The sequence below is a fragment of the Thalia democratica genome, chromosome 4, assembly GCF_965202585.1.
Source record: "Thalia democratica chromosome 4, ktThaDemo2.hap1.1, whole genome shotgun sequence".
Classification (NCBI taxonomy): Eukaryota; Metazoa; Chordata; class Thaliacea; order Salpida; family Salpidae; genus Thalia; species Thalia democratica.
The window spans coordinates 12,585,415-12,657,503 of record NC_139168.1 but is presented as its reverse complement, the minus strand read 5'-3'; the positions used below and the strand labels follow the sequence as shown (position 1 = coordinate 12,657,503).

The window sequence follows — 72,089 nt, the reverse complement described above, 5'->3', positions numbered from 1 at the left end:
CACCTAAAAAAATTCAATAAAGTTTAGTTATGTCTAAGTTTTCCATGTCACTATCGAATTACTTCAATAAATGAGTTAACTTCCTTTTTTATAGTGCCTTGAATCTAAAACAATGACAAAACAGCTTAAATAAAAAAACTTTATCAACAGAACTATCCTGAGATTTAGTAGTATTATCAAATCTAGATTGTGTTTTATTAAAAATTTAAACAAGTCTGAGTTTTTTTTTTGAATATTTGAACTAGTCTGAGTTGATCTAAGACAAGGCTTCTCAAGTTTGTTTTTTCAAATTGCTCTCTTTAAAGAAACTAAAATAGCTGCGGCCCCCTCCACAAAAAACTACCATTGAAAACACATAAAACTTTTTTGCTCTTCGTTATACTCCAGAATATTTAGCGTAAGTTTATAGTTTTTAACTTAATAAAATAAGGTCCGTTCAACTTTTGATTTTTAAATTATTCCAAATATATATTTGGAAAAAAGTCTCTTTAACACCGAAGATGAAAATAATCCAGTTTTATACCTTCGATATGTCGACGACATATTCTGTATCTTCCGAAAAGATGTCTCATTCGAAAAATTCCACAAAAAGTTAAATAAACTACACAAGTCTATCAGCTTCACATATGAATTAGGTGGAAACGAACTCCCATTTTTGGACATTAATATCAAACTAAAGAGAGAGGAAATAACAACAAAGGTACATAAAAAAGAAATTGATACAGATGTCATTTTAAATTTTAGTGCAGTGGCACCAATTAAATGGAAAAGAGCTCTAATACTGTGGTTTGTAAACAGAGCGAGAGTTATAGCTTCTACGCATAACATTTACAAACAAGAAATCACAAGCTTAAAAGAAAAGTTCTTTAAGAATGGATATCCAAAGAAATTTGTTGATGACATAATTGAAAGATCTCTTGATATTAATAAAGACTGCACTAAACAAAAACTAAGTAACTCAGACTTCAAAAATGTTGTAAAGGTACCTTATATTGGAAAACCTAGTATCGAGTATAAAAAGAAACTAGAAAAGCTTCTAAACAACTACATCGAAGAATTCAAAGTAATTTTTACCACAACAAAAGTAAGCAATTACTTTAGTAATAAAGATAAGACACCCCATGAATTAAAATCAAACGTGGTCTATGAGTACAAATGCTCTTATGATAAGAGTATCCAATATATTGGATTCACTTCACGACCATTAGCAGAAAGAATTAAAGAACATTTAAAGGGCAAAACATCGGTATCGGACCATATTAGCAATTGTAATGTGTGTAAAAATGAAAAAATAACTGCTAATAATTTTGGAATTTTGAAAGAATGTAGAAATAAATTTGAGACCCTAATAAGTGAAGCTCTACTAATTAAACGCTATAATCCAATTTTAAATAAACAATTAATTAAACCGGGTATTAACCATACATTAAGAATTTTTGATTAGTTTGATATATATTAGTGTAACAATTTGTTAGTACTTATGTAAAATGTTTTTTTTGTATTAGAGTTTATAATCTTAATTTATAAAATTTTTATATAATGTATCACTTAGAAATTTTTTTTTTTTTTTGTATACTTAGTTGTTTATCACTAATTTTATTTATTTTGCACAGTAATTTGTTGATAATGACTTATTGAAAGTCGAAACGTCGTCATGCGAATAAATTTTAAACGTAGAATGTGTTTCTTACTGAATTGGTATTTAAAGTAATAAGACCATTTTAAAATATCATAATTTTCCCCTTTATGAATAGATGAGTAACAACTGTGTAATAAAAGTAAATAAATAAATAAATATATCTAAACACATAGAGATATGTAGGTTTTTAATGTAAAATATGCCTTTAATTGGTTAACAATTTATAAAATGGTTAGGCTTATTGTAAAATAATTCGAACTTACTTATTAGTTAGAAACCTATTTGGCTGTTATAGTAAGTACTTATAGGCAGACAAAATAATCTATGAACAAATACAAAAAATATTGCTTTATCTCGAAGTAGCACATTTGATTTTATTTTTCTTAGAAATAAGTTCAATTAATCTAAAGTAATGATTATTATACTAAGATGACATAATAGTTTTGTTAATACAGGTCTATATAAGGCAAGTTAAAGTAATATTTAATCTATTTGTCTTGATTAAGGTTTGAATAATATTTAAGGGCTTTTGTCTACATTGTAGGTATTAATTCGAAGATGTTTAAAAGAGTTATCTGCTGCCTTTTAAAGAACTTAAACCTTAAAGCACTATTTTACAATTAACAGATTAAAGTTAAATAGTTTAGTTTGATTTGCACAAAGTTTAATTTATATGTTGAGGGCAAAAGATTCTTGCCTGGTAGCCTATTATGATCTCTTTAACCTAAGTTGCCCTAAACTCTATAATCTATATAGTATGTAAAGGTTTTTTTAAATAATAAAGTTCATATTTTTCAAGAGTTAAATTAAACTTACCATTTAAATATAAATCTTCTCCTACAGTTATTTATGATAAATGTTTTTGTAAATAGCTTTTGTTATCAATCATAACTGGAAGAAATTTAGCTTTTAACTTTTAATATAAAAACGTTTAAAGGCTAACAAAGCAGTTAGATTTTTTTACAGTTTGGTCAAAGTTTTAATATTTTCGAACAAACTACCATTCATTATTTAGATTAATTTTTAACTTAAAAATATAACAGGTGAAAATTGGATAGTTCAGTAAAGATCTTAATAGGTACCTTATGATCAAAACAAGCTTAAACGATGAAAAAACTGATTGTTTTTTAGATTTTGTTAAAGACTGAATTTTTTAGTTTAGCTTGAAGTAAATGCTTAAAGTTCAGCTCTGATATAAATTTTTGAAAGGTTATTTTTATCGACAAATATATTTTTGTTACCACATGAAAGAACCAGCGTTAATTTAGCTCGATTAGCATTTTTTTTTAAATGTCCAAATTTTAGATCCAGTTATTTTCCTTATCTTTAAAACTAACTAAAATTTTTTTTGTTGTGAACGCTATATTTAGCTCTTTTCCTTTAACTAAAAAAATCCATTGGATTGGGGTATAGATTTTTGAGGTGGCCCCTTAGAAAAATTGTTTTTTTTTTGCTATTTTTAATCTAACGGATGTTTTAGCCAATTTAACGTCAATATTTTTTATTAGTCTCCTTTTGTACTCACAAACAAAAAATTTTATTTTTAATAAAGATGTACCAAAAAGTTTAGAATATAATATATAATATATAAAAAACATGGAGTCTGAAATATTTAGATAAACTACCGAATACTTTTAGTTTAGTAGAGATGCTTTAAAAAAAAAGGTTTTAAAAACAAAATTATTTATCAATAAATAAATAGCATTCCTACTATATAAAAAAATGACTAACTCTTTATAAAATCAAAAATTAAAGTTTTATTAAGCTTATTACATAGAAAATCAAATTTTTATTTAAAAAAATATGATGGTTACTAAAAACTACTAACATAGTAAACTGATGTTGATAAAATTTATTAAATTTATAAGCAACAAAAAGTTTTTATAAACCTCACTAATAGAAAACTTTATTTGCCAACTGCAACAAACACAGTTAGATAGTATTATTTTTTACTAATTTCATTACTATAACTAAGCGAAAGATCAAGTCTTCATAATGATCATCGTTCCAAGAATCATTTTCAATCTGCTGACAGAAAATACCAAGAAGTTTATTTTTATACTCTTCGTATTTAATGTACCAAGATTCATTTTTAATTATTTCATGGTAAAAATTAGAAAATTCACCTTCAATTAGTTTAGAGTCAATACTCAAAGATTTACCTCTATTCAGTTCATAGCCAAGATTCAAAGGTTCGCATTTATTCAGTTTAGAGTCAACTTCTGAAGCTTTGAATTCGTTCAAAAAATCCGGTGTAGAACCGACTACAATTAAGTATCTCGGAACTACGAGACTTTCATCTGCTAAATATTCATCATCTGCACTTGCATAACTTGCAAATGCACTTAAATAACTTACTGCAACGTTTCTGTACCTTCTCCCTAAAGCATCTTCCTTGTAATCTTCCTTAGTTGGTTGCAGGTTTCCCTCGTAAAAATGTTTTTCAAATGAGTACTCGGGTTTAAAATCGTTTAAATCCATATAATTATCATTTTTGTGCTTGAATGTTTTTAGTTTATGTGATTGTAGAACCTCGTTGACAAAAATATATATTTTTTTATTATAAATACTACTATAATCAAAGGCAGTTCCTGAACAGTCAGTCATATACACTCCCTTTCCAAACCAACCTTCTTCAGAGTTTCTAAAACCTTCTGTGAGTATTCCTTTAACTCCTCTACTACTTGTGCCATGAAACAACATTAGATTGTTGCGTTTTTCTTTCAATGGTTTTATTGGAATGCTCTCCAGAATCTTGTAGACGTTAAAATCAGCTGATTTCTTCCACCATTTTGAATTGGCAATTGTTTTCTTAAAAAAATCTTTTATAATTTTGCGTTCATCTGAATCACAACCAAGCTTTTTACACTTGTATTTGTATCCATTTTTCCCGTTGTTTGTATGTAAGTTCATTATTTTAAGTTTTACTGTAAGTGTTAATACCTGAAAATAATAGAGTTTTTAGTATAAATACAGATTATTATTGTAATTTAAAAACTATACATGTAAAAAAAAATTCCTACCTCGATTTTCTTAACAGTTTTTAAATATACAATTTCTAGCTATAGGCTCTTTAAAATAAGCTAATATAAAAAGCTAATACAAAACAGAACATATTGTTTTTAAATAAGAAATTATTTTAATAATAAAAAAAAACTTTATTTTAAATCCATTGATTTTGTTAGTTGTTATAATGAAGCTTGAATATATTTACTTTCTAAAATATTAAACTTTTGTAATCAGATCAAGTTTGTTTATTTGTTTAACACAGGCGCGTTTCTTGGCGAATTGAAAAAAAAAGCATAAACCTCTTTTTCTTGTAAAACAAAATTGGTACATAAGTGACCAGTAATTGTACAATAAGTTACACAAGACACACAAATTCAAAAACACTAAATATATTTTGAGCCATTCTCATCAGTAGAGTACAAAGCTAACAAGTAATAAGTGTATAAGTATTTACCTAGCTTTCATTATTTTTTTTGTACAGATTTTATCATTCTTTTAATTAGTTTGTGAATAAATTCAACAAAGAAGGATATATTTATTTATGATAAAATCTAGCTGAATTGAATCTACAATGCCTGTGATTAAATGCCCTCTTAAGTGTTGCACATATGAAAAACCAGACCATGATGCTACTGTAGCTGCTTCTTTACTTATCATTCACAACAACGTTCACATTAATGCAAATTCTTCAAAACCAAAGCCTCCAAAGATGGACGTCCTCGAATAGGGAGAGACTGTAATGAAGAGGGTTGGAATATATTTTTGCAAAAGTGGACCATTTTTAAAGACAGTATGGAAATGACAGAGGTAGAAAAGCATCGTCAACTGTACCAGTGCTGTGAGGAAGATCTAGGCGATGCTATTCTGAAGGGACATAATGATGTAGTAAATTTAAGTGAGCAAGAGCTTTTGAGGATGATCAAGCAGCTTGCAGTTATTCCTGTTTCAATTGTTGTACGACGATCAGACTTTCTTAGTACAAGACAGGATTTGACTGAAAACACTAGATCATTTGCTGCCCGTTTAAAGTGAAAAGCTAGTACATGCTCGTACACATGTAAATGCCCAAAGGATGGCTGTAACCAAATGATAGATTTCACAGACATTATCCTTAAAGATGTCATGGTAAACGGTTTAGCTGATGAGGATATACGCAAAGAGGTGTAAGGATGGGGCAGTTTAGACGAGAAAGATGTCAATGAGACAATTGGTTTTATTGAAGCAAAAGAGATGGCACGTGATGCAATGACACAACCTGCTGTTACGGCTTCAATTTCTTCGTACAAATCCTTAAGGAAAATTACAAAAAGACCAAGTGGTAAAATAACTTGTAATATATGTAGTAAAATATCTACAAAATTTATTTGGAGCAGAAAAAGTAACAAGTATATTGAGTGTTTTACCTGTAAACAATGCTGGATTAAATCCAGGAAAAAAGATTACCATGGTGACAACAAATGTGCAGATGAGACGAACGCACTTCTAGTCGGTGGATCACATACACAAAATTTTAATGAGGCAGTTGATGTTAATGATAGTGTAGTAAAACTTGATCACTACGTCTTTGATTGTTTGAATGGATGGAAAGCATCAGTGTCACTGAAACATCCAACAGTTCAATTAAAAGCTTCTATTGATAAACAAGCATACACTCAGATGAATATAAAATGCCCTAGACAAAATTGTTGCAAAATTAACGTTGTTACAGATATGGGTGCACAGTCATGCTTATGGGACCTTGGTAGTTACCTTAAACATAATTTTAAGAAGTCAAATCTTATACCAGTTAAAAGGAAAATGTTAGCGGCCAACAGAGAACAGATCAAAATAACTGGTGCTATATTTATGGAATTAATGGCTAAAGATGTACAAGGTAAAGTTCATGTTGCAAAAGAAATGGCATATATCAGCCCATGTACTGACAGGTTTTTTCTTTCAAGAAATGCCTGCATAACTCTTGGCATAAATCATGATTTTCCTCGTATTGGTGCGACCATTGAATCCTGCACTGTCCATGAAGAATTGCAAATTTGTGATTGTATACCTAGAACTCCTCCCCCTGATAGGCCAAAGGAGTTACCATTTGCTTGCATTCCTGCAAACAATCAAAAGATGAGAGAATGGCTTTTAGATAGGTACGCATCATCTACATTTAATAAATGTACTAACCAATTGCTTCCAGAAATGACAGGTCCACCTTTGAAAATTCATATTGACCCGGATGCCATTCCAAAAGCAATATCAACTGCTTCCCCAATTCCAAAACATTGGGAAAATGAGGTAAAAGAAACTTTGGATAGGGATACTTGATTAGGTGTACTTGGTAAGACTCCAGTTGGTGTTCCGTCTACTTGGGTACATCGTATGGTTGTGGTTGCTAAAGCTGATTATAGCTGTAGAAGAGTTGTTGACCTTTCACCTTTAAATAAGTATTGTGTACGAGAAACACATCATGTAAAGCCTCCATTCATTCAAGTATGTGAAATTCCTGCAAACACTTGGAAAAGTGTGACCGATGCATGGAATGGGTTTCATTCAGTACCACTTCGTCCAGAAGATCATCATCTCACAACATTTCTTACTCCATGGGAAGGTACTTCTACAAAGTAGCACCACAAGGTTATTTGGCAAGTGGAGATGCATTTACGCGCAGGTATGATGAAATTATAATAGACATACCTAAAAAGACAAAATGCGTTGATGACACTGTTCTATGGGATGAGGAGTTAACAGATCATTGGTGGCGTATTATTGACTATTTAGATTTAATGGGAAAAAATAGAGTTGTACTCAATCCTGAAAAGTTTCAATTTGCACAAAAAGAAATAGATTTTGCTGGATTTAATATTACAAAATCTGAAATTAAGCCACAAGAAAAGTTCATAAATGCTATAAGAGATTTTCCTATAACCAAGTCAATAACAGATGTGCGATCATGGTTTGGTTTAGTGCACCAAGTTTCACACTACAACCAATTAACTTCTTTGATGATTGTGTTTAAACCATTATTAAGTCCAAAAACTAAATTTTACTGGAATGATGAGCTAGATGACACATTCTACAAATCAAGAGAAGCTAAAGTTGCAGCCATAACAAAGGGAATACAAATTTTTTGATTTGGGAAAACCCACTTGTATACAGCCAGACTGGTCTACAACTGGTATTGGTTACTTTTTGTCGCAAAAACATTGCTCTTGTAAGTCTGCTGTGCCAGGATATTGTCAAACTGGATGGCGTATTGTTTTAGCAGGCTCTCGCTTTCTTAGACCTTCTGAATCACGTTATGCTGCGGTAGAGGAAGAAAGCCTTGCAATTGCATGGGCACTTGAGCAATCACGGTATTTCACACAAGGATGTGATAATTTGTTGGTTCTGACTGATCACAAACCACTGGTTAAATTATTTGGAGACAGAACACTTGATGAAAATACAAACCCCCGCCTTTTCTGGTTAAAGCAGAGAAATCTTTTATGGCAATTCAAGATTCTACATAAACCTGGTAAACTACACCTTGCTCCAGATGCAATGTCACGTCATCCAGTGGAAACCATACATAAAACAAAAGATGAAGTTGAGATAAGTGCTTCTGAAATTTTAGCTGGAATACGTTTGCCAGACAGTGAGTGTATCATTGCAAGTAATCAAGTAGGTAACAATTTTCAAGCTGTGACTTTTGACCGAGTTAAAGAAGAAACTTTAAAAGATAAACAAATGATGAAGCTTATTCATTATGTCCAAGCTTGTTTTCCAGAGACCAAAGACCACCTACCATTAGAATTGCATGAGTTTTGGATAGTTCGCTATTCTTTGTTTATGATGGATGGGGTCATTATGTGTAGTGATTGTAAACGAGAACTTGATCATAATAAGCTTCTATCACCTAGCAGTATACTTCAGGATGATGTGTATAGAATTGTTATTCCTCCATCATTAAGAAAAGAGGTTTTAAAAGTGTTGCATTCTGCTCATTAAAGAGTTACTGCAATGATCGAGCGAGCAAAATCGATTGTTTATTGGCCGGAAATAACAAATGACATTCAAGGTTGTCGGGAAAATTGCAACAGTTGTAACTTAATTGCACCAAGCAATCCTCGCCTACCTCCAATTGAACCATTGATTCTAAAGGTTCCTTTTGAGTCAATTGTTTGTGATTATTTTCAGTTCAAAGGTTGGTATTATTTTGTAGCTGCCGACAGACTTTCAGGATGGACAGAACAACAAAGAATCGAATTGGGTACAAATGATTCTGGTTCAAAAGGGCTGTGTAAAGCTTTGCGTCGTATTTCTGTGACTTTTGGTGTTCCAGTTGAAATATCATCTAATGGAGGTCCAGAGTTTTCTGCAAAAGTTACCAAAGATTTTCTGAAACGATATGGTATACACCATCGTATGTCATCTGCATATTATCCAGTGTCAAATGGTAGGGCGGAATTAGCAGTAAAGGCTTCTAAGCAATTGTTAATGGAGAATGTAGGTTCAAATGGTGAACTAAATAATGACAAAATGGTACAAGCTTTACTTACGCAGAGAAACACGCCTGATCCAGGATGCAAACTATCACCTGCACAGATCCTTCTGGGACGAAATTTAAAGGACTCATTGCCTTACCACAGGAAGAGTATTATGGCTTACAATAACCCACAGGTCTTAAACATTTAGCGTAACGCATGGAGTAAAAAGGAAGAAGCTCTTAGGTCTCGTTATGTTAAGTCTCTCAAAAATTTAAGTGAGCACACAAGATTGTTGCCTTTACTGAATTGCGGTGATCATGTCATGATACAGAATCAAGCAGGTAACTTCCCTAACAAGTGGGGAAAAGTGGTGTAATAGTAGAGCTAAAAGACTATCATCAGTATGTTGTCAAGATTGATGGATCAGGTCGCTTAACTGTACGAAATCGAAAGTTTTTAAGAAAATTTAATCCTTCTGTTTGCAAATATCAAAATAGTATCCCTTATCTTAGAAAAGCAAACATACCAACGCAGAAGTTTGTTTTTTCTGGCAACTATAAGAGAAAAGATTTCGAGGAAAGTTTTGATTGTGTGCGCTCCCATAAAGGAATACGTTTCAAAGCTGGAGATAACTTTGACAAAATTTGCAAAACAAAACCAGCTACCTTCCTTTCACCTGAGGACTCAAATTGCATGGATGAAAGCCAATGCTCTACAAATCAGAAAAATGGTGTATTGTCTCGTTTGGACCCTAATGATAAATCTAGGGTACCTGAAAGAAATTTTAATGACGATGAAGTGTTTCCAGAAAATGAACTGCGTCGTTCTGGTCGTGTAAGAACCCGGAAAAAGATTTATGATGCCGAAATTGGTACATACAAACCTGTTTAAACTGTTGTTAAAATTAATGTTTTTGTACAAATTGTAACTATGTTTATTGTAACATTTTAGTGATTTTCGTTAGTTTTGAGTGTTGTTTCGTTGATGTTAGCACAGAAAACTGTATTTAAGTTTGCAATTTTTGTAAATAATTTGTTTTGTTAGCTAGACGTGTCGTTTCAACTCCTTGGTGATAAAATCTGGGGGGAGATGTAGAAGTATTTACCAAGCTTTCATTATGTTTTCTTGTACAGATTTTATCATTCTTTTAATTAGTTTGTGAATAAACTCAACAAAGAAAGATATATTTATTTAATAAGGTGTTACAAGCTTTTATAGTGACCAAATAATCATAAAGCGTCAAGAGATTAATAAAAGACAAAAGCTATTAGTATCAGTTAAAATCAAATTAGTTCACTTATGTTATAAGTGATTTACAGTAAAACTAAATATAAATAAAATGAAAACAATCCTTAGAAAGTTTAGTTTACTACAACAATTAAACATTGATAAACTTATTGTTACAGTTTATGACGTTTATTTTAGTTATAAACTTTAATTTAAAAATTATATAATATCTAATAAAAGGTTGGTTTTTTTTTTAACTTTTTAGTTTACATTTAAATTTCTAATAGAAATTTTAAAAATATTTTATTAAAAAACCATATAAAAAACTGATTTAATTAACTATTTGAGGCAACTACAAAAAAAATGAAAACATTTTACTTAAATGTTTTAAAAAGAAGTTAAAACATTTTTAAACTTAAAAAACTAATTTAAAACAAATTGAAACCACTTCATATGAAGAAGTTAGGTATTGAAACTTAAGAATATTTTATTAAAGAAAAAACCTTGGTTGCCTGAGCTCATTAACAACCTTTAGATAATATAAATCTATTTTATTAATTACTTATCTACTAAACTAACTTGACCAGATTAACCTGAGAAGTGTGATGAAATGGGAAAATATTTTTAAAACTTTACAAAACATAATAACAACTTAGTTTAAACAGCAGTTTTTGATTCACTTGGATAAATTTCTCGAAAACTAATAGTGCTTAGATTTAACATAATGTTGGTAAATATTCTTAAAAGTTTTGAAAAATTGATAAAATGAAAATTAATGAATAAAACAAGTTTTATTTTAGTCATTTTTCGAAAATTTACCTTGTATGTATCTAAATCTTTGATTTCACTATTTCATGTTTATCTAAAAGTTAATACTTAAAATACATAAAATAATTCTTAAAAACAAATAGTATAACATTGATACATACAATCATTATAAACAAATTAATAGTTTAATATTTTATTACTTTAGACAAAAAAGTATACAATGTTTCACCACAGAGAAAATTTTCAAATTGTAGATCTTATTTGAATAGAAATACGTTCAACAGTTTAAAAATCCGCCCTGCTGTGAAACATTGTAATTGTTTTTCTCTAAGTAACAAACTAACAATTTTTAATCTCCTCTGTGGACTGATTACTGTCTCTTTTATAATTGTTCAAAACTCAATAGTTGAATTATAAGTTTTACGTATTATATTGTAAGCATAAAACTTTTTACAGGAAAGTTTTATAAATTCCGTTTAATTTTAATAGTACAAGGTACTTGATAGAATTTTTAAAATAAATAGCTCTGAATACTGAATAAAAGCTTAGATGGTTTACTCAAAAATAACAAAATATTTGGCGACTATCATATACTAATTTGTCAACTATGCCACTAGGTCTAAATTGTCTTGAGATGGTTAACAGTTACATTAAAGATTTTTATCTTAAATATGCTTTATTGTAGCAATAATAAAAATAGTTAATACAGAAATAATATTTAATATTCCAATTATTAATAACTTAAGAAAATAAAACGTAATAAGTTTGAACACAAGTTACATGTTAGTCAAATTACAAAAGTTTTGTAATTATATTGTAAATAAAAAGACCCAAAAAAGCAAGTTTATGGTAAAAACTTATAAACAACAAAATTAATTTAGTATTTATTTTATATTACAGGGTTGCCAATCGTTTACTTAAAATTTTTCAGGTTTTCCAAATTCCTTCCAGGTTTTTAAAAGTACACATTTTCGGGTCTATTTTTAGTTTAAAGTCAAGTTTAGGGTAAGAAATTGTGTTAAATAGTATAAAAAAATTGAAAAAATTCTTTAAAGCTACTTGAATCATGTTTTTCAATAAAAAAAACTTTTGATGATGACAAAACTTTTTTGTTTAGATGACAAATTTTTTGATTCAAATCCAAATTTTACTACTGAACTTGTAAAAACTGTTAAAATTCCAGGTTTTTTCTAGGGTTTTTTAGTGGTTTTTGTTCAGTATTTCAGGTTTTTCCGGTTAATTTTTTCAAAATTTCTCAAATTCCAGGTTTTTCCTGGTTTCCAGGTAAAGTAGCAACCTTGTACTAAAAATTTCATAAAATTATATAAATTAATGTAAAACTTGTTGCATAGCTTAGAATTTTTTTAGAATTTTATCAGGTTTGTTTCTGGTTTTTGGACAAATTTGTTCCAGGTTTTTGAAAGCACATGGTTTTAGGTCTGTTTTTAGTTTAAAGTTAATTCTAAGGTCAAAGAAAATGTTGAGTATTAAAACAACATTGAAAAGAAACGTTAAGGTACTTAATTTATGTTTTTAAATGAAAATTTTTAATGATGACCATTTTTTTAAATCTATATGATAGATTTTTCGCGTCAAACAAAAGTTTTACTGAATAAAATTACTAAAAATTCTAGGCTTTTCCACGTTGTTTGGTTATTTAAATTAAAAATTCCAGGTTTGTTTTGCCTAAGTTGTTGAATTCTAGATTTATCCAGTTTTTCAAGCTCTGTGGAAATCCTGAATATATTTGAATTACATTTAAATATTTTTTAATGTTTAAATCATTGGCAAATATAGACTTTTATGGATTGTCAACCAGAGACCTCACTTATATTATGAAAATAAAATCAGTAACGTTCAATAACTTTTTTTATTAAACAAATATAGTATAAACTGATTTATCAAAAAAAAAATTAGCGCAAACATAACTAGATATTGGAATACTCTTATTAAACATGATTTATATTATTCAGTTTGTTAGTTATCATTATACAAAAACAAATTTTGTAGATAAGAAAAAAGTATTATAATACTTTTAAACTTGGTTGTTAAAATTTGTATACTTCACTAATAGACTAAAAATGAAATAGCAAACATTGAAAAAAGAAAAGGCAGGAAATTGGTTTAAAATATCCAATAAAAAATTATAACTTAACACTGATAAAATGTAACTAATCTTTTTTAAAGTATAGTTATTTATCTAGATTAGAAATGATGCTTCATTTAAATTAAAAATATATAAAAACTTTAAATATACTTCAACTACTTTTGTGATACTAAAAAATTCAAAATCATGTAACACATGTAAAACATATAAAACAAGAAAATCCAATAAATTTCCTTTGTAAAGTTGCTGATTTTTGTAGATTTTAATACGAAATGATGATATTTATTATTTTCACCTGGCTTCAGAAAGCAACTGAATAGAGTCTGATTCACTCGAAGTAAAGTTTTTAAACAAAACTATTTTCCTAAAAAAAGCTATCTAGTATTTTACACGAACATCCCTTGATGACTTGTTTATTGCAACATTTTAGAAAAATGTGAAACAAACAGCTTTAATCAATTAATGGCAAAGTAAAGAATTAAAATTAAGGGTAGAATTCATTCAGAAAAAAACTTGGGTGAAATAAACTAATTTTAGTCAATCTAAGTTAACTAAAACTTCAAAAGACTAAGGTCTACAAAAGTACTTATCTAATAAGCTGTTTCACTGGTATTTAGATGTAATAAAATAAACAAAATAAATTTATCTGATAATATTCATTAAAAATTTCTTTGCAACAAACAGTATAGAATTAAAACACAGAATAATCACATATATTTTCATAGTTTAACATATCATATTTTAAGCAAAATTTTTTACAGGACCTTTTTATAAGTTTTTTTTAATGTAAACACTACAAAGCAGGGTTGCAAGAGTTCCAAAAAAAATATGAATACTGAACAAACGCATGGATGATTTATAAAAAAAAGAACTGAATACTTGGCAATTTTTTTATACTAATTTGGCAACTCTGCCACTAGATCTAAATGTTTTAGAAGGATTTAACAATTACTTTAAATATTCTTGAACTTTTTTATAGCAATAAAATAAATTATTTACTTTATATATACTTTTATTTATTTGAAATTCGAATAGCTTAAAAACAAAAATGGAACATAATAATCTAACATAATAAACTAAATTACAGAAGCTACATAATTATATTAAATATTAACAGACCAAGTAAATGGAAAAATGCTTATAAATTACAATGTTTAAGCATATAAAAATGTTTAGCATAGACCTTACTTATGATATAAAAAACAATTATAGAACTTATTATCATTACTTATTTTATTAAACAAACAATGTTTTATAAGTCTTTTTAAAAAGGAAAAACTGTTTAATAAAATTTTGAACATCTTGAATAATGTAAAACGAACAACTTTGGTCAATTTTTAGTAAAATAAAGAATTAAAATGAAGGGTTGGAAATCATCCAGCAAATAAATTAGTAAAATAAACTAGCTTTAATAAAGCTTATTTAATTAAATCTTTAAAAGCTTAAAGTCTTCAAAATGGACTTATATATCAAATTGTCTTTACTTATATTTAGATTTAACAAAATTTAAAAATCAAGTTAATCACAAAAATTACTTAAAAGAACTCTACAAAATAAAAAAGTATTTTATTAGTAAATAAGTCAATATAAATATATAAGCTGTTTTACATACTATATTTTAAGTATAATAGTTTTTACAGAAACTTTTTATAAGCTCTACTAAATTTCCACACTAGAAGACAGGGTTGTCAGAGTTGAAAAAATAAAAAGTTCTGAATACTGAATAAATGCTTGGATAATCTATTTGAAAGCACCCGAAGTTTTGACAACTTTCTTATATTAATTTCGTCACTATCAACTAGGTCTAAAATGTTTTGTAATGATGTTTTGATATACCAACAAAAAACTTTTTGTTAGCACAGTTATACTTTAAGATATTCCAATAAAAACACTTGAAATAAAAGGAACGTGATAAGTTTGTAATTGGTCATATGTTAGTTAAGTTGTAATAGTTTCATAAGTCTATTGTATATTACAAAACCCATCAAACCAAGTTAAAAAATCTTTTAAACTACAATGTCTCTGAACCGTGTGGTTTAGAACACATTTTTTGTACAAAAAAATCTTAATGTAAGTTTCTTCTAAGTTACATATAGTTAAAAAACCAAGATAACATATTTTTATATAAAAAAATTTCCAACGTCTATAATGATTTTACCACCTATAAACTAAACCTTATTGTTTTGTCTAGTTAAAACTGCAAACAATAATTATATAATTTTGTTATAGTAAATGATAATTTCAACAAAAAAAAAAGTCTTGTGTATTTTTTGATTAGCCAAATATTATTTTCAAATTTAAGTAGTTTTGAGTAATATGTCAAACTTATAACAAAAATTCTATTTAAAATTTAAACTAAAAGATATAGTACATCAATTAAAATAGTAAAATTGTAGCTATAAAACAATTTGTTTTATTATATTAATATTCAAATCAGTGACGAACAGAATAAAAACGTTATAGCTTTTTGATTTTTCTAAGTCATGCAATAACTCTAAAGTCTAAACGGTTGTAAATACTTTTGTTTGTTTTTTTAAGTACTGTTTTTAAAGCAATTTTATAAGTTTAACATTGCTTCTGTATTACACCACCAGTTTATTGAAAAAATGTTTTTTTAGTTTACTTTATTATAACTAAGTTTTTTTTAATAGAATATCAATATTAACATATTAACTATTTTTGTTTTAGTATTTATACATACACTCGTAACATTTTTTATATTTTTAAGTACATTTATAAAAATTAAAACATTAACTATACTAATATTAAACATTACAAAACTCATACTAATTAAAATTATTACAGTTATAAGTTGAAATTTAATCTAATAATTTAATAAAAGCTCTTTTTTTTTTTAAATTTGAATAAAAAAATAAAAACGCAAATTAATACTTATCCAGTTAAGTTACAAAATAAACGACGACTGTTGAAGTTGTGAACTTAAAATTTATCCGCATAAGTAATATAAATTTGCAAATTTTTAAGCACGATATTCATTTTAAGACTATTTTAAATATGAATAACTAATTTATCAAACTTAAAATATGGCATCTTAAAAAGCTATTATTAGATTTATGATACATTTAAGAAGATATTTAGTTACTTATTGACATTTACTGATAAATGAAGTGCTTTTGTATATTAGTACTTTAACATAATAATTTTGATGATATTTTACTTAATAAAAATAAAAAATAGCAATGTAAAATTTTATATTTAGCAACAATAAACTAAAATTAAAACATATTTTTTGTATGTTTTTATGTTATTTTATTACTTGTTTAACTATGTTTAGTAGTTGATTGTAAATGTTTTTTATAGTTATAAATTCAATTAAACTATAACAATTTAAAAAAAAAAAATACCTTATTTATTACAAAAACATCTTTAGAAGTATATGAACAAAAATTTAAAGCTGTTTAATTTAAAGGTAAAAACAAAAACATACTATAATTAAAATAAATCGTATCTAAATGAACTTTAAATTATAGGCTGATGTAACTTTTTAATTTAAACAAATTAGACAATTCAATAACAAAATTAAGTTTATACATACCATTGTTTAAAAAATAAAGAAGTCAACATTTTTGTAGTGTTACAACTTAATTAATGATAGCATGTGAACAATTCGTAATAACTAGCTAGTTTATAACATAGTCGTGTAGTTTTTAGAGCGATATTAGTCTATTAATTTCCGAACTACTTATAAACACAATGAAAAACAATTTGACAAAATATTACATTGAAAACAAAACAGGTTTGCAAGTTATATGAAATAAGAAAAGTAGTTTGTTTAAAAACATTCTACTAAAACTGGTAAGCCTGATACGCTTCTACATAATTTTTAACAACTTAAATTTTTTTTTTCAGTTGATACATGATTTAAAAACATATTAAAAACCGGGTAACAATACCAGTGAATATTTGTTATAATTTTTGTTTTAGTACAAGCTATCATTTTTAACGTAACAAACACACACAGATAATTTTCAAAACATCTGTAAAAAAATTTATTATAACACACAAATTAAAAGGACTTTAAGTAAATATACAAACATTTATTTCTTGAACGACATTTCATTGTCACTTTTGTGTAAATTTAAAAGTTTTCAAAGTACATTAATTGACATAAAAAAACAAGTTTGCAATTTACAGTGTTTGTATAACAATTAAAAAATATTGACTTGTACAAAACAAATCAACTACATTTGTGCAAATTAACTAAAACGTTTTATACGTTTATTCTAAGATTTAGTACAAAAACACTTTTATCGTGTTTTTAGTGTTCGTTAAAAGTTACTTAACTATTACATAACTTCATTGTCGAACAAGTCTAAACAAGAATATTGAATAACAAAACGAGTATATAAAAGTCTTGATGTTAGTAAAATTTTATTTGATATTTAAGTAATAGCTGAATCATCTGTTTCTATTCAAATTGACAGTTGCTACTTTAAATTAAAACTAAAACGATTCAATTTTTTCAAAAAATAATACAAAGTGATACTGTATAATAAAAGAATAAAAGCTTTCAAGTCTGTGTGCGTAAATTTATGGTTTTTTTAGATTTAATAAAAATAATGTTCGACAAACAAAAAGAAAAAGTAGTATTTGTTTTTATTCTCTTCATCAGTCAAGTTTATTGTCACGGGCAGCAATGTTGTACGTCATGCGATAATTTTCACCAACTAAATCAACAATTCAATTCCATGCTAGGTTGGAAAGTTTTTAATTTAGGACCTTTCTTTTATACTTTTTAAGACGAAAAGTGTTTAAGAGGTTTTATAAGTATTAAATTGTTTTTAGTTGATAACTTGTCTAGAAAATAATAAAAACTAAAACTTTCAAAAAAGATACTTAAATTTTTTACGCTAAACTTTAACTATATATTTTATACTTTTAGATTCACTTAAACATTAGATAGTGGTTAGAGCTTTTTAATACTAAATAAAGAAATAAACAAATTGTTTAACTTACGATTTGATTTTAATTGTATATAACTCAATTTAAACAGGGTCCTTATCAACATTGGACGACTGTGAGGGGTACGAGTTCAGAATAACCGGAAAACCTGCAGGGTTTGATGAAAGCAGAGTCATGTGTCTTCAAATGGGGGGAGACCTCATAATGCACAATCTTGGACCTGAAGGAAGCCAATATCATCAGTATGATCTTTTATTATGAGTTTTTAAGTAAAGTTATTAAATTAATCAATTAATTAACTACGAATTAATATCTACTTTTCAGGTAGTTGTTAAGTTTCTAAAAAACATAAGATATTTTTTAAATTGATTTGATAAACTTGTGTTTTATTTTTTGCAGAATAATGTTGGTGTTTACTAACTACGAAAGTTAGTAAATAAGTAAGAGTAAACAGATTTTAAAACTTTTTCATCTATTAATTACTATTACCTCAGAGATATAAGATCATTTGTCGAGGAAAGTATTTCTCAAAAGTTTTTTTGGGTCGGAGTTCACGACAGAGAAGAAGACAGAGTTTTCAGATTTCTCAACGGAACAATATATGATCCCTCAAACAAGGATGAAGACCACTTGTATCATTGGGACAAAGGTTTTATAGATTAAAAATGATATAATTTTTTTTAACTTATTTTTAATTTAAATTGTTGCTTTGACTGAAAAAATTAAAACTAAATAGTTAAAATTGATAAACAATAAACAATCGCTTAAAGAACAAATATAAAATTTTTTTTTATGATTAACGTTTTTCGATATAGCTTAAAAACTTGTAGATAGAATATTTTTGAAAATTAAAACACATTTTTGTTTTTTATTGAAATTATATTTTATTAGGACAACCAGCTGGGGAAAACGCGCACTGTGTAGCCATCTGGCGGTTGAAAGATTCAACAAACATTGGATTACATGATTTTAACTGTGACGCAAAGTACACAAATCTTGAAAGCTCAGATATGTTCGGATTGTGCGAAATAAAGAAAAATCTATGCTTCTGATAAGAAAGCAGCAAGATGTCATAATTCTATTTTTTTGTCTATATCGTTATAAATGTTATAATAGTTATAAATGTTATATTCAAATTCTAAACTAAATAAAAGAAAACTTATGGGTTTGATTGTTTACTATATAATCTTAAGTTATGTTTTGGTTTAAAAGCTATTTTGAACTATTTATAAACGATTTGAAATGGTTTAAAACTTAAGTTAAGAAATAGAATTATTACTTTAAAAGTTAATGTTCTGTGTTAATTAAAAGCAAATTACATAACATTTTTTGGATGTTATTGTAAATAGGTACAGCCATTTGATATATTACTTTAGAGCTGAAGTTATTGTTAAAAAATTTAATTGGTAAATCTTTATCAAAACTAAAAAAGTCTACTCTCAGATAAACACTTTAAAATAAAGTAAACTAAACACGAAAATACAACACCAATTTATTTTCGTTGGTGCTTGAATTAAATAAAACAAAAAATAACGTGCATATATACAAACTGTTCATTATATAACAGTATGCGAAGCTAAGCAGTTTGCAAACCTTTTAGTCATTGTTTTTTTGTTTTTTATGTAAATAAGTAAACGTTCATTTTTCAAAAAGTAAACTTAAATCAAAAAATAATTTAATATGTAATTTTTCAGACAGCTACATAGATAAAAACATTTGAATTAAAAGTGTCATGTAATAGAATACTATGTGAAAATGATAAGATTGTACGCTTATTAATACCAATTTCAGAAAATAACAAACTTTTAAAATTTTACAAAGTACTCTTCGACTATCTCAGTTTTATAGAAAAACGCTCAAAAAGGGAGGTTATATTAAAATACCAAAAACTATTAAGACTGAAAACTGGTAATTCATTTAACTTTAATGATAAATAGCACTTTGCCAGCACGTTTATAGTATTAAAAAAGTTATTTTGATATTTTATGATTAAGATCAACACGTAAAAATTTTCACTAACTTTTTTTGTCGTTTGTTAATACATTACTTTAAACCTAACTCATAGCTACATTCAAGTTGAACCAAAAGCTCATCTTAGAATAAAAGCATTTTAATAATTTACAGTATTTGTAGTGTAACTTTATCAATTTTTTATTGTTACATTACAGGAGCTATTTATTCTAAACAAGCTAGTAAATGCTTGTTTGTTAAGATCAAACTGTATGCTAATTTACACTACGAAAAAACAAAAACCTTTAAAAACATTTACTTAGAGATATCAGTTTAAACAACTCGTAAGCCCACTAAGCTTTCTCCTATTTGAAGTTTACATTTTGAACACGTTTGTGACATCACAAGGCAAACATTTTCGCTAGCCACATTGTACGTGTTTTCAGAGTGAAAACAATGTTTTTTGCTTGTTAAATAACAAAGCAACACGGATTAATAAAAGACAATGTTTTGAATACAACTAATTTAAAAACAAAATACATTACAATATTTACTAACAATAAAACTTTTTTTATCAGTTAATAAAGTTATTAAATAATTTTTAAATTATAGCAGTAAATAGTTTGCACCTGTTAAAATTAATGTAAAAAATGGCATATCTATTGCTAGTCCAGGAAAAGAAAATCAAGAAAAACAATAAATCGAGCTACAACAATTTATGTATAAAATAGCTTTCGTATTATAATTTAAAACCCGTTTATTGTTTGACGAAATGTTAATATAAGGTTGCAAGTTATTTTTGTTAAAACGTGTTGTTGTTTTGCTTAAACGGTTTTTTTAAGTTTGTTTTCCGTACTTTGTTTATTTTTAACAAGTTTTGCAAAGATACAAGGTTAAACATATTCAGTTAAATAAAATAAAGTGTTTTGTGTTTGTTGTACTTAGGTACAACTCAATAATAATACTTTTTTAACAAAACGAACAAAAAGCACAATTAATAACTTACAATTTCACATATTTTTTATTAGGTTTGGTGGAAGTAAACTACTTTAAATCCTGTCTTTAAAAATTAGTCATTTCTAATTTCGGCTTACATTATTTTTTTGTATTACTTTTGAACTCATACTAGTTAATACAATTTACTAAATTTAACTACTTGTATAAAATAATTTTATAAATTTAATTAGTAGAAAAACTATCGGTTTATATTGTAAAAACTTAAACAGTTTAAGTTTTATTGAACTTTTGTTAATAAAACTTTTTAAAAACTAAAAAATCAAAAGCATATAAAAGTTATGATAATGATACAAGTTGAATTTTTCGGCTAATTGATAAAAGTCTTGCAAAACAACATATTTACTTTTATCTGTTATATTTTTTTTCTGATTAAAAAGCTTATTGTAAAGGGAATTTGTTTTTTTAATATATAAACTTTGTCGAAATAGTTGAGAACATAGTGTAAATATAAATATTAACTTAATTTATATCTGATTTTTAAAACACTTTACCAAAATTAGTATAGTTTTGAACATTAATTTTTTAATTTTACAAAAGTACTTTGAAAATTAGGGTCAAGTTTTATAAATATTTTTTTTTTCTAAACTGTAAACTCTTTTTATACTATAATGCGTAGTGCTAGTAATTTTTTAAGTAAAAATGTCTATATGCTTAAATAATTACAGACAAATTTTTTAAAAGTAAACTAAAATGTTAAAAATCTCGAAGAAAAAACAATTTTTTCAACATTTTTAAAGACAAATTTAATTTTATCTTCATTTAAAGATGCTAGTTTAACAAGTAAGTTAGCTTTAAGTAGCAGTACAAGCATAGTACAAATAGTAAATAAAATAAATACATTGCATAGTAGATAATAACAAATAAAAGTACAAAATTGTCGGAAATATAAATTCTCAGTCTTTTTGAACATTTATGTTTTATAAATAATTTATAAAAAAGCTGCTTTATAGAAAACCGATAAATTCACTAACTTTTCAGATTAAATATTGCAGAATTTTTGAAATTTAAAAATTCTGTAAAAACTTTAAAGAAAAATCAAATATAGAGCTGAATGAATATAGGCAACACGAAACTTAGAACTGAAAAAGTTTGTTTATTTACAAATTGTTTGATTTTATATCAGTAATAAACACAAATACCTCAAACTGTTTTGCTCATTATAGAACAAAACTTGTAAATCTAAATTGAACAACTTGTTTTATAACTATTTAAAATAAATGTAAGTTTTATTAAAGTACTTCAAATTTGTTAAATTTCTTAACGATTTAACTATTAAGATTTTTGTTAAATAATATACCGTATCAAACTCTAAAACTAAAGAAAAAAAATCGGTTTAAGCTACAATTTTTCTGCAATAGTTAATTAACATAACTGTAAAGCAATATCTTCTGTCAGTCAACTGACTTTCAAAGTGTTAAAAGCTCAAAAATAACAATATGGTTTTTAAAGTACGCTATTAATGTAGAATATTACAAACACTTTGTGGTATTAAGTTTTTTTTAAATTATTTGAAGTGTAATACTACAGATCAAATTAAGACAATAAAAGCTGTTAAAACATGCTTGCTTCTAAATGCAATCAATACTTATGTAGTTGTTATAAGTATTTTTGCTAAATTGTTGTAATTATACCATAAGATTTAGTTTAGAGTGTAAATATCTAGGTTAAAACTTTTTTTTTTTCAAATTTTTTAACATATCATTAGGACTGAATATAATTTAACTATTAATTCTTAAAACTAAGTTTAAGAATAAATGTAAAGAAAGCTTAGATAAGTACATAAATATTCTATTTATTTATTTACAAGCAGTAAACTAAAAGTTTAAATTACTTTTATGACCACCTAATCTATTTAATTGTTTTAAAAATAAGGTACTTAAGTTTTACTCTAGATAAAATTAAAATGCTATGTGTTTGATTAAACACGAGTTACAGTTTTTCAGATAATTGTTTATACATCTTTTTTTAAATACTATATGCAATCATAAATATCAAACATATTTATTAAATAATTTCATTAAAGCTTAAGTGTCTGCTAAACCAAACAAAACTTTGTTCTCAACTAAATTAAAGCTATGCAATATAAAATGTAAAATACACATTAATAAACCGATAACTACTTAACTTTTAAGGTTATAAAAGCTTAAATCTGAAATTTTTAAGTAGTTTATATTCTACTTAACCTTAAAACTTTTAGTTTGTTGACTTTAAGACAAATTTGTACAGTTATTTTTAAGATATTCTAAATAAACTGATAGTGAAAACTTTATGCTGGTTAGTAAAATAGTTTTATAATGCTATTTTCAATAGCTTCATCGTTTATTGGCAACTAGTAAAACATACAATCTATAAGTGTTATATTTGCTTAAAATTTATGTATTGTAATTTAAGTTTTAAGATAGCACCTAAAAACTGTTTAGTATTTAACTAGTTATATTAACTTTATATAAACAATAACTTAAAAGCTTAAAATAAATTTGTTTAGTAAAGTAGCATAGTGTTTAAAATATGTTTTAATGAGAGTTTGCTTTAATCGATAAAAAAGTCTTTCGAAAAAAAATATAAAGTTAGCAAACAAACAAGTATCAATGAGTGTATTTAAACATAAGTAAAACATAAGGTGTTTTGTACAAATAATGATTAAATAACCTTTTATGTAAACTATAAAATTAAATTTGAGCTTTCATAGTATTTGAAGTAAATCTATAACAATTTACAATGCTTTTTTTCAAAAACATTTCTAATAGTCTTTTACTGTAAAGCATTTAAATATTTTTTTAAAAAGCTGATTTAGTTTTTATATATCAAGTTAAGAAATTTTTAGATTTCCAACCAAAAAACTAACAAATTTTTAAAGTATTTTCTAAACAGAAGTTATGCTATAATTTTTGCCAAACTGACAATAGAGCACAACAAAAAGTAAATGACGACTATAATTCAAAAATATTCTTAAAAGGTAAAAAAAAAAATTTGTATATGGTTTATAAAACAGAGAAGAAACATGAAAAAATAGGTTTTAATAACAAATAAAATGTCTGTTTAAATTATATTGTAAAGCTATTACTGAGAAAGTTTGTTATTAAAGTTCAGTACTTTAGAAAAATCAATTTAAGAAATTTAAGATATTTTTACATAGTTTAGTACTCAAAGTTTAAAAAAAATTTAGAATGTTCTAAAAAGGTGCTTAGATAAGGAATGCAAATAGTTTTTCATCCTAAACTTTGATTACTTATAAGTTTAGTTTAATTTTTGTTTAAATTTAGTTTTATTGTGCTAAAAGACTGCCCAAATCAACTGTTTCAAAGTTGTGCAAGTCAACTTGGAACTCGTTTATTTTAATAGCTAGTTCATCAGATATTGGAGAACAATCGAAATTCTGTGACTCTGAAGAATCATCAGTTAAATCTACTACACTCGGTTTTATAATATCAACTTTTTCGTCTACGTTAGCATTCACTTGATTACTAATGATTACTTTTGGACTTTTTGATTCTTTGATGCCAGACTGAACTTCTTCTTTAACTTCTGTCTTTATCTTGTTAGAAGATCTGTGGTTGTTGAACCAGTTTCTCACCGTGTCTTCCTTCAACTCGCAAACTATTGCGATTTTTTTCACCTCGTTTTTACGAGGGTGGGGGTTCTGACAAAATAAACTATTGTTAATTCATTAAATAACGTTTGTTTAAAACAACTTTGTAAACTTAGATAAATATTCACCCTCTTTGATTTTTAAGTTTAAATTATTTTAATTAGTGTTTCACAATTGAACAGTTTATTATTTTATAGTTACAACGCGGCAATTAAACAATAAAACAAAGCCACAAAACTGAAACCAGCTATTATTTTTTTTACGAGTTTAGATTGATGGTACTTTTATTATTAACTGATAAAACTTTTCACAATATAGTTTACATTTAAAAAAAAAACTTTCTATAGCTTTTACAAGTATTTTGACTGTTATTTTTAAGTTAGTGTAGTTGTTACAATACTCTCTGATTTTTTGCATTGTGTTTATTGCTGTTTTGTTGTTTAGTTATTGAAAAGACTTTAAAATATTATTTAAGATTTTAAGCAACAAAAAACTACTTTTTCGGCGTGATACTTTATGTTGTTTTATTTTCTATTGAAAATAAAACTACAGCATTAATAAAACACATATTTGTATATTTTAATTAAAACACAAACCTTGTTGTAAAATCTTTCGAGATTTATTTTGTTTGTACTGCTTATAAAAGTTCTTTTACCACGAGGTTTTTTGTGTGACAGATTTCTATTTAAATTTACAGGAGACACCTTGATTTTACCTTTAAATATATTTTCAATCAACAGTTATATAAAAATGTTTTATAAAAAACAGAATACTAAAAATTTAAATAGTATAAAAACTTGCTTTAAAACTATTAGATACGTAAAATATTAACCTGACGATTTGCTTTTTTCTGCATGTTCCAGCCAGTCTTTAAAATATGGTGCTAACTTCTTTGTATTGTTATAACTGTTAATAAAACTTTAATTAAATAAAACATAACGTAAACTATTATTTATAAACGAAAGTTATACAGCACCTTATTTAGTTAATTATTATGTTAAACCAAGTTAAATCGACTATGAAAATAAAATACACAAAAAAAAATAAAATACTTGTTATATACTTAAAATGAGTAAATAAACGACAAAATAAATAAATAAGATAAGTTTAACTGGTAGAATATTGTAGGCCTTAAAAATCATGTGTTAAAATTATATTTGCAATAAGTTGAAAAGGGATATAATATCAAACTAATATGAATAGTTTTTATAGTTCTAGGAAACTACTCCAAAAAGTTTTTTTTTTTGACAAACTTTTAGAACTTCAAATATTGTTTAATAACGAATAAATACCTTGTTAAGTATAAAAACAACCCTGTTTTATATGATTAAAACTAACAAAGACTATAAAAGCATAAATTAATATGATATTTATGATTGTTAAATAATTTATCAACAAAAATTTAAGTTTCTTTGTATAGAAAAACTGTAGCTTTTTATTTAGTCTAAATCGTTTTAGTACATATACTTATTTAATAATTTACCTGAGTTCAAGAGCTTCGAATCTGGAAACAGTCGTCTGACTCATTTCGTGATTGTAATAATCAGAACAGAAAATAGCCACATCTTTTTGAGTGAACTTCAAATCTATTCTTCGTTTCTTGAATTTATTTGCAAAATCTTCCATTTTCAACAACTCCTCTATTTCTACTGTCTCGTAATTTTCCATTTTAGTATTTTGATCTACGAAGATAAAATGTTACTTTTTAAAACTACATTCATATACTGATAATATTTATAACAATAAAAAAAACGATTAATGTACTATTAATCATAAGGTAAAGTATAAAACAGTTTTAACTTTTTAAACAAAAACAAAAAACATATCCATCATTGAAACCCTTAATAAGTAACGTGCATTTAACTAATTTCTCCCTTGAAGGTAAACAAAACTTGAAGTAAATTTATGCAAACAACAGCTTCTTATAAGCGATGTGTGCGAAAACAAGAAAAAAGGAAAAAGTGGAAGACAGCCGACAAAGGAAACCGCAACCGTAGAAGTATTACGTACAAATAGCTGAATATAAGCAAATTGTAAAACAACAATGTTATTCGAATATAACTTCAAAGTTTATTTTTACTTTTTGTTTTCAAATTTTAACACGTTTACTTTTTAACCTAAATACCGACTTAAATTTATAAAAAAATAAATTTAAAAAAACTGGTTTTAAACAAGTATTAACAATTCCTCTATATTTTAACATTATCCTCTACAATGAAATGTTCAATTTTTCAACAAATATAAACTTTAGAATTAAAAAAAAAATTCTACTAATTAAAAAATTATTTTACCTACCCTTACTTGATTTTTTAAAATCATCCATAGTTAAACAACTACTTGATTTTGTTTTTAAACAAATAGATTTCAAAACAAGTTATGCAAATAATCTAAGTTATAAAAAAAGGTTAATAAATTTAAGCGCAATAATGAGTTATAAAATTTCATTATTTAATTTGGATGGTACTTTTTCACACATAAAGCGCTTGTATAAATAACTAATTTAATAAAATTCAATGTTTTAACGCTGAAATTATGAACCACTCATAACACTCTATGCACAGTGTTTTATAGTTCAAAAGAATAGCTTTTAGTTAATTTATAGGCTTAGGGGTCATTTTTACAAGAAGATTTTTTGTCAAAATTTAAATGCTCCTTAAAAAGTGTTATAAAAAATCAAGAACATAATTTTATACAAAGTTAAATTTAATGTTTTATTTTCAAAAGTTTTTTAAGGTTTTGAAATTTAGTTTGACTTTTGTTTTTCAAAACACTAACAAAGATAATTGTCGGTTTATAATTTTTTTATTACGAACACGCTAAAGTAGATTTTTAAAGCTATAAATTTAATCATGTCAATTATAACAGTTAAAAAATATTTCTATATATAATCAATTCTTCTGTGGTTGTTTCAAACATAACGGCTAAATCAGTGTTATTTTCTAAGTTTATGGTCAATTATTTAATTATGGTAATAAACATACATTCATAAACTGCATATCAGGTATGTAGAAGTTTTTAACTTTAGACTTTATAAAACTTATATATATAAATCAAATAGCTGCAATTAAGTGTTATTTTTTGCAGTTACAAGTTTTCTTTGTGTTTTTGCTTTTGAATATTATACATCCAAATACAAATTTAAGTTAGTTTCAGTTTATTACTTTGCTATCTTAGCATTCTATTAAAATTATAATTAAAGCGTAAGCTTTTATTTTGTCATTTTTAGTGTAAGCTAGAGTTTATTAAAGCATGTAAAGGTTTTAATTTGTGTTATATAAACTCAAAGTAACTTTAATATTAACTTTTTTCCAAACCGATTTATGGCAAACTAAGACTTGACTGGTAGTTCAGGAACGATAAAATAAAAATACAGATTTTAATGTCACAAACTGAGTGTCTTTTATGAAATCATACAAAAAGGATTGCTTTTAGAAGCTACTTATAATAATAAAAACTAAGTAATTCAATAAGCCGTAACGCTTTTTTATTACAATGATTTAAGAGTTTGAAATTTTAGAAAACAATCAGTTAATTATATACAAAAGCAAATAACTGCTAAAATAAATTGTGATTGTTCTTGTCATTAAATTACAGTTCGTAAACTCTTGTTTGTTGACATTTTATTTGTAATGATAGTAATTTTGTAAGTTTAAATTTATATATTTTTTATTTTTTTAAAACTTTTTAATATTTTTCAAAACTTAGACTTAAATAAACATAAACCGGTGTTTTAAAATATCTTATATTAAGTTTTTTACTGCTAACTTAGTACTAAGCTTCAATAAAAGCCTTCTTAAAATTTTTTGTAATACTAGTTCGAATTAATACTACATACTGTTATTGTATTTCGTTGTGATTAATAATTACCTATTCTAAAACTGCGCTTAACTACTTTTTAAAGTTTTAAATCACAGCATATGAAAAATCGTACAACTTTTAAAGAAAATAGTAGTTATATAAAAAAACAATACTCTCTATAGAGATTTCTGGTATTTAATTTTTGAAATTTATATTTTTGTTAATTATTTGTAAATAAATTTTGATATGTGGAATACAAGTTATAAGTAGTTTTTATAGTTGGTTAGTTAGTTTGTTTTCAATATTGAGTATCCATAAATGTTCAAAAGTTTTTATAGTAAACGAATTAAAAGATTCATTTGTACGGAGCGTCAACTGATCAAGTACTTAAGTAAAATTTTAGAACAACTAGTGTAAACTTAGTTTAAAGATTAGTAAAAGTGCTTTAAGTATTGTTTATCACTTTATATAGGTTGATTAAAATTTATAACTACTTTTTAGTTCTTATGTTACTAAACAAGTTTCTAAGTCCATTTTTATACTTAAAGTTCATTAACTTTCGTTTAGTTTTTTTCTTTCATTTTGTTTAACCGAGAGTTTTATTACTAACGATTTAAATATTTGAATGATAAAAGTTAAATCTAATAGCTCGTAAGAATTTTTATAAGCATGTGGTGCACGACTCGATAACCGAAAGGTTCCTTTGTACACTAGGTCCTTAGACCAAACTTTTTGAGCGCTTTTTTTATCGTTCAATAAGCAACAATAAAAGGTATGGAGCTAAAAATAGTTTTAGCTAAAATAAAAGTAAAGTTAAATGTAAATAAAGTTAATCTTGACTGTAGATTATTTGAAAATGAAGATTAATTCATAATTAGTGAATACATTTTTACACTACTTAACTCTTTTTTTAAACTACCTTTTTGTTTAACTTTGGTAAACATTATTTATTTAATATCAAGTGCTTTTATATTAAAGTAATCAGCTTTAAAAATCAACTTATTTTTTACCAGGGACAATGATGATATTTAAAATTTCTTAAACATGTAAATTGATGAAATTAAAAACTAACATGATGTTTTAACTTTGTCTAAAATTTTCTTAAAACAATCACAAAATTTAAGCCACAATTCAATGTGTGTATATACTAAAAAATTCAAGTATTTTAATTTAATAAACTACTTATACTTTTCCACAAACGTCTTCAGACATTTGCTTTTCTAAAGAAAATTAATTTTAAAATTGAATGTTTAGACCATTTAAAAGAATTAAAAAAATATATTTTAATCTAATTTATATAAATTCATGTAAGTAAACGAAAGTTTTCAACTGAACAAATACTCTTTTATTTTTAGTATAAAAACACTAATTTGATTAAGTATTTAAAAACCTTGTGTGTGAACATAACTAGTTTTGTAAATTTTAATAAATAATTTTAATTTTTGTTTTTTTCTATTTTAAAGCAAAGTTTAAATTTTTAACTATACGCTTTTATTAAAAGCAGAAAATAGCTTTATAGAAGTTTGAATTCATACGTAGCAACTAATGACATGTTCTATGTATTATTTAAAAATTAGGTAGTAACCAAACAATTAGAATTAGCTTTTAACATCAGCATTTAAAAACACATTGATCGAAATTAATAATGTTTCTTCTAGTTTTAGTTACATTTTTAAACAACCTTTTATCAAAAGGTAATTTACTATTTTTCAAAAGCTAGTTATGTTTCTGTTTATCTAAGTCTTTAAAGTTCTTTTAAACAGTACTTGCAAATTTAAATTAAAAGTTATTTAGATTCTTAGAATTATACAAAATCTTTGAATGAATTTAGTAGTCTCCCTGACCCGGATAATTTTTTAATTCGGATCCAAGCAAAGAAGGTCAAATCGAGCCAGACCCGGATCTGTTGGATCACTGCTCAAAACTTATTTAGTATTAAGTGACTAAATAAACAAAGTTAATTTTGCACATTAAAAAAAAGAAATATTAGTAAACTTAAAAGACTTACAGTTTTGTCGTGAGATGTTTTTGTTATACTTTGTAAATTAACTACTCTTACGTTTACAGCTTGCAATCAAGCTATCTTCAACAACTACTTGTAAACATAAAAATGATGGATTTTTAAGAGTAAAAACAAACTAAATTAAAATGTTTTAAAAGCAATACAAAAGTATACCTCCGAAAAAATTAAATCACAACATACATGAAACAAAAACATTCTGAATTAAAACAAAAAAAAAAGGTGTAGCTTAGATAAATATCAAAACTAACCATTTGTAAAAGCTTACTAACAGCGATAAATAAAAAATATAAATCTTGTAGCGTATTTTTTATAAATTAAATATGATGTATGTATGATATACTTTGTAAAATAAATCCAAAAAGACTCTAGTCAAAGCTGAGAAACGTTTTCATTCAGTGGGCTACATTTATCAAGAACTGTATAAATAAATACTATTAAAACCACCTTTCATGGATCAAACCTACTACTGACCCTAAAATACCTGAGACACGTTTCAAAACTCAAACTATTTGTTTTTTGCTTTTCTTTATGGATCTTATTTGTTTAGTGTAAACTTCAATAAATTTTCGTGCTTGCAGTTCATATTTAAAAATATCTTAGAATTTTCAAAGTTTACTATTTGCGTGTCGTAAGTTGCCCACCCTGTTTCAGTAGTAGTTTTGTAGTATGTCACAAATTATTTTGAGTAAAGTACAACCAGCGGTTAATGATTGTTAAAGTTTATTAATGTAAAATAACTTTCACAGCTTTAAAAAGTGTTTATTAATGATTTTTTTTTATTTATTTGTTTTCTTTGTAAAGCACTTAATAAACAACTAGAAGGAAACCTTTTTTCCTTCAGTGAAACTTTAAGTAACGCTTAATTTTTTACAATAAAAAATCTTTTAATGGAGTTTTTTTTTTGTAGTTTTTAACAGTTTTGCAATCTGTTTGTAACGTTGGACTTAATGTCCAACATAAAGTTTATTTGCTTTATTTGAATTAAAATAACTTTAGCTCTTTCTAAGTTAGTAATCTTCATTCTTAAGTTTAGACTGTTTTCAGGCACTTAAAATTAAACTATTTTTATTGTTAGAATAATAACCGTTTTCAAAAAACTAAAAATTTTAACTGTTATTATTTTGTTTAACCTATAAAATGTGCAGTTGAAAAAAAAATAAAATAAAAAATATTTTAAAGTAAAAAAAAACTCATATAAGATGTAAAGTAAAAGACTTACCTACTAAAAGTCAATCTTTTTTGAACCATATAAGCAAAATACATACTAATAAAAAGTACGTAGAACACAAGTCTTTGCAGTCTTAATTAAGACTTTTGTAACTTCGATAGCAACTAAAAACACATTTAAAGTTTGTAAATCAAGAAAAATACTATTTGATAATATGTAAATGTTTTAGCTTATTGGTTAATTTCTGTATTTTCAAGGTTTATTTTGATAAAACAGACGTTTTTTTTTATAAAAAAATGCGTTTTAGTCTTTTTGTATTATTGGATCCGGTAGATCACTAGAGTTAAGTAAACTCTTTAAGAAAGTTTTTGTAATTAACTTGTTTAGTTTAAATATAAAACCTAATGTTCTCTCCGTGTTTGGCAATCAAAACTTGTGCGGCGTAGAGACACATTTTGTTAAGAGTTTTCAAAAACAGCTCAGAAGTTGGGTTCAACACGTTATTATGTGGATAATGTACCATCTAATTATCGAAAGTGTTCATTAATCCATTGGTAAGATGTCCATACATGATTCTGGTCAAATTTAAAAAAGAGTCTTAGTTGGCTCATGGTTTTAAAAGTTTATAGAAAAAAAAACTTTTGTTTAATTCTTTAAAATTCAAATTGAAATAAAATAATAACTTAATTAGTACTACTGAGAACAAAAATCAAACTTATAGCACAGATAACACTTTTTTGTTTATTTAAAGCTTATGGATGAACTATATCAGAGTTTCAAAAAAGAATTCAAATGGCCCCCTTTAAAGAAATTAAAATAACTATGGTCCCCTTGTACAAAGATTACTCAAAAACTACCATAAAAAACACCTAAGACCTTTTTTGATTTTTTTACTGTTCATCTACAAATCAAAAATATCTAGTGTAAGTTTCAGTTATGGCCTCATGGCTCTCTGTAGCTCCTTTACTGCTCATGCCCCCTGATCACTTTGGCCCCTTTGGGAAACCCTGAACTAGATGCTCAGTAAAAAAGTATTTCTGATTGACTTCCAGTATTAGTTTTAAATGCAAATTTAACTTGAGGTCTTTCATCTGATTATTTCAGAACGAAATCCAAAAACATTGAAATTAAGTTATTTAAAAGCACAGTAAAAATGTAATAAGAGTATAAAATAACCAAAAATATATTTTAGAGATAATTTTTACTGTTTGGTATGTTTATAAAAGCTTTTTTAAAGATTGAAGTTTTTTATTTGTCAATAACAGAACTACTCTAGTTTAATGATAACGTTCTTAATCTTTGTCCGAGTCAAGACCTTAAACTGTATCCGAGTAGTTTACGACTCGATTACTCAAAGTTTTTTTTACACTAGGTCCTCAAACCAAACTTTTTAAGCGTTTATTTTTTTGTTCAATAAACTATTATCAGTTTTTATTGCAATAAGTTCTTTTAAAAGTAATAGTAATAAAAGTTATAAGGTTTTAAGAAAGCTGTTGAGTATAAACACTTTTTGTAATAAGTAAATTAACGGTTTTGTTTGACAAGTTTAAGAAAGCCCCATTCAGGTTACTTACTATTCCAAACAAATTTTGTAGATTGAATTTTGAAACATTTCAAGTGACTGGTTGTTTTTTTTTACACTTTTAATCGAAAAGTTTGACTTACATAGTTTTTTTAGTTTGCTTACTTTAATTAAACCAGATTCTACAAAACTTTTAGCACTGGCTAAGTTGTTCAACTGTCATAGGAAACAAAATACTTTACATATGCAGAGATTCAAGCTGGAAAAAAAGGAGCATTACGAATAGTTATCTGCCGGATCCTTTTTTTCTTAATACATGCGTCCAGCTTGATTCAATTAACTGAAGAGAGAAAGATTTAATTATTTTTTAAAAACAACGACACTGATTTTAAAACAAAAAGTTCCTTGCAAAAAAACACAACTAGCTCAAAGTATAAACAAATTTACAGTAAAAGATACTTTTATAATAATTGATTGATGTGTTTATAAACTTTTTTGAGCCTTTCTTATAGTTTTAAAAAACGGCACGGATCCAACAAACGACCTTTTTTTAATATGAGAAGTATTATTCAAAAACAAAAAACAAAGCTTTATTATCAAAAACATTTCAAAACGTGTTTTTGTTTTGAATTTTAGTACACCTTAGTAATAGTTAAATGATTATTTTATTGTAGCTTTGCTTTCAAAAAGTTGTTTTTAAATTTCTAAAGAAATTTTAAAAAATATGTAGTTCGCTAACACAATTTTTAAACAAGTCTGGCTTGCAAAAAACGTTCCTTTGGTGCCTCTATTTCGATTGAAAAAAAAGTTCCTGGAAAAGTTCCCTGCCCCTTTTATAAAATTACAAAAGTATTTAACATAACATCTAAAGTAAGTTATGTATTAACTCTTTATTCAAAGAAAGCATCTACAAACGTCTAACAGACTGTTGGTTGCAACTAACTGACGAGTTTCTATAAAATCCGGGCCTCAGTCTACGGAAAACTTGCGATCTGATGATTGGAATGGTATGATAAAACCTTTGTGTTAATTCATTGGCATGTTTTCCTAGATTTTATCAATAAAATAATGTTCAATGATTCATTGACACATCTATTTTTTTTAGCATTGTTTTTAATTTTAAGGATTTTTAACTCTTAAGTGAATTATTTTTCTTTTGTACTTTTTCAATGCTGAACAAATTCTCTGGTGGTTAAAATGGTCAGATGTGACTTCCTTTTGTTCAGCGGGCCGGATTTGTCCGACGATCTGATACAGACTTTAGCGGGACGCTTTAATTTCGTAAAGTTGTACTTGAAACAGTTTTTTTTGTTTCTTTAAATATAACACTATAAAATACAACCATGAAACTAGAGCGGTTGGGAGAGAAAATAAAGGAGGAGGGGGCATGAGCAGTAAAGGGGCCACAGGGGGGTGATGAAGTCATAGTTTGAAACTTACAACAGATATTTTGTAGTTGATAATCAAGAGAAAAACAAAAGGTTATACGCGTATTTGATGGTAGGTTTTTGAGAAATCTTAATGGAGGGGGCCATAGCTTTTTCAATTTTTTTAAAGAGAGCCTTTTGAAAAATGTTTGGGAAACCCTGAACTTCAGTCATAATTTACACTCATTTTAAGCTATTTCATACCTGTTGTAGTTCTAAAGATTTTATAACTAAAAAATTTTTTCTCCGGCCGCATCCTAGCAACATGTCTACTCGTATTCTGTAAAAAATAGGTTAACTAAAAATTAATAAAACAGTTATTGTCTTTCTGTTCTTGTTAGCTACTAGCTCGAACATAGTTATGAGTTATGGACGGGCAACGTAAAGACCGCGGGCCGGATCTTATGTGTCAAGTAGAAACCTCTCGCACACGAAGTACTATCAGCTGGAAAACCTAGTGTGCTAACAATTAATTCGAGATTTTTATTTAATGTTTTCAAATGTGTTAATAGTTTGACTGTACGGTAGTGATTAAAATATGATCAATAAAATTTTGCTTTTAAATATATATATACATTTCTTTTTCCAAAAAGCTTATTGGTATATTTTGCCCACCGACTAAGTATACTGCCCCTATTCAGCTATTAATCGAAAAAAAACAGTATTCGGTATGTAATTTGGCAGTAATGGTTATGAGAGTTGCAAACTACCTGGATCCGGTAGACCACTAGTTAAAAAGTTGTTTGAAAGGCTCTCAAAAATTGTATTTAAATAGGTTAAACACATAGGTTTACAAACAGAAATGAAAAACTAGGTCTGACTGAAACGTCAATTTAATAAAATAAAAGTACGATATTTTAAAAAACTTTTTAAATTATCTATACGATAGATTTCTTGTGTCAAATCGAAATTTTACTAGCTAACATGTAAAAATTGTTTAAAATTCTAAGTTTTTTTCAAAATTTCTGAAGTTCCAGGTTTTTTTAGCCTAAATTAAATTCCAGATTTTTCCAGGATTCCAAGTTTTTTAGACTAATAATTTTAGCATAAATAAATTTTAGTAAAAAAACAATAGTTGTTATGATTATTATTATTTATTATAAAATTTGTACAAAAAGTCTCCTAAAATCAAAAAGGTACATTACTGCGAGAAAAAAACATTTGAAGTAAAAAGAATTAATCAACTAGTTATTACAAAAATGAATTAAATAAATCATCAATTAAAAAGCAAAATAAAGAAAGTAAAACGTATAAATACTCTGGTAAGTTGCTGACAAAATTTCGAAGAAAGTATAAATAAATTAGTACGATAATAAACTGTTTTATTGAAAGTTTTACACAAAATTTAAAAAAGATTAAACAACTCTAGTTTAGTATAAGTTTTTTGAGTTGTATATTTTTTCGAAACGAAATAAAAAAAACTATTTATAAATGTTACAATATAAAACAAAATACTTTTATAGATATTAATCTTTTTAGTAAAATCAAAACCAGTATAATTTAAACTATATATAAGTAAAAAACCAAAAAAGTAAACTTATAACAATTAGAAATAAGTTGCATGATATTTTTTATTTTATTAAGTTCAACCGTAAAAATGTTATAAATATTATCGACCTTTTAAATTTTATTTAGCTCGAGTAATTTATACTTAAAACTTTTAAACTGTTAGTCAAAAAACATAGACTAAGAATTAAAATTAAATCATTATTTCAAATGAATTGTTTTTACACTAGCCTTGTGTGACATAGTCAAATCTTTTCTTAATTGAAAATTTCATTGTAATTTAATAAGTTCAAAAAATTGAAAAACTTTCTCACAGAAATTACATTTAACAATAATGAAAACTTAGTTTAATTAACTTTTTATGTCAACAGTTAAGTTTTGAAAACAAATTAAAATCAATTTCTCAACATTTAATTTAACAAAATACGCTTAACAATCTATAGTTTAGTAGCAAAACTCATCACTGATACGTCATAATATCAGCAATCGTTAATATTAATTCATACGTCATATTGTCAGCAAACATCAGTGCTTCGCCTTGACCAAGTTGTTTTGCTGCATCGTGATTGGAAGGTTCGATTTAGGAGAAATCCCCCCGTACTGGTACTTTGCTTTCTTTTCCGACGGCTTCAGGATCTGAACGATAAATTTCGGATAAAATTTTTTTTTGATTTTAACTAAGTTTTTTTTTTGGTAATTTTAACAATTGCTGATTGGGGTGCTTATAAAACAAGCAGCCTTTGAGTTTTCAGCTATTAAATCTCTATATTCTGTTTTACCTAATTTTGTATATTTATTCTAAAATATTTCCGCTGTACTCAGGGTTGCCAATTTTTTTTTGAGAAGTTTCTTTCAGTTTTTCTGAACTTCTTTAAGGTTTTTAAAAGTACACGTTTTTAGGTCTTTTTTTAGTTAAAAGCGAAATTTAAGGTTAAAAACAGCACTGAGTAGTATAACAACAATGAAAAGATAATGTAAATTTACTTTAATTGTGTTTTCTAATAATAAAAAAATTTGATGATGACAAAAAAAAATATCTGTATGGTAGATTTTTCGTGTCAAGCTAAAGTTTTACTACTTAACATGGAAAAATTGTTAAAAATTCTAGGTTTAAACAGGTTTTATAGTTATTTTTGTTCAAAATTCCAGCCTTAATTGTGAAATTTTAGGTTTTTCCAGAATTCCAGGTTTTTTGGCAACCCTGCGTACCGATATTTTGCTTTCTTTGTCGAGGGTTTAAAAACCTGAACAATAACTTTTGGTTAAAGTTTATTTCATACATATTGCATACTTTAGTTTTATTTGTTAATTTAATGAGTGTTAATGCAAGTATAAAACTTAGTTTTGTAATTTAATCTTTTAAATATCAATCTAAAACTTGTTTTGAAGTTGAAGTTTCAAACTCTTTTAAGCTTTGGTTTATTTATATAAAAATTTACTACCAACAATAACAAACGGTAAGTAAGATACACAAAATAAAACAACTTAAATTTTGGTGTTTTGATCAAAACTAACATTTAGAGAAAGGATAGTATGTTTACTTATTAAACTTAATATGTGATATGCAACATTTACCTTTGTATAATGTATATGTCAAATTTACTTTAGTAGACATAATTTGATATGATTGCCAAAGCTATTAAAGATTTTACCTAAACAAACAATATAAACAGTTTTTTCTCATAATGCTTATATATTTTTCATCTTTATATAAACAACATATTTATAAAAGACTTTACTAATAACTAATTCAAACCAATTCAACCGTTCACAATTTCAAGAAAGTCGCCGGAAAAAGGTCATCAACTAAACCTACAAACAATCAATGGAGAATATAAAACACACAAAATAATGTTTTGTTGTGACAAAACCACCCCATATAAAGACAAACCCACCCAGTTCAAACAAGTAACAATAAGCGATTTATTGTGTTGAAAACAAAAATCGGGGGTTTGTAGATATTTCAAACAATAACACACAGCTGATGAAAACTAGAGATTTTCTACCGTATTAGCAATAGTTGTTTTAATTTAAAGTAATAAATACAAAGTACTGATTACAAGTTTGTGCATAGTATTTTTTATGACATATAAGAATGTTTAACATTTAACTTTTTTTTCCTAGGGCAACCCATAGTGCTGAATTACATGGATATTTTTTATCTTCATAATTATTAATTTTTTTGCTCTTGCTTTTTTTCGTTGTAGTTAGTTGTGTTGTTTAATATTATTACGTAATAGTAATGCTTGTTTATTATCATCTCTTTTTTTTTTGATAGCGTTTCAATAAAATTTCATAAATTTGAAGTATTTGAAATATATAACATACTTTTGAGGATTAAAATACACCTAAACAATTAATACTGTGTATCAACATAGCAAAATGTATTGTTCTTGAAATTACTATTTTTTAAACAGACTTTTGTGCTTAGACCTAACTTAGATAAACAAAAGAAAATAAATCAGATACACAGAATATAAAAACTTTATAAAAAAGACTTACAAGTCAGAAAATATAAAATGTACGTAAGATTATTAAATAAAATTGATGGTTATAAAATTTTAAAAAGTAATACAAAGTTTATAAAAATGAAAAGAAAATTGGTCGCTAAAGTTCCAAACAAAATAAAACAGTCTGAAATAATCATGAACCACAGAAATAACTTTTTTTTAACAAAAATTTAAAAATTCAAGAGAATAGAACTTATTGATCTTTCTTGAAATAACTATGTTGAAAACAGACTTTTATTCTTTGACCTACTTAGATAAACGAAAGAAAATAACTCAAACTTGAAATAGTACAATTTTTATAACAAAATTTTCATTTTCAAATTGAAAAACCTATATAAATTATTAAGCAAATTCAAAAACTAGTAACAATTGTATTAAACTTTAAAAAAGTTAACACAAAATTTATTAATATGAATAATTAATTGCTAACAGTTCAATTAAAATATTTTTTTAAAATGCTGAACTAAGCATGATCCAAAAAAAAAATAAAACAAAAAAAACAATTTCACCGTACAAATTCAAATATAGCTGTCTATTAAGGTGTCAAAAATTATCAAAACTCAAATGCGAAATATCAACATCAAACTGAAAAACAACTTTAAAAACTTTTCGACGACATTCGCCTGCAAATACCGGCCAAATATTTGCGTTTCGAATCGATAAATACAAAATTTGCACCAATTTTCAGTTGACACCTGATTTTGAAAATTTATTTTGCTCAACAACATAATAATTTTTTCAACAATTGCAAAAATTTAAAATTAAGAGTTTTCCATAAATTTTTGTAAGCTTGTTAATAGTGCATCAAAACTAAAATATTTTTCTATTTTAAATGCCAGAACAAAAATTTATGACAAATAAAAATAAATAAGAAGAAAAAATTATATCTTAATTTAATCAGGTATTATTAGAGCATCTGTTTACATTTGTTAGCAATTCTGCAGTATATAACAAAAATCTGCAATTATTGTGAAAATATAAAAAATCAAATAATCAAAATAAATGAAATTCAATACAACTTTAAAACCCAGTGCGTACGAAAACAATGCGTCATGAAACTGTTTGTTTATTAAACTGTGGTTTTAAATTAGAAACAATAATCCAGTTTTCAATTTAATTCAAAACATTTACTATAATTAATGTACTCATAAAAAAGTTTATTATATAAATCCATTACCTTGCTTTGACGTAGATAACCTAAAAATACTAGATTAAGGTTTTCATAAAAACGAGGTTATAAATATTTTATATTCCAACTACTAAAGGCGAGAGAAGAATCTAAACAGGTAAATTATTTCCTCTCTAAGACGTTGACAGATGCGTTAAATTAAATTAAATTTCTAAAGAATATACAATGTGCTTATCAACCTCAGAAAAAATAAGTTGACTTGTTGCTCAAATGCTGTTTGTTACTGAAATGACCTTGTTTATTACTAAAATTCATGCCGGTTTCAGCTTGTATTAGTCACTTGCAATTATTTTTAAGAACGTGTTTAAATGTTTTTATGAATCACATATTTTGATTGAAAACAGTGATTTTTGAATGTTTATCAAAATTTTACTTTAGAAACTTTCGTATAATTTTGACCATGTTAGGAAAAATGACAGCAACAACAGTTTGACTGAATTTTTTTTTAACTACAATTTTTTTTTAAACTGTGTTTTTGAATAAGTTTATTTCATGTTCGTGATCTTGAAATTAATTCTGAAAGGATACAATACTATGATCAATTGAAAAAAAGTAGGCATTAACAATATTTAACAAAATCCTTAAAAGCATAAGCATGTCATTTAGTGTGTTTTTTAACTTTATAAACCTTAATCAAAAAAGTTTTTAAATAATTGAAACTAATATTAATAAAATGTGTTTTTAACTTAAATACACCATAAATAAAATATTTTTAATAAACACTCATCATGTTATGTGTAACTAACTTATTAGTAAATAATTAATATTAATTAAGAAACCTGAAATGAGCACATTAATGAATAATAAACGCTCATAATTATTAATAATAATTAATATTAATTAACAAACTTGAAAAGAGCACATTAGCGAATCGTCAACACTCATCATTCCTCCCGCGTTGTCGAACTCTCCGCAGTAGTTCGGCGCTGAAAAAAGAGTCACTAGCTGGCGTTTGGCGAAAAACTCGTAACCGTCTTCCACTACCTGAAATGTATTGAAAAAATAAATAGTTTATTATTATAAATAAAAACAACTTTGATCCTCAGAACTTTGTTTATCATGAAACTAGAACCAAATATTTGTAAAAGTTACTATCCTATATTTATAGCTTTATTGTTAACTTTCTGTCTACCTTTTTTTTTGTTACATGGTAAATTAATTTATAAAAAAACATAAAGACAAATACCGTAAAAATAAAGGATGTAGTTGAATGCGTTGTCAATAAAATTCTGAAGGTGATACTACTTAGAAAATAATTTTCAAACATAATTTACTATAACTCAGAAACTGAAAAGTTGTGCACCCCTATGAATCATGCTATTAATCTAATTTTGATGTGCTACTCATCATTGTGTTTTAATTGAATACTAAATAGCTTTGTGCTTTATTTATGGGTTTAAAAATAAGTTAAACTGTCTTTTTTTTAAGTTTTTTATTTTTTAAGCAGCTTTAAGTAATCAAATATAATACTCAGCAACTATCTAACATTGTTTTGGAAATCTACTTTTGATTTGAAAAATAAAAGTAAACTTGAATTTATAAATAAATTAACTGTGACTCATATAATAATTAAACATAGTATAGTTAGTCAGAATTTTTTTTCTAAATATTTAACTTTTTTTTTTCTTGTGTTTATTTCCTGACTATAAAATATACCAAAACGTTTCCATAATTTCATAGTTCTATTAAATTTAGTTTTTGTTTTAATAGTTATTTAGTTTTTGTCATAGTTGTATTAAATTTATACACAGTTTGTTTTTGTTTTAATAAAATCTAATTTGTTTTATAGAACTAGTTGGGAAAACAAAAGAAAGTTAATTTAGCTTTTTATTAGCAGTTTAAAAATTGATATTATTACATAAAAAAAAAAACTATCATTTTCATAAAAGTATAAACTTGAAAATACTTCTAATACATTAAAGTGTACTAATAAATTAGGTAAACTTGAATACCTTAAAAGGAATAAAACACTAGTTGTTTTATGAATATTCTAAAAAACTAGTCTTGTTATAACGACAAAATTATTTTTTAGTCTTAAAAACTTGTTTATAAGCATGTTCAAGCTTTAGATAACACATTTTAAAATGAATTAGAAAACGCAAATCATAAATCTTAAAATGCATTACAAAACGCAAATAATAAAAATAAGTGTAAACAATAACACTGAGTTACAATACAACATGTGTCGAAAACTAAATAATTCAAATATAACAAACAGTATGTCACGTCAAAATATTGATTGCATAATTGCACGAGGCAATGACCTCATAAACCCTGTTATGCACATCAATATTCATTCTCAAGAACTCATATGTATTCCAATATGAGCGTATCATAGCTTTATGAAAATTCTTCTCATATACACGAGTAACTCTATGCGCGCTAAAGTTGATCGGAAAAGATGTACAGTTGGTAAAATATTTGTTTTCAGACTTCATAAGTTAAGTACTAGTGCAAAACTTTTGACCCATTTTCATATTGATTTTGTCATATGTAAAGCAAAGGTTATTAAGCTAAAGATTTTGAAGTTGATAATAATGTATAATACATATAATCTATATTACTTTGTTATGTGGGAAGTTGTATTATATAAACAAAAAAAAACAGAATGTAAAATACACAATCATTCATACTTTAATTAATTATTATATAATTGCTTGTGAAACATATGTTTTAATTAGTTACATAAACTAGTGTGTTGAATAACTTATGTTTCAATTAAAAACCAATTTAATACGCAGTTTTTTATATAAAAAACACCACTTTGGTTAACATACAAACCACTAAACAAATACAAACATAAAGTTACATCACAAGATTGATTACTAGAAAATGTTTGTCACAATTTTGATGATTAATGAACTCGAACTGAGTAAATATCAAAGCGCAATTTAAATGTCTTTTTTCTAAATACGCGTACAAAAATTAACTACTTTATGACCATCATTAATTATCAATAGTTAACATTTAACAGCAAACTACTTAAACTGCAGACTATTTTTTTGGATCCCTTTATTAAACATTCAAGTTACTTTTAGTTAATTTTCAGACAGAAATTTATTCAGAAATTTTGAAACTTTAGTTAGCACAGTTATTGAACAAAACCAACAGTAATTTTACATTTTTATGGCATCAGTGTCAGGATTTAAAAATGAAATCACTTTAAAGATTTTATTGTGTTGCGGATCATTTTTATTTTTGCACGTCACTAGACGGTATTAATTGGATTATTTTGTGCTCGGTTATTTAATCTTTAAGCCAATCAACTATTTTTTTAATCAGACCAATAGAACCAGTAGTTTGAATAAAAGATTAGATTAGAATTACTAGTAGGTGGATATGGATTTCATTTTAACTTAAAAAAAATCTTTATTTCCGACGAATTTAATAAAACTTAAATATTTAAGAACATTACAATTAAACAAAGCATCACATTATTATTATTATTTTTTATTTGAATATTATAACTAGACACAAATAAAAAACACAATACACGTATGTACAAATATACTTGTAAAAATTCCACAACCCATAAAAGTAATGCATTTTAATTCGCTATCAAGGCATACTTATGAATCATTATTGCCGATTTAAAGCAACTATAATGACCTCTACAATTAAATTTTTCAGCCAAAAAGAGATTATAAGGTGAAACTAGTTTATAAGCTCACGAATAAAATTGATCTAAATTAAGCTTTAAAATCATCTTTATACTTATGCACATTAAGTCATAAATTTTCAATACTATTAAATGAAATAAAGTAGTCTTAAGTTTTAATCTTTTTTGGTAGTTTAAATATTTTTAAAGCAAACTTTGATTTTATTAAAAACTAAAAAAATGCTTAAATTTAGTTTTTTAAACATCAATAAAATCATTAAAATCATTAAAAACAATTAACTAGAAATTACATAACAAATATGATTACTTGTTGCCAATACTTTATTGATATATTATATGATGCCAAATCTATGTTTTGCAAATTATCTATGAAATATTATAATGTGATTGATAACAATAAAAACTGTCCAAACAATGTTCTTTAAAGTAACAGAGTATTTAAGAACGTTTTATTTTGCTTTAAAACACAAACAAAACCTAGCATAAGTGTACAAATAAAGTACTATAAAAAACAAAAATTGTATTACCTATTTATAGTTCTTTATATGTATACTTGTCTTAATGAAAATTAAGTTTACATAACTCACTTTATAAAAACCAGGTTTCGGACTATTAAAAACAAAGCTTAACTTTTTGGGTAGGCCAAAGTACCGAAAAATATTTTTTAGAAAAACAGCTTATTTCGTAAAAAAAAGAATAATTTTTATAATCTACAGAAACTTAACATTTTATTTTAACCTAACAAAACAACTTCAGTAAATTTTAAAAAAGTAAGTTAGTTTGATTCAATATATAACATTTAAGTAAACACATAACATCATTAATATCAATAAAATAAAGTCAAGTTGAACAAAAACTTAAATCAACTATTTAAAAAAAACATGTAGTGTATATATAATTTTCATAAGCATAGTTTTAGTAAACAAAAAAAAATAGTTTCTTTAAATATGTTTGGAAAATAACTTGCAACATAGTACATTTTGTTAAAAGTTTTAATGCATTGAATGCTGCAAAAACGTATTGAAGAAGGAAGTATTTCGTAAAATTAATGAACTTGTGATCAATATCAAAAGACTTACGTTTTATTTTTGGAACTAATATTCACGTTCTCAGTAATTTTAACTTAATATTCAATTATCGAGCAATTTTAAATTTACATATAAATAACGTTTTACAAAATAACAAAGTCTCTAGTTTTGAAGTAAAAAAAAACACTATTACTTGGTTAATTTTAATAAATACTTTTTCATTACTTTTTGAGTTTTTTTTTTTCTAATTTGCTCATACTTTATTAACCCAGCATAAAAAAAAATCTAATAACTTTATCCATACAAACGTGATATGTCCTGAAGAAGGTTAAAAAACAGCTGACTTTTATATGATTCTCTTTTCTTGATATGCTTTTTTTATTTGTAAATAAATATTGGCGAAATAAATACTTTTCCAATTTTTTTTCTAATAGTTTTCAACATATATAACAACTCTCACTCATATGAACCTTAATACTTTTCCTCTATAAAGTTTTCCTAAATCAAACTTCAATCTTTAGCACAACAAAATACAGTTACGTTTATTCAACGAACAATAGTTATACAAAATAACTCGTTATCATACAAACCTAGTGTTTTTTTTCTCTAAAAATTAAATTTCAATTTTGCATAGTTTAAACAGAATGCAGTTACTTTACAAATACTATTCAACAAACCTGATGCGCCCTGCAAATGAGGTCGAGTCCGTGCCGGTTGAGAAACTTAGACACCACGTCGGGTCCGAACGTGAACGAAACGCCGCGCTCGTTCTCTCCCCACCCGCTGATGTCCTTGTCCGGGTCCGCCCACAAGAGGTCGCACAGCAAACCTGTGAGAATTTGAAAAGCAATGAGAAAGTAATTAACAACTTTTCGTTGTTCTCACAGCACTTGTTCACAGTAGTGACAATGGAAAATTAATAATGTAACGTTGCTCTTACAGCAGTGGTTTGTAACTGTGCACAGTAGTGGCCTTGGAAAATATTTATTAAAGTATAATGTAATATAAATAATACAAAAATAAAATTAGATAACAGTATATAACATAAATACATATAAAAAAAATTTTATATTAATAAATTTACATTATTTGTCCGCGTTCGCCCATAAGAAGTCGCATATCAAATCTGTGAGGCGAATAAATGCACAACTAAAATATATGGCCTACAGTATTTGCATGCCCACGATAGGCCTAATTAAAAAAGTTTAATAATATATTGGGAAATCAAAAATTAATTACAATCCTGTGCTTAAAAGCAGTTTTATACAATATAGTAGGTATTGAAAAAGTAATAAATAAATGCGTAGTCTTTGTAATAGGGTCGCGCAAGAAACCTGATGAAAATAGAAACGTAACTATTCACATAAAAATCGTGTGAAGTAGATTTAAATGATAACACATTAAAATAATAAAATGTATGGTTTTTACGGTGTTCACGTGCCTCATAAAAAAAAACTACTGACATTTAAGTATAATGTTATAGCAATGATATGTTGAAATCGTTTAAGGTAGGGTGAAAAACAGGCCGTACGTTTAGAAACTAACTTGAAACTCTTTAAAGACCATTTAAGATATGTAGGAGTTGGTGCGGTGAAAATTATATTAAATTGAGTTTTTTTATTTTCTTAAGTTTTATTTATGCGCACAAGAAGTCGCACTAAAATCCTGGATAAAAATAAATTAATAAAATATGAGCTTACATGGTACTTAAGGTGTTTACCTATGTCTACCATCATTCTAAAATGAAAACTGATTTTGTAAATTTTAATTTAATAATCAACAAAATTCAACAAGGTTCAAATGATTGCTCAATTTTGTACCAGGCTTAATTTGATCGATCGTTGAAAAAATAACTAAAATGGTTGTTCAGTATGCTAATGAACTTCTGTAACTTTCTAGAGATAATCTTTCACGGTAGAAAACCAAAAACTATACAACACTGTCACTATTCGCCTAGTGTACAAATAATGAGCAATACTTTGACAAAACCTAATAGTTGCATTAAGAAAAAATTGATACCGACCATATTTTTTATATAACACTACAACAGCCAACTAATATACTTGACTCATTAAATATTTTACATGATGAATACTCATTATTAAGTTCTTCATGAGTAAGTTTACATGTACTGTTATAATAACAACAGTACAACTGGTTTTAATTGCTTATACAGGCCATTGTCGAGCGATTAAGTGAGAATAATAAGGTTGTTTATGGGCGAAACACTCGCATGTGCCCTATTCAATATGTTCCAGTGACGTACATCTTTTTGTAAACACAATAAATTGAATTCAATAAGCATTTAAATTATTAAAGATGAATGTAAAGGTGAAGTAAAGCGTAGGTGAATATTTTATTACTGGTAGTAAATTTAGAAATAATCTAAAACACTTAATTTAGAAAAGAGAAGCTAATAAATATATAAACCAAATATCAGATTAAATAATACAACTTAAAAACTAGTTTTTGTAAACTGTTTAAAGTAAAACAAACAATAAGACACTTTCTTTTAAATAGTATATAGAAAATAAATACAAACTTTATGGTTTTTTCAATACCAAATAAATGCTTTGCTAACACACTAAAACACGGAAAAAACCTGAAACTAGATAGTCAACAAGATAAACACAATAAACAACAAGGTACAAAGTTGAATTACAAGAGATAAAAATCATTAAAATAACAAACAAGTTCAAAATCGCAGCAACAAAAAATCATTTTCAAAAACAAACACGCCAGAATTTTCAATATAAATTTGAACGTAAACAAGCGCGAACCACATCAAAAGAAAGATAAGATCTCGGCGAGAAATTTTTAATAAACCTCGGAAAAGTTTCATAATGCAGGAAAAAAAAACAGGCTTGTTTACGTTTGACATGAAGACAAAAATATTGTGCTCAGGCGACGCAACGTAAACAAAAAACCGCGAAAATTATCAAAAAAAAAACTGAAAATTGTTTAAACAGTTTTGACGGGAGGCACCTTTTTAAATTTCGATAAAAAACCGGCTAATTGGTTCTGAAAGACTTTTGGGAATTTTTTAACGTCAAACTGAGTTTGCAGTAACTTAAAATTAAAAGGTTCCGCAATGGGATAAACAAGCTTTTGTTTGAAAAATTCCATATGCCGTTTTAAATGCTTTCCAAATGTGCTAAAAAGTGGATTTTTACTTATTTAACTTTATTGTTCAACTTGTTTGAAAAATTGTTTCAAAGTCCAAGTAGAACAATATGTTGAAAAAACTTTTTTGTGTAAGAATTTAATTTCAAAAATTCTTTCAAGATTAATTTAATTTAGAACTTAAAATTCATACTTATTTTTTTCATAAGAATAATTCTATGTATCTGAAAACCCTATAGTTTTGATTATTTATTTTCTTTTATCAAAATATAGCGTATAAACTACCTTTCAAGGCTGATATAAATTTGAATTAAAATTTCCAATTTCAAAATCACTCTTTATACTATACATTTTTATTCATATGAATAATACATGAAAACTTGGAATTGCAAGCACTTATGCAGATTTAAAGATAAACTTTAAAAGTTCTCGAGTGCACTTGAAACCTCTATAATAAGAACTGACAATATTCGTGACAAGTATGAGAACAAAGTTTTCACTTGAACAAACAAATAAAATGTGTGTTTTGTAATGGTTTTTAGGCTTTTTGATATCCATTTTGGTGGTATTGAAGTTTGATAAAGACAATTGAAAGTTTTTAAAACAAATATTTATCACATAAAGTTCTTAAAAATGTGATAATAAAAGTTTATTTAAACACTAATTTTGCTGATATTGAAGTAGAAGAAGACAATTTAAAAATGTATATAACATATAAAGTTGAAATGTGTGAATGAAAAGTTTAAAAACTCACTGAAAACTTATGTTTCTAAAAAAGTATCAAAAGTTAGCTATAGACTGTTTGTTGAAAAACGTTTTTTACTTATCATAAACTTACTGAAACAAACGACAGTTATCTAAACATATATCTTAACTTATTTAGGGTGCAACATGAAATAGGTCAAACAGAATTTTTGTTTAATTAGTTTTTTTAATTGAAATAAGTAATCAAAGTTGTTGAGTTTTGGATACATAAATTTAATTAATATAATTGAACTATTTTTACAAAGATTTTTTTTTGATAAAATCTTATAATTAAAAAAGGTAAATTAAACTTTTCTAACTACATATTTGATAAGAGCAAAATAACTACATATTTGAAACAACCTTTTTATACCATAAAAAGCATTTAACACCAAAATACAACTTTCGACTTCTAAAAATAACAGAAAAAATCCAAAACCCAACGTCCTATACTCATCACTGCTTAAGAACTCGTTTAAAAAGATTAAGTTCTTCAAAATGTCGCGGGAAAACAAACATGTTGACTTAGCACCTTGCATTTGTGTGTACAAACACCCCTGAGGAGACACCCCGTGAACCCAGCACACAATAGATTTCGGTGAAAAAAGTGAGAAATTTCTTTCAGAGCCTTGTATGCAGATTAGTTGAAAAACTGCATGATTTGTTTTTTGTTGCAACTTATAAAAGGATGAATACACAAAAATTACAATGATATAGGACAAAAGATGTTATCATTATTTATATTAACGAATACAAATGCTCATATAAGCAAAAAACTAAAGAGAAGTTCAAACAACGAAAAACAACATTTTATAAAACTGAAGAGAAGTATATACGACAAAAAAACAACATTTTGTACAGTAGGTTTATATTATTTCATACAGCTATTTACAAATCAAGTTACAGGCTGCTGCATAAACACCAGTCGCAAAAAACCGCAAAATGCAAAAAAACGCAAAATGAAAACAGAACGACAAATCAGATGAAGGCAGAAAACAATGTCGAGCTCATGAAGGCAGTCATAACAGCAATTTGTGACGGAAAGACCCAGGGGACCTCGATTGAGCATGTGATGTCGACTTCAGCGTTGGAAGAAAACGACTTGAACGCTTGAACTTTGGCACGGGCTGCTCTAGTTGCTTGGCCTTTCGCTTCAGATGAAATGTGAGGAGATTAAGTTGGTTTTTGTAAAAAAAAACAATTACAAGTAGTAAGTTGAGTTCTGTTTCGCAGACATTCAGACATTTTCGCGATAAGCATTGAATACAAATACCTTAGAATAATTTTACCAGCGTTTGTGGTCATGCTAAGCAGCATTTCTGTTCTAAATACCAGTTCATGCAAGGACTCGACCACTACGGAATGTTAATTATAACTAAATGTTGTCAGGCGTGTTAACAACCTCTAAATTTAATAACCAAGTCATTAAATAGTTGGCAAACTTGAGCAGCTCACACGTCTGCGTTCATTAATACATTTCACCGCATTAATTCTGTTAATTGATCAAGTTCACTCAACTACATGCACATAAACACTTCAACGTTGTGAAGGACGTTTCAACGAGCGATGAGAGATTTTAAAATTAAACAATTAAAAAACCAACAATTACGCGTTTTTTTTGTTGTTTTTTTTTTGTGTTTCTGTGGCACGCTTTGCCTGTTCCGACTTTTGAAATGTTTTGTTTTTGACTTCGCAAGCTGATGACCTGATGACGTCAAGTATTTATGACGGCATAGAACTATGTACTTGACTTTTCTCTATGGTTTTTATTTTTTTAATGCGGGCTAGACTATTAATGTCTCATCTGGATTACAACTTTACAAATTTTGTTACATTTTAAAGCTGGCCCTAGCAGCAAAAGTTTAGTTAAGTCGAAAAACACAATAAACTAAGTTGTAGATTATCTTTATAGTATTTATGAAACACAATGAACTTTTTATTGTAATATACTTCTTAGTTTTACTTAAAAAGTTTAATAAGTTTGAGTCTATATATCCTCTTGTCTTATAGCCAAAATTTGTTCTTATGGAAATCGAAACTTTTAATTAGTGCACCTTGAATGAACTAAAAAAGCATTAGGTTTAAATATTGTATTTATGTGTCATATTTGGTTTGTATACAAACTTAGGTTAATTAAATTTAATTGCATTGACATTGTTTTAATGGAAAGCGATTTTTGTTACGATAGTATGTATACCGATAGTCAACACGATCTGAATATTTTGTATGTTTACCAAGTATAAAATAAACAAATGTTATATAATACAGCAGCTTTACAAAATGCTTCTGTTTATTGTAATGTGGCAATGTGAGTGTCATACAACTATTTAGCAAGTGATAAGAAGTATAATTAGAAGTAAAAATAATAATACATACTGATGTGTTTGAAGTAAAAACAAAAAGTTCACGACTCTGCTTATTATCAAATTTCCAAAAATATCACAGATAAACATTCAATAAAAAAACAACTGCGCGTTGAGCACTTCAAAGCAAACTTTGCTGCTACTGATAACGTTTATTAGAATATTTATTTTAACATCTAAAGCAAATATTTATGAAGGCTTTTTCCGTATTTTTAAATATTTATTTTTCAGCTCAAAATGCCATTGGGTTTCAGAATGGGCAAAAGTGTGCAAATAATAAGGAATAAAAAGGAATAATAAGCTCAAAACTCATGAAAAATTAATTTACTGATGTTTGCTTTTACGCTCGGAAAACCACTCAGCACTCAATGACGTTTGTGTTAACCTAAATTTTTAAAAGCGCAAATGTTTAAAAGACAGTTGTTTTTTATTCAATGTTGAACAAGAAAACAGTGTGAAGGCGATATTTTAAAGGTGTCGTTGAACACGTTTTTAAGTAAACAATGTTTGCGATGTGGGAAAATTTTGTGTTGAAATATTTTATTTTTAGCTAATTAGCGTTAGTTAGAGAAGTTTTAATTATTTTGTTCTCACAATAATCGAGGCAACTTTACATGCGCGGCAATTAAAGTTAAAAAAATAAAATTTGGATTTAAAATAACATTTGAATATAACAAGATATTTAAAATATACATATTGAAGTATCTTCTCGAAGTGTTTTACTTTGCAAGGCTTGACAACAAATATTTTTAGTTAAATATTAGTATCATAAAGCTATTTACTAATTATTCAATATATATTATCTAACTTCAAAGTTTAATTTTCAAAATGTATATTCACTCGTTCTAAAACTAAAATGAGATCTTCAGTTGTTAAAAAATTTCATTTAAATAGTGTATACACTTTATTTGACTATAAATCTTAACAAATATTTTATAACAAACCGGTATCTGGAACGTCTGTGGGCCTGGTTATTTGTCTGATTTGATCCATTTTCTGAAGGTCCGGTGATAATCCTGAACAAAAGTTGTTAAAATTAAAAACAAACAAAATATAAAAATAAATACAAAATGAAAACATTTATTCCGTCGCAGAATAAGTACTCAGCAGTCATTTGAAAACTAAATATTTCAATGTAAAGAGGTGTAAAAATTTAAGAATAATCCTGAATCAATTATTAAAATTACTGAACAAAATATAAAAATAAATATGAAATGGAAACTTTTAAACGTAGAAGTATTCAGTCCAGGGTTGCCTAATGTTTTTGGCAAATTTTCTCCAGGCTTTCAAAATGTCCTCCAGGTTTTAACAAGTACACATTTCCGGGTCTATTTTAAGTTTTAAGTTAAGTTTAAGGTAAAAAACTATGTTTAAGTATAAAAACATTAAAAGATACTGTAAAGCTACTTTAAAAGTGTCTTTTATTAAAAGAAGTTTTAGATGATGACAAAAAAATGTCTACATGATCATTTTTTGTGTCAAAACTAAACTTTCTTACTTAAGATGTAATAATTGTTCAATATTCCAGAGCTTCAGCCTAAATTGTCAAATTCCAGGTTTTTCCAGGATTCCAAATCTTTTGGCAACCCTTTCAGTTTCAGACTACTCATCAGTCATTGAAAAATATAATATTGGAGTATATACAGGTAAAAAAAATTAAATGAAAAAATTTTATTTACTGATGCGCTTAGCTGCTAGAATATAAGCTTGAGTAGCCCTTTATACTCAAATAAAACAAACGCTTAAACAAATAAAACAATAGTATTTAAATAAATATTGATAATGCTTTTTACGATAAACGAAAAATCTCTTGCTCAGTGCTTTTATTTTAAAGTTACTTTTAATAATTTCTTAAGCAATTTTTATTTACCAATAAAACATATCAACTTTCGAATATTTTGCTAATAATCACTAATTCTTTTTTTACCGTATATTTTTATTACATCTAACCTCCGTGGCAGCAGAATATTTTGTCGTCGATGATGGCGGCTATTGGTAGGCAGTTGAAGCAGTCGGTGAATGTTTTCCACAATTTTATGCTGAACCTTCGCTTGCCTGGAATAAAATTAAACTATTGAATTTTAATTAAGTTTTATTTATACTTATTAAAAATTTACAGCTGCAAATTACAGTATGATCGGTTTACTCAATTCGATTTTACGACTGTTTTGGACGTGTTTTCGAATCATATACGTAATCGTAAAAAATGAAAATTCATCAGTGTAGACTGTAGGCACACAAAAAACTGTGGAATTTACCAACATTATTCGTTAAAAACTTAATTATGACGGCATAATGCTGGACCATAGAAAGTCACCATACAATGATGCTACTAACAACAAATTAAACATCTTGTGTGCGAGACTAAAATAACTATTCAAATATTGATAAGAACATTAGTGATTGTAAAGCTCTGTGTTTTCTTATAAGTGAGTTTTTCAAACTGAATGAAAGATTAGATTTTAAATTGTACAAATTAAACTAGTTTTTAAACAATTACGCAGCCATCGTTTTCATATAATGAGTCGTAAAATTAATTTTATCAATATGTTAATATTTTAGTAGTTGTAAGTAAAGAAGTTATGGACCTACAAGTAACAAAAAAACATATTTTTGTAAATATTAAATGTTTTTTATTTATTTACTGATAAACATTTATAAGCTAATCGTGAACTTGTTAATTTGCTTACATTAGTTAAGTTAATGTGAACTTGGTAAATAATATTTCAACAATGATCTAAAAAAACATATTTTATCAAAACTACGAAGTAAGCGGAAAGCTTGTCCAATTTTAAATAATTATTCTTTAAATGCACCAAAACCTCAAAAAAATACTTGTTGTGTCATCGATAATCTAATAGTACAACTTATTTTTATCTATACTAAATAAAATACTTAATAACTTAAAAACAATATATAAAATGCAAAAACTACCGGGAAAAACGCTAAATCAAATTAGTAAACGTTAAACTCTAAATATAGCAAATGCATAATTATCTACAAACAAAACTTTCCGGTATTTATTTTCAATTTAATTCATATAAGTCGATAAACTATTATCGGATACGTAAAGGTTATCATTCGAAAATAACTTAACAATTACAATGAGTCATATTGTGACATAGGTTAAAAATTAAAAAAATATTAAACAATAACAGCGTGTGAAAGCTAAATATCACCAAGTTAATTCAGTTACTGAATAATTTTGACCGTTTGTGCGTTCTTTAGTATTTACGCTAAAAACAATTATTCTGGCTTTCAATAAAAAAATTCAATTAAAAACTGCTCTACACGAAATTTACCAAATTTTTAATTCTATGGATGAATTAAGTGATTTTTTGTGTTTTAATGTGCGTAATTGTTTTCTGTCAAACAAGTTAAAAGTTCATGTGTGTTGTTGTTTTATTGAAAGTTAAGGTGTTTCTAAACACAAGCTTCGTAATCTTACAACTTTTAATCACGTTTTTTAAATACCTTATAGTTGAAGGTATTTTCGTAAAATTCCAAAATATTTGTGTTTAAGTAATGAAGAGCTTATTATAAAATCTATATTTAAGAATTATTTACAACATTTTAAAAATTGAACAAAAAATGATTAATTTTCAATAAAAGTATTTACATATTTGAAATTTAAGTAAATCTCAATGCGTAAGACTGTTTTTATATCGATTCTTTTTGGGTTCAATAAGACTTAAAGAAAATTGAACAGTGAAAAAAGTTCAATAAAAAAAAGCTGTTTAAACCAATTTTTTATAAAATGATACTATGCACTATTTTTTGTACAAAAATATGTCAAAAGATAACTTTAATACAGCAATATATATATTCGTCAATAGATTGTAACAACTTAAAAAACACTTTATATACCAAATGAAAACAACTAAACTATATATGAGATTTTTTTACATCAAATAAGTATTTAAATTTTTGGTGTGAAAAACTTATGCCTTTAATTAAATCCTGTGGACCATTTTTTTAGTATATAGAGCAACTCCTTTGAATTTAAAAGAAATAATTGCTGAACAAAACTTTCCAATGTCTTTTTTATTTATGCTTTGTTTTGGTAATAGGGAGCTTTTTCTTTTAAAAGCTGTCTATGTATTCATATGTTACTTTGATACTTTGAAATTCTTTAAATAGTTAAAGAACATATGTTATGTAATTAGAAAGTGAAGTCTTGATCCTAATTTACTTATAACAATTCTTTAATTAGTCTTTATGATACTACAAAGTTTCTTAATGCTATGAAAATGATCACTTTTCAAGAAATACTACATTTTTTAAGCTCTCACATAAAAAAAAATGCAAGTTAAAAAAACAAAGTTCTATTTTACTTATCAATTTAAACTTTTTTTGCGGAAAGTAACATACTTTGAAATGTATCCTCATAACCAAAAATAACAAACTAAAAAAACTAATAAAAGTGGCATTGAAAAGCTGGAAAATTACTTATAAAGTATCATATTCATAAAGTATTAAAAAATTTTTTTGTTATATTATCATTTAAGTGTTATTTAATAAAAAAATTTTAAATGCAAAGTTTTTTTTTTACCAAGTCTAACAGTTATAACTTAAAAACCTTAAGTAAATATATCATCAAAAACTTTATGGAAAATTATAATGTCATTTGAAATAAGCACCAAAAGTTTATATATAAATTAACTAACTAACACTTGACCTTAAAAGTATTTTGTAGTCTAGTTAAAAAAGCTTTGAATTAAAAAATTCACTTCTTTTAAAAATAACTGCTCTTCAAATATAAAGTTTTAATTAAAACAAGTAAAAAAAACCGTAGCGGACTCCGTATCGAGCCAATTTTCAAGGTTTTTAAAATATGCATAACTTTAAAGTTTAACTGAAAAAACATTTCAAATTTTTTAAATATAAACTTTTGATTATAATAACTAAAAATACTTGTAATGGACTCCGCATCAAACACGGTTTTTAAAAATTCACTATTTCAAAGTTTAATCAAAAAATATTTAAATTTTTTTTTTAATACAAACTATAATTACAATAACTAAACTGACACTCGTAGTGGAACTCGTATCAAGCCAATTATTTCTTTTTTTAATGCATCATTCCAAAGTTCAATTGATACTTTTATTTTTTAATTTTATTTTTTTAGTATTAATTTTTAATTACAATAACTAAACTGACACTCGTAGTGGAACCCGTATCAAGCGAATTATTTTTTTTTTAAATGCATCATTCCAAAGTTCAATTGATACTTTTATTTTTTAATTTTATTTTTTTAGTATTAATTTTTAATTACAATAACTAAACTGACACTCGTAGTGGAACCCGTATCAAGCGAATTATTTTTTTTTTAAATGCATCATTCCAAAGTTCAATTGATACTTTTATTTTTTAATTTTATTTTTTAAGTATTAATTTTTAATTACAATAACTAAACTGACACTCGTAGTGGAACCCGTATCAAGCCAATTATGTTTTTTTTAAATGCATCATTCCAAAGTTCAATTGATACTTTTATTTTTTAATTTTATTTTTTAAGTATTAATTTTTAATTACAATAACTAAACTGACACTCGTAGTGGAACCCGTATCAAGCGAATTATTTTTTTTTAAATGCATCATTCCAAAGTTCAATTGATACTTTTATTTTTTAATTTTATTTTTTAAGTATTAATTTTTAATTACAATAACTAAACTGACACTCGTAGTGGAACCCGTATCAAGCGAATTATTTTTTTTTTAAATGCATCATTCCAAAGTTCAATTGATACTTTTATTTTTTAATTTTATTTTTTAAGTATTAATTTTTAATTACAATAACTAAACTGACACTCGTAGTGGAACCCGTATCAAGCGAATTATTTTTTTTTTAAATGCATCATTCCAAAGTTCAATTGATACTTTTATTTTTTAATTTTATTTTTTAAGTATTAATTTTTAATTACAATAACTAAACTGACACTCGTAGTGGAACCCGTATCAAGCCAATTATGTTTTTTTTAAATGCATCATTCCAAAGTTTAATTGATACTTTTATGTTTTAAGTATAAGTTTTTAAATTACAACAACTCACACTCGTCGTGGAACCCGTAAATCCTGTTTATGCTGGCGCACTCGTGGTTGCCACGCAACAGAAAAAAGTTCTCCGGGTACTTGATCTTGTAGGCCAGCAGCAGGCATATGCACTCCAGCGACTGCTTGCCCCGGTCCACGTAGTCCCCCATGAACAGGTAGTTGGCCTGCGGGGGGAAATCCCCGTACTCGAAGAGGCGCAGCAGGTCCGTGTACTGGCCGTGGATGTCGCCTGCGTGAGTTTTTAAATTTATAACTTGTGTGTAAATTCCATGTGGATCAATCATAAAAAAAAATTGTTTTGTTTTATTTGAAAAAAGTTTATATAAATAGTTGTTAAAGAACTTTTAAATTATAATTTATAATATTTTTATAAATGTCGCCTGGAATTTATTTTTACATCTTCTTTTTATTTATCATAAATTAGAATGAAATTCTACTTATATGAAATATAAATAATGCCTGATTTTTTTTTTAATTTGAAAAAAAATCCCACAAACTATAATACTACTTTTTCTTGTTTATTTATTAGTTTATTAAAATAAAATTAGTTTTAGTAGTTTTGGAGATATTTTCAATACTTTTAAAATTTTAAAGTTTATTGTTGTTGTTTTATTCTGTTTATTCTTTATAGAATCTATTATCAAAGTTTAACTATAACTTTTTGAAGTAAATATCCTTATAATTCAAAAACTAATATCAAAAAACTTAATACTAATACTTATAAATCAATTGAACAATTGAAAAGAAATAAATTACTTTGTGGATAAGAAAAAAAATTATGAATCTATATACATAATTTACAATCATTAAAAACAAAGTAGAAAAACCAAAACTAATATTTTTATTTAAAACTTTTAAAAGGCAACAAAAACTTTTTTTACCTGTACTACATTAACAACAAAAAAAAAGTGAATCAATTTACGCATTTCAAAATTACAAAGAAGAAAAAATTCAGGTATATACAAATATAATTTTAAATTGTTATATAAGAATTTATGAATATGAATTAATAAATCTGAAAAATATACATAAACAAACGTTAAATAAAATGTTAGGCAAACTTATAAAATTACAAAAACTGAGTATTTAATGTAATAATACATTTTAAAAGCGGATGATGTAAAGTTTTATGATAAAAAGTTATATCTATACAAAGAAAATAGCAGAAAATTATTAGTTCAAATAATTTAAAATGAAACTTTCAAAACCTAAATATATTCTACAGAAACTTTAAAAAACTTCAAGCAAACAAAAAAATTTTTTATGATACTTAAAAACTTTGTAATCAAAGAACCATAAGAATTTTATAACATAACTTAATTAAAAAAATATACCACAGATGTTCTTATGTTAAAACTTTATTCCGACTAACGGCGTTTCACTGCTCTCAAATAAATTTAAGAACAGATCTACGGAGTCTATAAAATACTAACACACATTAGAAAAAAAGCATGTATAAATATGTATAATATTTATGTAAGTAGTAACTATAAACGAACTTTATGGTTTGAAAACAAAGTTTGGAATAAAAACATAAAAATATAAAATTTTCTACAAACACATAATACATAATTATACATGCTTTTTTTCTAATGTGTGTTAAGGGCATAGGGAGGGGGGGTAAACACCCTTTTTTGGTTTTTGATCTTATTTTATATAGTTTTTGCTAAGCTACAAAATGCTTTTTACAGATTTAAAAAATTCAAAAGAATTTTTGGGTTATAGCCGGTCAAAGTCGGAGGCAACAATAGGTTCCTTATGGGAGGCACAAACTAAAACAACAAAAATAGACTATTTTACTAAAAAGCTATCTTTTCCTACGTTTTTTGAGATAACTGTCTCAAATTTTTAGGAAATGTTCCTTGATATATTTAGAAAATTCTGTCAGAACAGAATTTAGAAAATTTAAAAATAAAATTTTATATAAAAAATAAACAAAAAAAACAGTTTTTTTTTAGTTTTTTTGTTACAACTTTTTTCTTTTTTTTTTTAAATTCTGTTGCAACAGAATTTTCTAAATATTGCAAGAAACATTTCCTGAAAATTTGAGGTATTTATCTCAAAAAACGTAGAAGGAGATAGATTTTTAGTGATTTCTAGTTATTTGCCATTTTAGTTTGCGCCACCCATAAGGAACCTATTGTTGGCTCCAACTAAACAAAACAAATAAACAAAATTTAACCTTTTAAAAGTACTTCATTTTTAAACCACTCACACAAAAATAAAAACAAACAAAAAACACAAAATTACCACCCATCAATTTGTACTTTTCCTTGCAAGATAAAAAGTAAAAGCACTTTAATTTAACAACTCAACAACCAGGGTTGCCAAATTTTTTTGAGAAAGGTTTTCTTAGAGGTTTTTAATAATACACGTTTTTCAAAACTATTTTTAGTTTAGAGCTAAGTTCAAGGTTAAAAACTGTCAAAACTTTGCAACACTTTAATTTAACAACTCATTTACCCACCGCATATTTTCAAAGGGGCGCCAAGCTCAAGCAGTATCGGCTGCTGGAGAAATATTTCCCTGGACTTCATGCAGAGAGCTCTCAGCTCGTTCTCTGTCATCTGAACGGTCCTGCCCGGACGTCCGCCTCTGACTGTGGTAATTGCATTGTTAGATTTGAAAAAAATTGTAAAAATATTTATGTAACTCAGGATTTATGATTGTTTTGATGAAATTACTGAAAGTGTGAAAACTTTCAATAATGCAAATGATACTTCATAAAGGAGTTATTGAAAACATTTTCAAGAACTTTTTTGGAATTAAAACATATAAAATATTTAATCCGCACATTTTAGTACTTTCTTAAAAGTCAAACACTGTTTTAGTTTTTGTGGTAATTTATTACACTGTTCAGGGTTGCCACTCATTTTTTCAAATTTTTTTCCAGGTTTTTAGAAGTACACATTTTTGGGTCTATCTTTAGTTTAAAGTAAATTTAAGGTAAGAAACTGTTAAATAGTATAAAAAGATTGAAAAGATAGTGTTTTTTAATAAAAAAATTTGGTGATGACAAATTTTTCTTAATCTATATGATAATTTTTTTGAGTCAAACTAAAATTTACTACTGAAAATGTTAAAATTCTTAAAAATTCCAGGTTTTTTGTTTATAATTCCAGGTTTTTCCAGGTTTTTTTTTGCCTAAATTGTCAAATTCCAGGGTTTTCCAGGATTCCAGGTAAAGTGGCAACCCTGACTGTTTTTAGATTTAGTGATGAATCAAGTTTTCAGTTTAAAATATTCAACTTTGATTTTTATAATTCAACAATTTTATTGAAATTTTACAAAGCTTACAGTTAACAAGTAATACTTTAAAGTTGTGCAATTGACAGTATACTTTTAAGAAGATATACTTCAGAAATAAAACTTCATGAATATTTAAACTGAACACCTAGTTTTTAAAATAAGTTCAATCAATACTCAAGTAAAAAGTTTAAAACTAATGTATAAATATCTTAGGCCTAAAATTTACTTACCATCTAATAACCTTTGAATAAGGCTATCAATATTAAGATCATTTGACATGGTGAATCTGATTTGTTGTACTCTAGATTTTAAATTTCAAAACTTCTAAGCCAAGCTTTCTTGAATTAATTTTTAAATCTGTTAGATTTGTTATCATTTTCTTAATTATTTATGGTATGATTTACAAAATATAACAAAGAGAAAGTTTGAAACAGCTGTATAAGAAAATTGTTGCTACTATACATTTTCAACTACTTTTAATTTATAATGATGATTTATTTAAGTTTTTTATACTCTAAATATATTAGGAAGAGTAACTTTTAGATTCATTAACATATGTCAACTTGGTTTATAATTTTCACCCACAAATAAATTTTTAATACATAGTTTTATGATACAAGAAACTGTTCTCCTGTAAAACAATTTTGACTGTGTTTTATCAACAAGTGTTTAAATATAAAAACCTGAACAACTGATTTAAAGATTTTTTTACAGTGAAGCTATGAGAATGATTAAGTTAAATTTTTAACAGCTAATTAGGTTACTTGTTTTACGTTTTTAGTGAAGATTTAGCATATTATTTGTTGACATTTATTGATAAAAATAAACATTGTGTTTTCAATTAAGTTACTTTTTTTCAACTTATATTGTGTACTTATACACAAGTATAAAAATAATTTGCATATTTGCTAAATTAAATATAAATCTATAGTCGTAAGAAAAAATAAAGTAAGCTTTAGATGTTTTCTTTGATTAAACTAACTACAAAGTTGCAATTCTAGACAGGGATTTGAATTTTGTAACTTAAGCCTTACATACACTTATTTAGACTGTTATTTTGTTGGTTAGCACTCAGATGGACTTACAACTAGATGAAACAATTATAAAATTATATTTATATAACAATGTCTATTTGTTTAGTTATTAAAGCCATATCTATTTATAATAAGACTTTTAGGTATAAATTATAATTATCCAACTTCAACTTTTTTTTAATGGCCCCTTGCAAATACTAACTCGAGTTAAAAAGCAATCAAGCTTTACTTCACAGAATCAAACTGTTTAAGTTTATAAAAAACAGACAATGAAAAAAACTAACTATGCGTTTTATGATGGTATGTAAATAGCTAAAATAAAATAATACTCATTTTACTGTGTTTTTCAATCTTACTACTAAAATAAATGCTACAAAAACAGAATGCTGATTTAGAAAATAATTTACAATTTAAGTAATTTATTCAAAAGTAAAAAACGATTGTCAAACTAATTTAAAACATCAGAAACCTTTATGCATTAGTACTGTCAAATTCTGAGTTTTTGACAATGTTGCTTTAACCTTTGTAAAGTTCAAAAGAAAAAATTACAATTGAATAACCGATACATTACAAAAAATGATTTATTTCATAGTTCAGAAGTTTCTCACATTTTCAAATTCTGATATTTTTCCAATGCTTCTAAACAAACTGATTAGCCTGACTTAATCTGATTTAACACAATGTGCCAGAAACCTGCGTAAAATTATTTTTACGAAAACAATGTAAGGGAATACTATAATTTTTGTTTGTTCAGATTAAAATGCTTAAGTTAATTTTTCCATCAATCTTTTATAGAGTGTATGTTTATTAGAGTTGAAACCTTCTTCATTTGACGTTATCAAACTCATAAGTTTTTTTTTTTTCAAATGTTGATATCTTCTCTAGTAGGCTTATTTAAGCCTTTTCATTGTTTAGAATTGTGATTGCAAACTTATTTCACAAACTAAGTAGAGATAGCTGACAGCACAAAAACTAAACTTAAGTTTTAATTTCATTTAGATAAGTAAAATTTTATTAATATATACAAATTTCATAATTTACACATCTAAAACTTTTTATGGATTTTTTATATGTATCTTAAAAAAGGTTCTATATTATGGATATAATCTTAAATTGACTGCTTATCAGGATAGTTTTAGACTGAAATACTTTTTAACTTCAAAGACCAGAGTATCTCGAAGGATGTCATATTGAACTTTTTTTCTATATAACTTACAGAACAAATGAAATATAAATAGGTTGTATAGGGATAAAAATTTCAAATGTTTTAAAACAAAAATTACAGTTAATTATATATATGTGTATGTTTACATATGTTTATGTTGATTGGGTTCCAAAATCTATTTTTTTAGTATAGTTTGTAGCATTTTTATCATGCTTTGTGTATTAGATCAAAAGTTGTTTTAAAAACAAAAGTACATAATGTAAGCATATTTGTAATCAAACTCTAAATTTAATACAGGGGTCAGCAAATTGTGGCTCACCAAGAAAAAATTTGCAGCTTGCATGGTACTTTTCAATTTTATTTTTCAATAATATGTTGTCTAATTGTTTAATAAAAAATGCAATTGGGCTTTTATTCTAATTATAACTATTTTATAGGCTCTTTAATGGTAATTATATCAACATTTTTTTAAATAGTATACTTTTGTATTGATTTTATATCAAATCACTGCTGCCAGCTGAATATGTTTCTCTATACAGTGTGGACCACAAGAAACTTTATCAAGGAAAACTATTAAGTTTACTAAAAGCTGGTGGACCTCTCTTATAGACTATTATTAGAACATTTAATATTTTAGTCCAATGGGTTTTTACTATAATGTTTTTTGCAAGTACTTAGTAAAGTTTTACCTTAGCTATCACACCTTTTTAAACACTAATAAGTTCAAAGTATAAACTATTTTAAATGACACAAAGAAACAAGTTTATTGAGTTCATTTGATCCCTTATGATGCAAATTTAAAAAGTTAAAAACTTTTATTTAATAAAAAAACATTTTCTTTCATTTTCTTTATTTTGTAATTAACTTTTTCAAGTTTACACAGGGTAAGCCCATTACTAATACCCGAACTATTTTAAAGAAAGATTTTTTTGTTATAAAATATATTAAAATAAAAATTCCATTTTTTTTTTGAAACTAAAAAGTCTTTATTTTCATAAGATGATAACATCTTGATATACATATGTTTCAAATTTTTGTCTGATTTACAATTACCTTTTTTTTTTAACTAAATTAAAACTATGTCTTGCATTTTTTTTGGTTGTTTTTGTAAAAGGGACTAGAAAATGTTGTTATTGTGAATTGTCAAAGAAACTATAAAAGAAGAATCAAATTTTTATCAGAAAGTACTTAAAGTGTTGTTAGATCATAAATACTGATAAAATAAACTTGAATTTTAGATTCTGTAAAATTAAGGCTATAATTAATGTAAATTTTTATTAATGCATGTGAAATAACTTCAGAAATTGTTACCTATAACTATATAGCTTTAAATATGAGTCAATAACTAAGTTTTAAGATATAAAAAAAATTATACTAAATCATAAATTCCAAGTATCTACTTTTAATTTAAATGCTGTAAAATAGAAGTCTTTTACAGTACAAACGAATTTTCATAGTTGTAAGTGAGTAATTTTGTTAAAAAATGTTTTTTAATCAGAGCTCTACTACCATCAGATGTACATGGGAAGAAATTGTGCTGTGCCCATAGTATATTCTTGTCATATAGGCAGCAATCAATTTAAAAAAGGATTGCTTACCTAGTTTTTTAATATTAAAGTAGTTTTTTTTATAACTTTATAATTCTCTGTAGATATCAAACTACCAAAATTTAGGTTTGAAAAATCTTCAAGGTGACCCTTATAGAGGGTAAAAAAGTTGGGAGTTGCAAAACTTCCAATACTTTAAAAATAAAAATCAAATTTAAACTTGAGATAAGTTTATAGCAAGAATTTTAACTATAAAAACTAAGTAATTACTTCCCTGTACAAAACAATAAGTTATATTTTTAAAGAAATAAAAATTTGTAAAACAAAAGTTACCAAATGTTTCAAATTTTTTTGTTTTTTAACAGTTATACTTGTGTGGAAGATATATAAGGCACAATACCAAAGTGGCATAAGCAACATATTAAACAACATTGTATTACTATGGTTGATAACCAAACCCTTTGTAAATTACTTTACCCTAGGCTGAAAGTAAAACTAATTGGCAAACCTAATATAACCATATAACATTTAAAACAGGGTTGTACGGAGTTAGCTGCATTAAGCACAATCAAAACCAGTATTTGTTAATTTTTTTTAAACTGGTTTGAAATGTAAAGAGATTCAGTATAAATTAATAATAAAACTTAATAAGGTAAGTTTTTTGGAACTGTTTTTTTTTTTTTGAATGTACTCAAAACGTTGTTACCTGTTTTATAAAAATAACTTAGTTTATATACAACCATCATCAATATTAGTATGTCTTTTGTGTTGTATTCATTTTAATCCTTGCTTTTATATTAAAATAATGTTCTATTGACATTCTTAATTTTCTCTTAATGTAGCTTGAGTTATTAGATTTTTAAAACATTTTGTTTTCAAAAACACAAACCAAGTTTGTTTGTTTTTCAGCAATAAGATCGACCGGTGACAGCAGTTTACCACATGCTTATACTAAGTAAGGATTTATCAAAGGTTTAAAGAAATTTATTTCAAAATAAAAAAATATGATTAATATATTACCAGCATGTTATTTATCATGACGGTTTATTAACTTTCACCTTAATTTATAGTCTTAGATAAAACAGACTAGTTTGATGTTTTAAAGCAGCAAAGACTACTTCAAGCTTTAATTTTAATTCCCAGATTACGTTATTACGATGAATAGCAGCACATTTTTAGACACACAACTACACATACTTTATTTTTAAAGTTCCAAACGTACACTTTTTGTCCTTAAAACTGGCTACCTAGATTGCTAGACTATTAAATATACCAAAAAAACTTATGGTGGAGTGATTGAAAGTTTTTTAAATTTATAACTATGTGATAATACAGTGCAAAGCTTTTTTGTATATGTAAGCTTTTTTTAATTAAATAATATTCATTTTTTAAGTTTAATTAAACAATGTTTAGTTTTGACTGTTTTCGGTTCAGAAGTTGATTAATCTAGAGATAGAGTATATTATTACTTTGTAATGGACAAAGAATTCTAACATTGTGTAAAAGATTTGGTGGGTAGCTATCCCGTTATTAGCTTAAATATACTTAACTTGTTTAAATATTTTCAAGTTTTCTTTTTTATAAACAGCTTTTAGGAATTTTTTTATATAAATTTGGCGATAGCTTTCGATGAAAACCAATTTATGTTTCCTAAAAATCTAATTTATAAATGTTTGAATTATTTCAACCGTGATTGAGCCTACATATTAACATACTCATTGTGGAGCCCTAAGTAGACCTCTAGTACAGTATTTTTCTTGGTAAAAAAGTTGGATTCTAATCACCAGTTCTATGGACTTAGTTGTGAACTAAATAAACAATATGTTATTATAAATACTGTATCTAATGCGCAATTTTCTGATAAAAGAAACTTATTTTACTTTAAAAACAAGTTTAGTTCTAATACTATTTACAAAATAATAACCAAAAAGAGTTTTACTGCATATACGTTTATTGAGAAATTTAAATAGAAAACAATATTATTTTTTATTGCAAAGATAATATTACAACAATTTAAAGTACGTTTAGTGTTTCTTACACATGAAAAAAACAATTAAAATACGAATTAACAAAGTGATTATACACTTCCGTGTAACACTACTCATGCAACCATACATTGGCAATTATCCATGTCTCAGCTCTTCCGCCACAGTCACGACAAACTCGTATCCTCTCTTGTTTCCACGAACTACACTCGGTTCATGCGAACGCACAAAGTCCATGATCGTGGCGGACGCGATGTCGATCCTACGCAGTCCTCTTGAAGCGTCGAAGAAAAAAGGGCCTCGGATGTCCCTCTCAACGATATCGAGACCGTCGTGCTGCAAGCAACGGTTGGTTACGTGCAGGAAGTACTCCCGCATGGTGCACAGGTGGTTGGCGACCATTTCCGGTCCGATTGTGTATTTTTTGTAGGTTGTCGTCACAGTGGTGGTGAAGAAGTAGGGCATTTTGTTTACTTTTATTTCTGAAGATTAATAATGATAAAAAATGTTCAAAACTTAAATAGAATATTTAGTTTCATATAGATTATTGAATCACAAAAATCTCAAAATATTTTGACCAAGGACCCGGTGCATGAAAAACTTTTCGGTTATCGAGTCGCAATCCACGGACACCTTTAAACGTCTTGTTCAGGACAACTACATTATTAATATAATTATCAATAAAAATCAAATATATATGGAGAATTATTAACTACTTCAGTAAAAAATAACTGAGCAAATCGTTTATATTTTTGATAGAAAATCAACTTAATTAGACATTTATTTTGATATTTAAAATTTGTGAATGTTATACTACCAAAATGTTATTTATCATGATGGTATATTAACCTTCACCTTAGTTTATAGCATACTAAAGATTAACCAATTCTGGTTAAGTTAACGAACATTTATTTCAAAGTTTTAGTTACTATTAATAAGCGACGACAAAACACTAAATCTAAAAATTTTAAAACATTTTTATGAAATTTCAGATTGTTTTATTCAATTTTAACAACTTTATACTATATTAAACATTGTGGTTACAAAAACAACTTCTATAGTGAGTAGAAAATAAATATATGAACATTTTATGAACTTACATGTTAAGACCATTATATGAAAATACTTAAATAAATTTTCAATTATACTAATGTGGTGTCACACTAATCAATTTTATGACTTATAAAGTAAACCGTTAAGTTCTTCAATCAGTTTTTTATATCCTTTACTTTTAATGAAAGTATGTCTAAAGTTCCCTAACAATAAATACTTAGCGTATACTAACAATAATTATAAAATTGAAATTAGAATATTCTAGTTTAGTTACAGTAAAACATTAATTATTTAAACATTTTTTCATTACACAATTTTAAACTATAAATTATCAGTTTTGTAAAGTAAAACTTTGATAAAAATATACGACCAAATTAGTTTTATAACTTGTGACTTTTTATAGCAAAGATTTTTTATAAAACATGTATACAATGCCTAATTAATAATATAAAGAGAAGTAGATAAGAGAAGATTGTAAATAAAAAGAAATTTTTATTTGATTAAAGTTGGCTTGTATTTTTTAACTAAAAAGCTATAAAGGTATATAATATAATTTACATAAGCAGATTCATTTTTGTTGTTTTTTAAGTAAAGTAGTATTGTATACTTTACCATATATAAATAACTTAAAAACGTTTAAAAATTCACATTTATGTTTAGTATTCTGTATGTTTGGAGTTTTTCTTAAATCTATTTTAAATCAGTTTCAACTTACTTTCTATTAAGTTATAATTAATTGCAGTTAAAAATTTGAATGTTTTCTTATAAAATAAACTAAGTAGTTATTGATTAAACTTAAATTGTATTTCTAAAAGATCAGTATAAACAAAAAATAAGTTATTTTAATGCTGGTAACGTGTATGGTTATTTATAAGCTAAGTTAGACCTTTAAATGACTAAACCGTTTTATTTTATTATAAACTTTAGTTAAAAAAGTTTATATAAAATTTAATAAATCAATTTATTGGAAACTCAGCTTTAACTTATAACGCATCTAATGTTTCTTAATCAATCTTTTGTAACAGTACTACATTCATCATCAAAACTGAATTCTGAGAATTTTTTTGTTCTTGTATAAAAAAGTACAAATTGATCTAGATCAGAGTTTCCCAAAGTGGGCCAAGTGGCTCCCTTTGGGGCCATGACAGATACTCAGCGGGCCACGAGCAGCAAAGGGTAAGAGGGGGGGCATGAGCAGTAAAGGAGCCACAGGGGGCCATGAGGTCATAATTTCAATTTTACACTAGATATTCTTGAGTTGCAAATGAAGAGCAAAAAAAATGTCTTAAGTGTTTTTTATGGTAGTTTAGAAACTTACACTAGATATTCTCTAGTAAGATTTAAAAAAAAGGTCTTAGGTGTTTTTTATGGTAAATTAGAAACTTACACTAGATATTCTCTAGTAAGATTTAAAAAAAAGGTCTTAGGTGTTTTTTATAATAGTTTATGAGTAATCTTGTTAAAGGGGGCCATGGTTTATTTAATTTCTTTAAAAGGGCCATTTGCAAATAAGTTTGAAAAACCCTGATCTAAATAATGTATTTTTTTCTTAATTTGTTTTGAAAACTTTAAGAGCTAAATATTTTATTAAGTTAGTTTTAAACATCGTTGAAAGCTTAAGTACGTATAAACTTATTGTAAACTTAAACCTTCATAAGTGTAAAACTGTTATTTTCAAAACTTTTACTTTAATCAAAAAAGTAAAAAAAAAGCTTTAAAAATTATTGTAAAAGACATATTTATTTCATTAACTTGTTATCATTAAGTAAATCATTAACTTGATATATTTAAAGTTATTATAAGACAGTACTGAGTTAAAGTCTATCACTTCTGCAACAATTTGACTAATTCCATTTATTTTTATATACTACCACCTACAGATTATTATTTATTAAATTGACATGAATTTATTTAAATTCTTTTTTGACGACTGCATAGTATATATCAGTGCTTCTGAACCTTTTTCTAGTGGCGGAATCCTTTTCCAAAGTTCAATTTTTCCGCGGAACCCCTAATTTGATTTTACATAAAATGTTTAATATAATATTTCCTGCAAAAAACAAAAGAATTTTTTAAAATTATAGTAGCATTTTTTAAGTAAAAAATAAGCTTTTATTCATATTAAATTTTAAATCAAGCTAATAGACATCTTTTTAAACATTTTTACAGCATTTGAAACAATATAATATACCAGAAATAAGTTTCTGATAAAGATTTTTGATTTAGGTTTATTGTGTAAACATTTAGAATTTATTTTGATTGCTTCTACATTGTTTGCTATAGTGATAAAACCAGTATTTTCATGACTTCACTAAAAATAGAAATTCAAAAAACTTGCAAAAATTTGCGCAACCAGGACACCTATTAATAATGAATACCCATTAAAAGTCCTACCGCTAGATACACACTAAGCAGATCAATGAATGTTATAATTATATATGTTTTCCATTTTATGTGTTCCATTTTTTTTGCAGTTTTATGATTTATGTTTTACTTTCGTTCAAATTTCTTTTTTAAATTTCGGAAGGCTTCGCGGAACCCCTGAGAGGCGTTGCGGAACCATAGGACTCCGCGGAACCCCATTTCTGAAGCACTGGTATATATGATACACTGTAGCATATATGCTTCAATAACTTTTTTTTAATCAATTTATAAAAGTAAAGTTTAACTTATTGTTGATTTTGAAAATTCATGAAGCAAAATAATGTTTAAAACTTACGAGCATTTAAAAGTTAAACGATATACAACAATACTTTTTGTAAAAAACTACTACATACAAGTTAAACATATGATAAATAATATTTATATTTTTTCTTTTAGATATAGTATATTGTAGAGAATACAATAAAAGCTATAACGATCAACGTTAAGTTTAAAAAGAATCATTTGTCTTTTAAACACCAAACTTTATACCATTGTAGAGAGATTTTTATCTAAATTTATTAAAATGTTCTAAACTCAAATAAACAAAGAACCAAAAAAATCAGCTCATTGCACTTACTTAAAAACCTAAGTTACGTTAGTTTATAAACGTCTAACGATTTTAAAAAGCAAGAAACTGCTAAAAAAAGTAACCTTTAGAAAACTATCAGCTTATAAATATTTTAAACGCAAACAAACAAAAAAGTTGAATTTTTTTTGTAATTATTTTCCGTAATAATGTTAAACGGTTTAACTTGTAACTTCTAACGATGTAAAAAGGTAAAAAGTTCATAAAGGCGCTCAAAACATTTAGTCCTGAGACCTGATACACGAAGAACCTTTCGGTTATCGAGCCGCACACCAATGATACCTTTTAACGTTTTGTCCAGGACTTAATATGCATACCTAACATAATTTTTTTTGAGAAAGAAATTAACTAATCACTACAACGAATCGAAAAGCTATCCAAAAACAAACAAGTTTACACTTGGGCTGTGAACTCCCTAGCTAAAGGTTTGGTTTGCAAAATAACGTCTTTATTGTTTGATATTATTCTATGACAATCTATTCTTTGTAATCCGGCTGGCTTATAATGAAAAGCTTCTGTCATATTGGCTTTAATTTATTCATTCTAAAAAAATGTTTGAGAATAATTTTAGTTACTTTTTTTGAACTAAAATAAACACGACATATTTTAGGTTAATGTTTAAACTTAACAATTTACTTAAAAAATTAAGCTTCAATAAAAATAAAACATGATGATTACCAATAACTGTCACTTTATTTTCTTTTCTTAAAGCTATTTATTTATTTATAAATTTCAACTTATATTACAAAATTAAAAACACATTTTAAAGAAGTAACTTTTATAATTGTGAGTTTACGTTTGGTATTTTTTTAAATTACTATTTAAATACGAATTAGTCAAGAAAAAAAGTTAACTAACTAGTTCTTTTTTGTTAGCTTTGTGTTTTACTTTGACTTCTTTTGTAAACAGCAAAAGCATGGTTGGCAACAATGTAGTCAAAATACACATGCACATGATGGACATAAAAAATTTTTAATTTTTAGTCTTCTCGTTATTATTTACATGGCAGTTAAAAGTTGGTATGACGCTATAGTTGAAATGGTATTTAAGTTGGTATACTATCAAAATCCACCCGCGTTCAAAATCCACTCATTTTTTTAAAAATTAATTTTTAAATTTTTTGAATTTCTTCTATCTATTTTTTACTCATTTTTCACTATCACTGTTGCCCCTAACCCTTACCCTCGGTCAGTAAGTGGTTCTCGAATTTGACTGGGTGGATTTTGATCGGGTTTATTTTGAACGCGGGTGGATTTTGAACTTGTCCTATTTAAGTTAGCCCTGCAAAAATATTACGAATAAAGAGTAGCTAACTGCTGGTCATATACGTAAACAATAAACAATTTTTAAACTTCTCATTAACATAAAACAAAATTTGCAGAATTTAGTCTAGCTTACATCTTTTGTTTGTGAGAAAAAAACAAAATAAATATTAACAGAGGAGTCGGCAGAACTTTATCTAAAAAATTTTGCTTTTGGCCGCACTGTATAAAAAAAAAACCGTCTCTTTTGTTATTATTTAGTAGCCCTAGTTCAAACGAAAAATGCTAAAAAGTGTTCAATAATAATGCTAGCACTAGTAATTAATATTTATTAAATTAAAGACCTGATTGTGAGTTTATGTGACAAATCTTTTTTGACCGTTTTAAAATTTTTGCTAAAAGTTTTCTTCGCGGAATGCAGGTTTTTGCTTGTTTGCAAACCGCTCATCTAATTTCAAAAAGTAAACTAATAAAAGCTATTTAATAATTGTAATAAGCTTTTTGTTTAACTACATTTTTCGCCGTCTGGCCGTAGTTAGCCGACCCTTGTATTAACTGAGCCTATTAAAATTATAAAGACTTTTGAATACAAAACAACGTTACATAGTATAAAGTTAATTAATTAGATTTTTTGTATGAGTTTTTAGTCGTGGTTTAAAATTCAAATGTGGTTTGTGCTTTAAAACAAGTTCTACTAATTTTAAATGAATTAAAAAAAAATACAGTTCAAATCACCTAAGTTTGGTATTTTTCGAAGACATCTAAAACACCAAATTTACGTTTAAGTATTACAGCCGTTCTTGTGACACTTACCTCTTGAAGTTTTGTTATGATATTTCTAAAACGTAGAATTAGCACAACTAAAAGTTTCAAATGATTAAGTAAAAAACTTAACTAACTATAATGTTTTGAAAAAATAGTTCTAATAATATAGAAGGATGATCATTAGATATTATTAATATTTTGGTATAGTAGCTTTGACTTTTTTTAGACAACTTTCTTTTGAAAACGATTAAATGTAACTCTAGTA

The 72,089-nt window shown here is 26.1% G+C and overlaps 2 protein-coding genes across 2 annotated transcripts; both read right to left on the bottom strand.

Moving 5' to 3' along the window:
• Window positions 1-24,024: 24,024 nt before the first annotated feature.
• On the bottom strand, window positions 24,025-26,354 carry LOC145834926 (POU domain, class 2, transcription factor 3-like). The gene is made up of 4 exons (XM_082942457.1): window positions 26,164-26,354; window positions 25,513-25,586; window positions 25,277-25,395; window positions 24,025-24,731 (listed from the first exon to the last, which is right to left on the bottom strand). The coding sequence occupies exons 1-4, from the start codon at window positions 26,346-26,348 to the stop codon at window positions 24,357-24,359; spliced, it is 753 nt and encodes a 250-aa protein (XP_082798583.1). The 5' UTR covers window positions 26,349-26,354; the 3' UTR covers window positions 24,025-24,356.
• A 9,387-nt stretch (window positions 26,355-35,741) lies between these two features.
• Window positions 35,742-60,362, bottom strand: LOC145833919 (serine/threonine-protein phosphatase PP1-beta catalytic subunit-like). The gene is made up of 8 exons (XM_082941189.1): window positions 60,234-60,362; window positions 59,222-59,353; window positions 56,753-56,983; window positions 52,651-52,755; window positions 51,645-51,716; window positions 45,148-45,299; window positions 40,673-40,807; window positions 35,742-36,760 (listed from the first exon to the last, which is right to left on the bottom strand). Exons 1-8 carry the CDS (start codon window positions 60,280-60,282, stop codon window positions 36,650-36,652), a joined length of 987 nt encoding a protein of 328 aa, XP_082797315.1. The 5' UTR covers window positions 60,283-60,362; the 3' UTR covers window positions 35,742-36,649.
• Between the last annotated feature and the right edge of the window lie 11,727 nt (window positions 60,363-72,089).

Excerpts from the sequence above, each read along its gene's own strand:
- LOC145833919 (XM_082941189.1), bottom strand. The coding sequence starts at position 60,282 with ATGTCAAATGATCTTAATATTGATAGCCTTATTCAAAGGTTATTAGAT. Across the intron at positions 52,756-56,752 it reads TTACGGGTTCCACGACGAGT|GCAAGCGAAGGTTCAGCATA; the intron begins GTGAGTTGTTGT and ends ATTTTATTCCAG. Across the intron at positions 36,761-40,672 it reads CGCTAATGTGCTCTTTTCAA|ATCCTGAAGCCGTCGGAAAA; the intron begins GTTTGTTAATTA and ends TTTATCGTTCAG.
- LOC145834926 (XM_082942457.1), bottom strand. The coding sequence starts at position 26,348 with ATGGAAAATTACGAGACAGTAGAAATAGAGGAGTTGTTGAAAATGGAA. Across the intron at positions 25,396-25,512 it reads AGAAAAAAGCAAATCGTCAG|GTAAAATCAAGGTGTCTCCT; the intron begins GTTAATATTTTA and ends ATATATTTAAAG. Across the intron at positions 24,732-25,276 it reads TCGAAAGATTTTACAACAAG|AACCCCCACCCTCGTAAAAA; the intron begins GTTTGTGTTTTA and ends TTATTTTGTCAG.